Genomic DNA, 70,782 nt, shown 5'->3' with positions numbered 1-70,782 from the left:
CTCAACCTGTGGGTCGCGACCCCTTTGGGGGTTGAACGACCCTTTCACAGGGCTCGCCTAAGACCATCAGAAAACACATGTATAATTACATATTGTTTTTGTGATTAATCACTATGCTTTAATTATGTTCAATTTGAAACAATGAAATTGGGGGTCACCACAGCATGACGAACTGTATTAAAGGGTCACGGCATTAGGAAGGTTGAGAACCACTGCTCTAGATGCTCCATAACTATTGGAGAAGCACATGCATCTGTAGATTTCTATGATCAAGATCCTCTCTGTTCCACGTGATTCCAGAAACCTGAGCCACAAATGGGTGTGATGTTGCTCTAGGCCAGTGGTCGGCAAACTCATTAGTCACCAGAGCCAAATAGCAACAGTACAACGATTGAAATTTCTTTTGAGAGCCAAATTTTTTAAACTTAAACTATATAGGTAGGCACATTGTTATTAACTTAATTAGGGTACTCCTAAGACTTAGGAAGAGCCACACTCAAGGGGCCAAAGAGCCGCATGTGGCTCGCGAGCCGCAGTTTGCCGACCACGGCTCTAGGCCAACGTGCCAATTGCTCCACCTGAAAAGGCTGTCCATGTAGTCCTTCAGATACCCGGTCAATTTCCTCTCTGTCTGACCCTTGACCACAGCTCGGCCCAGTCCACCCAGCCCTGACTGCCGTGGAGTTTCTAGTAGCTGCGTGGCTGGAGCCGGGGCACCAGCACTGGCACCACCGCCCACAGCTCTGATTGTCGCAACCTCCTTCCCACACCAGCCCCACTCTCTCCGCCCCAAGCAACAGGACTGTGCAAACAGGAAAGAGGACCTAGGAAATCCACAGTCCCAGTGACTCACACAGGGGCTCCAGGCCACACTGATGTGACCTGCAAACTTCAGATTCCATCAGCTTCTTCCTGATACCTAATGTCCCCTACCTGTGACGGGTGCCTCCTCTGGTCACCTGGAAGTGTCCTACCTGCCTGTGTGCAGCAGTAAGCTATGGCCTCCAGCTCGAAAACCTGCTACCGTCCACTTTTGATGCTCAGGGGTACTCTGTAGGTCATATTCCGTCTTTGCTAGCTGCTTCCTCAATAGGTTCCGGCCTTGGGGGGCCCTAGAGAGAGGTTGAAGGCTAGAGAGGGGAGAACGCATTCCCCTCTTCCTCTGAACTTGCGGTTCTTGCCAAAGCCACCTCACAGCAGCCCTCATCCATCCACAGCCGCAGGTGGATGCAGCCTCCACTGCCGCCAGCTAGTGTCAAAGAGCTTTCTCAGAGGTACCAGCCCCAGCAAAGCAGCATCGCGGCTTCCTCAGAAATCTGCATTCCAGCTCCAAAGGCCCTTCCTCTGAGCTCCTCAGCTGCCATCACAGCCACACACAGCCTCCTCCTCCTCCTCAGAGGTTTGGGCCTCAGTTCCTCAGGACCCCTCCTCTGATCCCTTAGGTCCCGTGGCCTTTACCTCCTCCCCTGTTCCCTCTGCCTTCATGGGGTGTGTCTTCCCCAGCTACCACCTCTATCTTACCCCATCGTGCCCCTCCACTTTCTCAGTCCTCCAACACCTGTGTCACCAATCCCCTATATTAAGTTCCCTCTGTTGAAATTCTAATGTGGTCTCTCTTTTCCTGCCTGTACCCCTAATGGATGCAGCAAAGATTCTTCCTGCTTATGGCCTAGGTCCTAGGAGGAGCTCTGAGGATCAGGCCAACATATTCTTAGCTCGAAATGGAGGCAGAGTCTAGGAGAGGAAGTCATCTCACCATGGGTTTGATACTAGTTGACCGAATAACCTTAATATAAGTCACCTTCTTGAGTCTCTAGTCTTCAGACCATAAATGAGAGCAGTCCCCTTGGTCCTGAGAATGCGGCGGGATTGTAGAGAGTCACATGGCAGAGTGTGGAGACCTGTGAGAGCAAGGCACCACCATCTGCACAAAACTATTCTGAACATCAATGGGCTGTAAAGATGCTGGTCAGTTTTGATCTCAGTGAGTTCTGCAGGGCAGCTCCTCCCACCCTGTCAGCCAAAACATTCACACCTCCACGGGAAGAGGTTGAAATCTCCCATTTCCTTTACCGATAAGAGCACAATCACCCTTTTTCAAAATAAGATTTATTCTGGATGTTGCAATGCCAGGTTGGCCATCATCCCTACTGAGAGAAGTGTTGGGGGATGGTCAGTCTTGAGGAAAAGAGAGGAGGCAGGTAGGGGGGGTCAGGATAGGAAGAGGGTATTTCTTTCACATTAGGAGTCACGCCAAGTTGTCATGTTCCCATGGAGAATGGCTAGATCTGAAAGAAACTCGAGGGATTACTGGAAAGTGGGGGTGGGGAAAAGAGGCGGCACCATCAATTGCCTAAAATTGGCCCGTAATAGATTTCCTCGTTGTTCTGCCAATTGGTTTTGAAATAAATTGGAGGACATTTGGCGAGATATACAACCTGGGTATGCACAGTGTATGGGAACCAAAACAAACAACAGTGAAAGCTTGGCAGTTTCTCATTGGATAGTTCAGGAGTGAGTTATGAGATACCTCGTTGGGAGTTACTGCTTATAAGTTTACACAATGAACATGAAAATTAGGCCAACGATGACAAGGTTTGTGCTTAACATTTGAGAGTCAGACACATAAATAGGAAACTCATTCATGAGACACACAAAGAATTGGAGAAAAAAGCAGAATCAGGTCAAATTTTGAGATGGTTTATATATGTCAATACATTGAACTCAAAAAATTTAGTCCAGAAATTCCATAGACTCATACTCTCCAGGCCTTCTAGTAACTGGAGCTATTTTTTTTTTCTGGAAAGAGATGTTCCTGAGACCCAGCCATTGATATTTTTTTCTTGAATAAGTATCTGAATGAACAGAGGTTCTTAACAAGAATCCTTTGGATAAATGGTTGAAGCCGATGGACTCCTCAGAATTGTGTGTTTAAATGCAGAACTTGAAATATGCGGTATTATTAAAAAATTATGTTAAAATGCAGTTATCCAAATATTTAGAAAACAAACTTGTTCTTTATGATGGATATGCTTCATTATTAACAAATCCAATAATAAGACCTGACTGTGGGTCTATTAACTACCATAATTTTGAAGTAGTGATGATTACAGATATTATTTGAGGAATATGTACAACACCGCAGCGTGATATGAAAATATATGCTATTTCTATTGGTGACAAATTCTCAGGTATGCCCAATAATATTGCATATATTCATAATTAGAAAAGGATATAAATTTCACCTAGAAGTTAGAAAAAATAAACATGTAAATTTCCCATCCTACTTAAAGGACTCCCTGAATTCTATCTGAATTAAGGACCTGTGACCAAATCTTAGACATCTATTTAATATGATTTCTGAATAATTATTTTTCCTATTTACCCAAAGGATTTCCTCTATCTATGGAAACAAACTGTTTCTTGCTCAGGTAAATCAGGTAATACCACACCCTTACTAAAAATTCTCACTGGTTCTCTTTTGTCTACATTATGTTCTAAGTTCTTAACATAATTTATATAAGTCAGAGACACAACAGGAAGTTGTGCCTACTTGGCTGGGGGGAGGGGAGAGACTTTGAGAAGGGTCTATCTACAAAGGGACTATCTACAAAAGTGTGGGTTTGGGGGCATCACAAGAGACAGTGCAGTAACCTTGGGCTTACCATTTCTAGACCCAAAGGGATGAGGAGAGGCAGAAGTTACCCGATCCTTAAAGGACCATTTGAGTTGGCCATCTTTAGAGGGCCTATGACCTTCACTTGAGGGAGTAGCTAACTCAAGATGACTTCTTATGGAAGGAACCAATGGAGCATATACTGTGACCTCACTCTTCTTCTTCCAGTCTCCTGCCAGGGATCTCCACTAGGTGAATCCAACCAGACACTGGAAGGCAATGAATAAGGTGTACAAGGGGGAAAGTGACCTGCAGGGACAAAAAGAAGAAATCCAAAATAGTATTGCAGACATTTCAAGCTCTGGTCCAAACTCCTTCTCCCTCTCTCTCCCACCCCTCTCTCACAGCTGCCTTCCACGGGGGACATTCCAAAGCTTCCCAAACATGCCAAGTTCTTGTGAGTTGTTTATTCTTTAACATAGTCTAGACTAGTATGCCATTAACCTCTTTCTCTAGTTGAGTTCCTGGTTGAGTTCTTACTAAGTCTTCAGGATCAAAGTCAAATATCACCTCTTCTCAGAAATCTTCTCCCAAAAGAGCATGAGCCCTGGATGGTGTTAGTAGGTGGAACAGGAAATACAGCGATACTTTCTCTACTTCATTGCAGCAGGTATCAAATTCCTTAGACTCTCGATAGAAAATTCCCAGAAGGTGGGGACAGCTTTACCTGAAGAATGATTCATGTAATAGTGAAAGCAGAAGCAAAAATAGAGTTTGGGCCCTTATTAATCATATATGCTGTATAAATACTTAAAGAACAAGATTCTCCCTCTAAATCATAATCCTGTCCTCAGAGAATTCACACTGAGGAATACATATATTTAAAACAAGAAAGGGCCAGCTACACGTAACTTGAATCAGAGCAGGAAGCTTAGGCCAACCAGTTTCCAAGGAGTGGAAAAGTCCCAGACCAGATGGTTCAGGAACAGGAAACAAATAAGGAGAAACACCTGTCAGTCCTATCAGCCAATCAATGGTGATACTTAGTCTTCTAAGAACTATTTTTGGCAACTCAACCATTTCATGGAGTTCATATGCACTTTCTTTTTCTTCTGATAAAAAAAAATCTATTTTTAAAAAACAGTGATATCTTTGAAACATTTTCAACTGTCTTGATTTAAAAAAAAAAAAAAAAAGATGTTTAAAAACAGTCTCCTCTGTCTCCTCTCTCACACTCCAGCATCACCCTGGGCAAGGTGTGACCACCTCAGAGTGTCACCATGAGGGAGGCAGAATGTAAGGGGTAGAAAGTTGGAGGCCCCTGACTTTGCCGTCTCCACCCAACTAGACTTGTATCTTTCAAAAATGTCTTATTTCTTACTGGTAGTCAATGGAGAGGGGCTTGGTTTGTGATGGTTCCTAGCCCCGTGGAGTCCTCAACCTACAGAAATGACCAAACTCAAAGCAACAGTGGTCTCTGAGCCCTCTTGGTCCCTCGTGGACACCGTTTTTCCTATACCCCTTGTCCTTGAGGAAGCACTTGATGATAATTGAACTGGAAATGTTCATGATGACCCATGGATGTTTTCCTTAGCTCCTTCCCTGGAGGTTATAGATACCGTGCCTTCGAGGCTGGACTGTCAGGACAAAGTTTTAAATCGGAGGTGATTTTCAGGAAGTATGTCCCTGAAGCAACCTGGAAGCATGGCGTCCAGACCTGTCACACCCAGTTAGGATCGCCATCCGTGGCCGGTCTGGTGTTTCTAAGGTCCTGAGAGTGACCCGTATGACCTGCTTGCTAAGCTACAAAGGCAAATTAATCTCTTCCAAATGCGGTTCCTTACATTTGGCTGTTAGGCCCTGAGCACTCCAGATGGCTGGGTTAATTGAAATGAAAACCATTTTTCTTGTGATCAACTTATAGTTTCAAGTCCAGTGGCCCCAGCCATGACTTATCCTCTTTTCTACTCAAGCTCATAGACAGATCTTCAGAGGGCCCAGCCCGTGTGGGTTTCCTTGTTCATAAGAGACAAACCAGAGGTAACGTACAGTAAGGAAAATCTTCTGGGAACGTGGACCATTGGGCTCCTAGGAGCAGGTCCTGACTTGTCTGTACCTTGGATTTTCTATCTGTAAAGCACACTTAGCAGACAGGGCTTCTGAGCTTGGGAAGCGATGTGGCTAGAGGAGAACCCCAACCCAAGCTGAGGTTGCTGTTTCCTTGGCGATCTCCTCCTATGCTCCTGGTACTCCTGGCTTCCCTTCTCTACCTCTTGATGTAGTGCCAAAGTATCACATTTGGGTATCCATATCTAGGTCTCTCAGATCCTTCATCCTTCATCAATTTTTTTAGGTATGGCAATGTCTAGAAACCCCAACATAGCAATTTCAAGAACGATTGAGTGTGTAGGTGTGTGTGTGTGTGAGCACGTGAGCTCGCAAATGCTTTCCAAATTGCTTTCTTCTTAGGTCATCACTCCTGGAGTTACAAAAAGTACAATCAGCTTTTTGTCCATTTTACTCAGGACCAAAAAAGATATGAAAACTAAGTCTCAGACATGTTTATTTTTCTCCTTAATTAATATTGCAGTGTATCAATGGAACTTTTTTGGCTGCAAGTAACAAAACACCCAGTTAAAAATAGTTTAAACAGTAAGGACAGATCAGTAAGTCATGAGGTAGGTGGCTCCAGGAAGGGTTAATGTAGCAGCTTGAGAGTTGGTGTCTCTTAGTCTCTTGGTTTTTCCTAATGGTTGCAATTGGTCTGTAGCAGCTTCGAGCATATGTTCTCCATGGTAACATTCAAGGCAAAAAGGAAGGGCCTATTTCAATGAATCTTTTCAAGCAATATTTTCCAAGAGCCTCCAGAAGATTCTCATCTTTCTTAAGCCAAGTTTAGGATGCCAGCCTCTAAGCCAGTCATGGGCATAAAGAAATTCAAGGGTCTCATGATTGGCTTAGCTCAATCAACTTCCCTCTCTAAGCATCTCCTAGTCCACCTTCCCTGACATGTTGCTTCCTTAAACCTCAACCAAAACAGGGTTCTGTGAGGAAGACATAGCAGGGACTAGCCACTGGGTAGGTAACCAACATTTGCACAGTTACTCTTTTTTTTCATTGCTCAAATGGATCTGTTTGAATATAAACTATACAAATTTTTTGAACCGAATAACAAGTTATGTAGTTGCCCGTAATTGGAACAAAAATTTGATTATAGGACAGGTACGTGGATGTCTTTTATTATAACTTAATATGAATTCACAGCAATTTTCCAATTATTTCTATAACTTTTTTTTGTTTTACTCTATCTGGAGTATTAAAATCCTAACATTCTTGCCAAGCTAATTTTCATCCCAAGGATCACTCCTTTTTGGTGGCCATGAGACCGAACTGCCAACCAAGGAATTCAATGTATCACCTCAGGTCACTAACAATCTAATCACTCATCATCCCCTCGGCTTTTAAAGGAATTGAAATGAATATAACTACACTTCTAACGTAGCACAGTGTTTTATGAGTATGTGTGTCTGTGATGGGAGTGAGCGTGTGTGAATGTGTGTGTGTGTGTGTGTGTGGTGTCTGTCCTAAACCCTCAGGCCCACAGTGGGTTTGCAATATGGCTTGGCGAGGTGGTTCTTGATTTAGACAAGGCTGCGTGATTGAAGTCCATGAAGGACAGTCATGGTGAGCCCCCTGAGCTCAAGAAGAGTTTAGCTATGTTCCCAGGGACCAGGCAATGTGTGTAGTCGGCCACGTGTAGCCTTGCTCGGACATTGGGTCTAAACCAACTTCACACAAAGGGGGAAAGCAAATATATTTCGTGAAAATAACTTCAAAGTCAAAGGTTTCACGCCAGCTGAAGTCACTCTTGGGAAGTAAATGAATGCCAGGTTTGGGGCTCCTTTGTCCCCTTTGAGACGTCCCCCAATGGGCATCGTCCACTCCCCAGTCCCCGATGGTGGTATGTTGCCTCCCAGAGAGCCAAACTTCTTTTCCAGAAATGCGCTGAGTACCTCAATCTCCCCTCCCTTCCCCCATCAAGGCTTCTCTTGCTGTGTCTTGTCCCAAGGTGACCCTGCTTGAGGAGGTGCCGGGGAGTCCTCAAGATGAAACTAAATGGGCTGCGACAGCTCTGGAGGCCACTTTTGCCCTGGGGCAGCTGCAGGTCGACCTGGAAGGGATGACTCCCTGGGAAGACTGGAGGCATCTCAGCATGGGTGTCTGGAGCTCCGTTTTGGGACAGGGAGCCCCTTGCCCGATCAGACCAGGTGACAGCCTCTGACCACGAGGACAGAGGGTTGGTGGCATGACAGTCTTGGGCCCGCATCTCTCTGCTTTTAAAATAGACAAGGGATCCAGCCCTCAGAACCTGAAATGCAAAAGGCCCAGAGTAAATCCCAGACTCTGCAATTCACTCTCCCCCACAGGCCAAACAAGAACTAATTTTAAACAAACCACCGTGACCAAGCCTGGGGGGAAGGCCCGGAACACTGAGCTACGAAGCCGGCAGAACGGCACACCCCGCCCAGACTGTTTACTGCTCCGAGCCGCGCAGGACGGACGGGCTGGGCTGGGCAGGGCTGGGGTTTGGGCCACCGTCCACGCCACCCTGAGATTCCCTCTCCAGGTTAAGATTAGGAAATCCTTCCCCACACCGGTCCCTCCTAACCAGAAGCTCCGGCCTTCATCCTCTTTTTTATGTGTTTGTTTTCATTAAGAACTCAAGTCTGGATTCCTATAATAGATGAACTGAAAAAAGATTCCTGCTAAAAATTGTCCGTGTGCGTGTGGAAGTCAGGAGTTTCTATGTCAGCCCGGTTCTCCGGAGAAACAGAAAGGGAGCAGTTTATATAGAAGGAGAAATATGCTTTAATACACTTATATGTGTTTTATATTTTTATATGTTATTTACAATACATTATGAATAATATATAAAAATATAAATATATGTAGTTTTATTTTATATATACAGGGTGTCCCCCCAAAATGTTTACACACTTTGAATGATTATATATTCCAATGAGTTAAATCTGAAAAGAAAGAAACATCAATTGAGCTAGCTTCAGCTGGTAAAGTGGGTGTACATGTTCGGGGGACACCTGTATATAGAAAGTTGTTTTCAGGAATTGGCTTGTGGTTAGAGAGACTAGAAAGTCTAGGACTCACAGTGCAGACCCGCAAGCGAGAAGCTCAGCTCTGGGTTGATTCTGTAATTTGGAAGCAGAATTTCTTCTTTTCTGGGAAACCTTCGTTTTTGCTCCTAAGCCCTTCAGCTGATTGGACAAGCCCTACCCACACTATCAAGGCAATCTCCTTTATGTGCAGCCAACGGGTTGTAAATGTGAACCCCACCTACAGGACACTTTCTCAGCACATTTAGATGAATGTCGGGTGAAATAGCTAGATCAGCCCAGCATGGCTCAGTGGTTGGGTGTTGACCTATGACCCAGAAGGTCACGGTTTGATCCCCAGTCAGGGCACATGCCCAGGTTGTGGGCTGGATCTCCAGCGTGAGGTGTGCAGGAGGCAGCTGATTAATGATTCTCTCTCATCATTGATGCTTCTATCTCTCTCTCTCTCCCTCTCCCTTCCTCTCTGATATAGCTAGATCCTACAGCCTGGCCACGGTGACACATAAATGAACCCTCACAGCTTCCCAGTGGCTTTGCTGGCAGCTGGACTTCTATGAAGGTCTCGTCATAACAAGCTTTGAGCTTGTTCAGACCTCTTAGCTACGTCAAGCCACAGACTATGTAGACCTTGGCTACGTGGGTGCAATTTCACTCGAGGCCAGGCAGTGCCACCCTGAAGTGGGGGCCTTGGTATCTAAACAAAGTAATAATGGAACAGCTCTCAGCTTTCATGCTGACAGTGTCCTGGGCAGCATCCTTTGACTGAAGCTATTTCACTGAGATGAACCCTCGCATTATTGATTTCCAGATGAACAAAACCCAAGGTTCAGAAAGGTTAAGTCACTTGTCCAAGGGCACACAGTGCTTGCAGTGGAGGATCAGATGTGAACCTGACCATCCTAACCCCTGAGGCCGGCCCCATGTCCAGGAGAGAAGCAGCCCCAAGACCAGACCTGAATGGATTCAGAATGTCTTCTTTCTTCCTTCTCTGCTGCCCTCCCTTCTCCCCTGCTTTCTTCCCCCTTACCTTGCTATACTTGGCTGTCCTGGCCACAGCCCTGAGCTTGGAAGCTGGCAGCTGTAGGGATAAGGGGAATAACAGGGAGGGGTGGGCAGAGCTGAGGTGTTGAGAGCTTTCAACTAACAACTAATCAAGGGAAAGCAAGAAGAGAAGTCTTGAGTTGCAAAATGTGTTTTTGCCAAAACGCAAAAGTTGGCTCTGAGCAGAGGTGAAATGTTACCTCCGGCCAGAGATGCCCGGGAGCATCCACCTTCGCTCACAGACGTGCTCCCCCGGGTCACATTTTTTATGTCCAGGTTCTCCGAGTCCCAGGCTGGAAAGAGGGATGCTGCCCAAGGCCGTCCCTGTCTTCGCCCAAAAGTGCTCGTGACTGTCCAGACTCTTCACAGAGGAAGCATCTAGCCTCGCCGACATACTCGCCTGCCCGGTCAGTTACACATCATATTGTCTTTGTGGTTTTGTCCTCACCGGGCCTGAGGCGGGACCTCCTTCACATCCACTGCAGGAGCGTGACTGCCTTGGGCAACAGTCAACATGGGGGACCTGAAAACGCTGATCCACACACGGGCCATTGGAAGGCGAGTGTGCTGCCATCAACCAGGGATGGCTGCGTCTCACACACATCATTCATCCAACGTCACAACGTTTCCCTCCAAGTAAACCAACACAAACGAAAACTGGCTGGGGCTCTGGTCCGCCGGCCTGAGGAACAAAACCGCAGCAAGGAGGCTGCCCAATTCTAATTGAATTCAGAAGCACAAACAGGGAATCACTCAGCAGCGCCCAAGTCCCCAGTCAGCAGAGCATCCCCTTGGAGCCAAGAGCTTCATGGGCCATCTGCCCCACCCACGCCCTCCCGGCAACAGCATGTGGATTAAAATAGCTCCTAAAGCCTTGTCTTGGTGAGTGACATGCTTATGGTGACCTTGCTGTCCACGCTGGCCTGGTACTTTTCGGATATAAAGTCATATGCACGGTACGAAGAATTTCTTTCACAAAATAACGGCAGTGCTTCCATGTGAGGCTTGCCTGTTGCCTGTCTCCTTCATGTCACTCAAGATCCTATTCAGATGTCACCTTCTCAGAGAGCTAATGCCTGACCACCCATTCTAAAATGGTACCCTCCACAACACTTGCTACCCTTGAGATCCACTTTATTTTTATTCGTGGCATCATATCGGATCTTTGCTTATTTACTTAGGAACTGTCTCTCCTGTTAGAATGGGAGCTCTATGAGGGCAGAGACATTAATTCAATCACAACTATGTTCCCACCCACTAGAACAGTCTTCAGAACAGAGGTGGGGCTTGATACATATTTGTTGACTGAATGAATCAATGGACTGGTCCCAGGATCAGTCGCTGAAAAGACCATGCTGAGGATGAGCAGCCTTGGGTGTTTGATACATGAAATTTCTCTTACTGGGGAGCTCCCCTAAACATCCTTGACCTTCAGCAATTCAGTTTCAAATCCCATGTGGCTGGATTAGACTGGTGCTAGGGAGCCTCTGTCTTGTCTGGTCAGAAAACCAACTGGAATTTTCTGTCTGTCTCATGGACAGAGACACCTTTGAAGAGTATGAGCAGTAGGAATATTGAGATCAAGAGCTGAAAGTCAGGTTACCCAGATCCAACCCCTGGATCCTGCACTTGCTACATGAGTAGCCTTGGGTGTTTGTTTTAACATCTCGGTGTTTTAGTTCCCTTCTCTGTAAAACAGGGATGATCAGACTCAGACCTACTTCAAAGGGTTTTATGGGAGGGAAAAATGAAGGAGGAGCCCCCAAATCATCAGATGCCCACAGCGTCCACACACATTTAAGGAAAATGGCTCAATGGTTCATTCTTATACATCATGATATGGGTCCTGCCACGTGTGTGGATAAACCAGCCTTGCTTTCTGACTACATCTCACTGCCCCAGGGGACGGTCAGTAAGTCAAAGGCGGCGACACACAGAGCAGGCATGAAGGCTGAGTGTCTCCGGGGCACGCGGTTTCTCAGTTCTGCCCAATAACTCTGTCTAGGTAGTTTGGTGTAATGTAAGCCCAACCAAAACCTTTCAGGGAGTATGCCTCTTAGGCAAATGAGAAGATGGGGCTCTGAAGCCAAGTTCCCCATGAGGGCCCATACCCCTCCCAGTCCTGGGGTATTAAGGTCCGAGGAGACACCGTGATGGAAGAGATGGTATCCTTTCTCCCCTGAACTCACCCCAACCTTTGAGATACATCCCCATTACTGAAGGCAGCCTGTGCAGGGGTCTTCCCAGAGCCTGAGACAAAGTCTCATGCCCATCCCCAAATGTTTTAACCCATTTTAGTAATGATATACCAAATTAAAGGTGAAAATAAAGCCAACATCTCAAGGACAAATGTGTCTGTCATTATGTTCTTCAATACAATTCAGATTTTTAAGGGATTAGTGGAGAGACCCACAGTGAGGCTAGTGGTAGCTCAGGCTGTTAATCATTTCTCCATTGTGTGTAAGAGAACTGAAACAGGGAGCTACACCGGGAACCTGTTGATTTAGAAAATGGCAGCTCCAGGGGTTTGCTCAGTCGCAGATTGCTCTCACCCCAAGCTACTAATGACTGGATAAAATGGAAAAGTCACCTGTAATCTGACCAGTCGTTTAGTGACCGGCACTCAAATATGCCACTGGAACTGCTGAGCCATCCAAATAAACCTAACGCCATACAACCTATTCTGCCATTTTTATTCCTTCCGCCTCTTCCTTTGGCCAAAAGGTGGTAGTAGGTCACCAGCCAATGGGCCGCCCATTTAAAAATGGACGTCACAATGTTCACATCCAGGCTCCAGATGTCCTGCTTACCCAGCTGGGAGTGGAAGTTGACTCTCGTGGAAAGGATTTAAGACATGGGTTAGTCACTGGCTTCCAATGTTTGCTCTGACTTCTTACAAGGGAGTTCGAAGTGGAGCTGCGAAGTTTCCCAGGCTCCATTCAGGTGCGAAGGTCCACCCTGCAAACAGCAGCCCTTCCCTTCCGAAGACCCGGCAGCTATGAAGCAGCAAGGAAGGAATTTCCTGGCACCGTCATTACCCAGGATCATCCATGCCAATAGGCTGGCCTTCGCAACTGAGCTCAAGAAATCTGTATTCAGTGATCTGAATGAATTGGACAATTGAATCAGAAAAGGCAACAAGTGCTCGCAATATTAAAAGCAAGTCCAGTCTGGGAACCTCCCTTCCTGCCTCCTCCACTGACCTGCACTCTCTGGAGTGGACCAGGCAAGGAGGAGCTCGTGTCACGGGCTTCAGGGAAGGGCAAAGTCAAGACGAGACATCCACAGACTTCACACATTTCAAGTCCAGTGGGCTCAATTTCTGAAATGTCCGTTCATCTGCCCCTTCACTGTATGCCCTCCCGAGGTGGCGATGGAGACCACCTTTAGAGATCTAAGCGCCAGCAGACGAAGAAACAGCATTTCTGTTTTGTCATGGAGCACAGAGATGCCACGTTTCCTGGCAACCATCTCCATCCTCACACACAGGATGACTTACAGCTACGGTGAAAGTCACCCAGAGCCTCACACTAGCGCCCACACCCAAGTGGCTTCAGCCAGATGTTCTTCAAAACATGGCGTAAATGCTAACAGTCAGCAGGCTGAACACCCCGAAACTGAGCATCTCTCTTTTTAGCACCCCATAAATGAAAACTACAAGACTTTCTCCCGTAGTTGTGCCCAGGAGGGTGAAAGTCACTAAGACACTCTTGGGGATCTGACCAACTACATATTTCAGGGGGAGACAGCCCCCTTTAGGCATCCCTGACACTTAACGGGCACATTTCGAAGGGCATTCTCACTCCTATGTTCAACTGAGGGAGGCAAGCAGAGGGTACTCTTCCATCATTGTGAATACCATGAAACTGAGGCTCTTAAAGGGGACCCGCTCGAGCTCACACACATAAATGTCTGCTCTGTCTTCGGGTTGCCCAACCCCATCCCCACTGCTCACGCCCCAAGCGGCAGCCCCTAACCTCAATATCCTCAATACCCTTCCCAGAGGCGCCACCGGGCTCCTCTGCACAGTTTAGTTTCTCCTTCTCCCAACAACGGCCGACTGTAAGAGGCCCCGGGCGCCTGGAATTTGAAATTGTTTTTCTTCTCTCCCTTCCTGAGCACCTAATTGTTCCCAAGCTCTGAGCCGCCCGGCCAGCACAGGCCTGACCGGCTGGCACCTAGGGTTGCGTGAAGGATATGGATTTGTTTTTGCAGGATCGCTCATGAGCGATGGAGTGGCGGCGTTGGCTTCCCCATGGAAGGTGCAGGGCAGTTAGGCATGTATTTGCAGGGAAGTAGACTTCAAGCACAAGCAGAAAATACACACACTCCACATCCTGCCCGCCGAGCCCAGCTTCCCCAGTCCTGACAGGTGATCCATTCTGACTTCCTTACACAGACACACACCCAGCGGACTGCAAGCCGTGAGGCCTGGCGGGTGGCATAGAGGACAAGCCTCCATTCTCCACCTTCTAGCCAGGTGGGCTTGGAAAGGTGCCGCAGACTCCACCTTTGAAAACTTGTGAGCATAAGTTTGGTTCTTCCAGCCTATGGAAGTCTTTCCCACCCCAGGGCCTTTGCATGTGCTCTTGTCTCTGCCTAAGATGCTCTTTCCCTCTCCCCTGCTTTCACGCCCTCCTTCTCGTGAATAGCACCCCTCCTCATTCAGGGTTCAGCTTGCATGTCATCCACCCAAAGAGCCTTTTCCCACGCAGGTGAGGGAGGTCACGCTCCACCCACCCACCCCACTTTTTCTCTATTTGGCCATTCATTTATTTTCTTTAAATATAGGGTGTCCCCAAAAAATGTAGACACACACTTTGAATAATTTTAAAAGCAGTGTTTATTAAAATACATTTTATTTTCAAAATTGAGCTATCAGCTATTAAAGTGTATATACTTTTTGAGGGGACACGCTGTATTTGTCACAATTTTTAATAATTTATATTTGCTTTGTCTTCCCTTTTGGAGGGCTGCCCTCTACCGTGTCAGCACAATCCCTGGAATTTGGGATTTAATCAGTATCTGTTTAACTCATGAGTCGATGTCTTTCCTTTGTCCAGGCTTAATTAGTTTGAGGGAGAGATCAATCCGGATCCCTGGGCAATTTTATCTTCAGCTGAGCTCAGGTGAACGATAAATATCAGTGGCAGAAAGATGTGTAGCTCAGAAGGCCAAGGAAACTCTGACCCTGTAGCTAGATAGGACAGCAGCACAAACTATTACGTGTTCAGTAATTTGGGGCCAGTGCCCTGCAGGACTTGTGTAACACTTTCCCCACATCTGCCTGGGAATCTGCTCTATCAGCATAAGTGTGTTTATAAAAATATCTAATCATGGAAGAATTTAATGGCAGACTGAAAAAATATTACGAGTGACAAATTAATACATAGAAATTCACAATGAAGTTCTATTCTTACAATGCAGATTTGCCGAATGCCTGAGATTGTAAATCAATGAATGATGTGATTTTTACACTCAGTAGCCAACAATCCTTTTGACCAATGATATTTGTTGTTCACATGCGCTCAGTTGAAGAAGGGAGATTGGTGCAGAAAACTTCCAGGTTTTAGAGTTGGAAGAAGGATTCATTTACTATGACGTAGAACCCCCTTTATTCCAAGTGTTCTTTACATGGAAAATATTTGGCACATAACAGTGTCTAAATGCGAGATGTACAGTGTTTTGATCTGATGCATGTATATAATGTAATATAATAGCTCCTCTATCAAGTCACATAATTATCCACTCTTTTTTTGGATAATTTTGAATAATTAAGATCTAGTCTGTTAGCACGTTTGTCATCATCATACAATATTGTTCGCTATGCCCTCACTGGTCTCCAGGGCTGCTTCGTCGACCCGTTGCCAGTCTGTATCCTTAGGCAGCCTCTCTCTTATTCCCACCCCCAGCCCCGGAACCACCATTTTCCTCTCCATTCTGACAAGTTGTGCTCTTTACAATTCCGCATACCGTGATCATGTGCAGCATTTGTCTGTCTCCGTCTGACTTCTCTCAGCTAATTCCTCAAGGCCCATCCAGGTTGTCACAAATGGCAAGATTTTGTTCTTTCTGATGGCCGAATAATATCCCGGGTGTGTGTGTGTGTGTGTGTGTGTGTGTGTGTGTGTGTACGTGTGTACGTACGCGCACGCGATATCCCAGGGGAGGAGGCAAAAGTAGGCTTACAACTTGCATGAAAAACAATGCAATAATTAATAAATACTAATACAAATAAACTCTGTGTTGTGCACACTCAGCTGTAAACCTACCTTGGCCCCACCCTGTATGCATCATCTTGGTCCACTCAACTGGTGACAGGCACTCAGGTGGTGCCCATCTTGGCTGCTGTGAATAGCGCTGCAGTGGGCATGGGGTGCGGACGTTCCTACTTCGCCATGTTTGTGTGCCATTTGGGAGAATTTTCCTTGCAGGCGCAGAGAAGGAGGTCCAGTAGGGTTTCCCCCAGGTGGTTCCTGTAACAGTGGAGGGTCGGGTGGTCAGGAGCCCAGGCAGGCACCCAGTCTTTCCAGTACATCATCCGGGCCATTTTAGGGGGAGGTGGGGCAAAACCTTGGCCACAGCACCAAAACGAGTGAGCAGGATGTGGCGGTGGCCGTAGCAACAGGAGTGGAGAGACGTGACAGGAGAGGCTTGGGGATGGAGGGAGGGGGAGCGGAGGGGTGGCCCGTGTTCTGTGCTCCTCATAGAACATCCTTCCTATTTGGCTGTTGACTGGCCTGGCCGCGCCTGAGTCATCCCTGTCAAGGCGAGAAACCAATTCGAATAGAGGAGCTCACTCCCCACCCTCTCCCCCTGGTCATCGCCGGGCCACCAAATATTTGCTGCGTTGCTCTGACTCTGCTGCTGGACCTAGGAACGTGTGTGTGTGTGTGGGGGGGGGGGGGGCTGTGTGTGCCCCCACCGTGGCTGTGCTATTTATGTCGGGAAGGCTCGGAGCAGGAAAAATGAATCACCTCGTTTACAGATAGCAGGCCTGGCTCCCGCTGGACCAAAAGGCTCTTGTTGACATGGAAACAAGACACAGCGGAGCAGGAAGAGCAGCAGAGAGTGACATGTAGCGCGGGGGTAGCGTTTTCACCCTCACGTCGCCAATGACAGCACGCCCATACACGGCCCTGGGGCATGGACCCTTCCTCTCGCTGGAGAACGGGCCTCCCAGAGAAGTGCGGGCTCCAGCCCTGCTTTACACAGCTGGATGATCTTGGCCAGGACTTGTACCTCCCCAAGCCACAGTCCTCTCATCTGCGCAAACTCTTAAAGCTCTCGGCATGCTGCACGGCCAAGAGCAGGTTTCCAGCAAATCGTTCTTCTTTCCTTCCTGATGGGAGGGGCCCAGGGAGGGAGGGCAGGCTGCACGGAGGGAGCGAGGGCCACCCTCGGTGGTTCGATGAGGAGTTGTCCAATCCTGGGCCAAGCCTGGGAGCTTCCAGAGAAAGGAAGAGATGGGCTGTGGCAGGACACTGAGAACGAGGTTTAGAATACCCGGGTTCGGAGTGTGCTTTCAGGCAAGAGTGTCTTGGGCAAGTTTGAACCTCAGCATTCTCAAGCCAAAACCGGAAGGCTTTAATATTGATCTCTGAAGGCCCTATGGCTCTCGGGTTCAATGGTGTTAAGTACTATCCTGGCAAAAGGCGAGGGCCGGGGTGAGAGAACACGCCTCCCTGTTGTGTGTTCCATTGGAGAGTAGGAGCCAAGTGGACAGAGAAACTCGTAAGGACCCCGTGGACCTGGTGATTCTCAGGACAGTAACAGAGAGAGAACGGTGAAGTTCATATACTGGAGGTCTCCACTCCCTTCTGGGTTGCCCTTATAGGTGGGAAAGGTGCATGGGAGGAGCGTTAAAGATAACACTCTATCACAAAGGGCCCCAAGATTGACCAAGTAGGCAAGAAAATGCATTGAAACTGCAAGTGTTTGTTTTGGTGTTTGTTTGTTGCTATTGTTTTTAGATTTTTTTTAATTGATTTTTTAAAGAGAGAGAGAGCAGGGAGAGGGAAAGAGAGAGAAATGTCAATGTGAGAGTAGACCATCCATCGGCTGCCTCCTGCACACCCCCTCCTGGGGATCCCACCAGCAATCTAGGTCTGTGCCTGACTGGGAACAGAACCAGCAACCTTTTGGTGCATGGGACAACGCCCAACCAACTGAGCCACACCAGCCAGGGCAAACCTGCATGTGGTTTTCACCATGTTTGGCTCTCAAGTCAATTCCTGTTCTTAGTGTTTTTCTCTTGGCTGCCCTTCGAGGGTGAAGGCAGGGAAGCAAAGAGCATGAAGCAGGAATTCAGAGGGGAAGTCCACCATCCCAAACGGCTGTCTCGGTCACATCCTGGCCTGTTGGTAATGTGGCCCGGGGCGTGCTTGTGGTTGGTTTCGTCCCCTGAAACTAAAACACCTCCAGGAGAGGAACAGGCCCAGGAGAGCCTCCCGCTGCCTGGGCTGGAAAAGCGAAGGCCGCACATGTTCCCTGGCGTGGGTGGGCTGACACTGCTCTTCCCATCAAAACTGTTTGGCTCTGTGGAAGTGACGTGCGTTAGCTTCCCGGGGCTGCCATCACACCGTGCCGCACACCGGGTGGGTTAAAACAACAGAAGTGGATTGTCTCACCGTCCCAGAGGCCAGAAGTGTGAAATCAGGGTATCGGCAGGGTCATGATCCTTCTGCAGACCTGGGCATGTCATTCTCCTGGTGGCCTCGGGTGTTCCTGGTCTTGTAGATGCTCCAATCCAATCCCACCCTCTCGTGGTGTCCCCCCTGCGTCTTCCTTCTGTATGTGTCTGTGTCCACATTTCCCCTTTTCAGAAAGATACCAAACCTATTGGATGGGTCCCAACCCACTACTCCAGCATGACCTCATTAACTAAGTATATCCGTAATGATCTTATTCACAAATAAGATCACGTTCTGAGGTCCTGGGGGTTAGGACTTCACCATCTTTTTTGGTGGGGACACAATTCAACTCATGAGAGCAGCCTTCTCTAGTTTATGATCAAGGAGTCAGGATATGAAAGCAACATTCCCCAAAAAATTACAGACCGAGAACTCCTTGTCCCGGGCACTCCTTCACTAGAAATGATACATTCAGATGGACCCCAGTGCAGGCAGCTCGGCAGATCGCTGGCCTGGATCTGCCTCTCCTCCACACACACACCCGCCCTCTCCCCCCCAGGTGCTCCTCCTCCAAGAGCCCCGACACTGGGCATGCGTCCCAGCCCCCAAGCAGTCCGCCCCGGGCATGAGTATGCAACAAAGCTGGTTATGAAACTAGTGAACCCCATCTAAGTAGAAGTAAAACTTCTCTTCAGTGAAGGGAAAAGCCATGCTTATGACCAAATCTCAACCCTGAAAAAGTATCCTATCAAATCATTACCCATCTCCCCAAATCTCCGCAAAGAAACATTCAAGCTAGAATACTTGCAGAGAAACACACACACACACACACACACACACACACACACACACGCAAACACATCTCATTTGCCCCTGCCGTTGCTTCAGAAAGTTGGAGAGTGCAGAGATCATTACAAAAAGGCTCCCTCACTGGTGACTTCTAACATATTATTTCTGCGTTAGTATTATCAGGCTGGTAACCCAAAGACAAATGCCGAACAAGAAACTGATCGCATTTCCCAATCTTATTTGCAAACAAGCGTTCATTTCCTGCTTATCAAGGCCCAGTGCGGGTACTTTGTCCATTCGAATCATTGTCTCAAGCCAGTGATGCAAACCACTGAGCCAGGTCCGCCCCAGCCAGCGCCGGGACGCTCGATGTCATTGAACTCAAGGAGCAGATAATTAGTATTGAAAGGTGTGATTGCAGCCCAGCCGGCCAGGTAATCAGCCCCTGATTTCTCCTCGGGATTCTAGACCCGCTGGAAATCTTAGCCCCAGAGGAGGCTGGAGGGAATTATCCTGGAAGTGTAGTATCCCTTTTCAAATATAAACACTGGACAATTAGCCCGGCCAGTTAGCCCTTCCTCGCTCAGCGCCCTGCATCCCAGGCCCTGAACAGAGGGGGCCGGCATTTCCCGGACAGGCCTGCCCCCCAGCCTCCCCTCCCCGGACTCTCCCACCAGCTCGCATCTTCCAAGACTGTCGCAACCCCGGGCTGGCTCAGCCGATGGAGCCTCTTCATCCTGGTGGCGCTTGTTTTGCAAACATTAGGCTGCTCGGTGAGAACCTGCCTCAACCTGAGGCCTGAGCACCCTCTTGGCTGCGACAGCAGCGGCTTCCTGAGAAGGGCTGGTCTCTTCTCCCACTCAGCCCTGATGACACGGAGGTGATACACTCCAAGGTGTATTTCTTGCTCTGCCTTCCAAGAGGGGGTGTCAGCTCCCAAAAGTCGACAGCCCCCTTTGACATAAAGTGTGGCTAACTGTTAAAATGGGCATCCAGCCCTCGCCGGCTTGGCTCAGTGGATAGAGCGTTGGCCTGCGGATCCAAGGGTCCCAGGTTCGATTCTGGTCAAGGGCATGTACCTTGGTGACAGGCTCCTCCCCGGGCCGGGCCCTGGGTCAGGGCTTGTGCAGGAGGCAACCAGTTGATGTGTTTCTCTGACATGGATGTTTCTCTCTGTCTCTCCCTCTCTCTTCCACTCTCCCTAAAAATCAATGGGAAAATACCCTCAGGTGAGGATTAACAACAACAAAAAGGGACATCCACATAAAAACACAACATTCAGGCACTTTGGTTAAACATCAAGGCAGGGCTCCCGTGTCCCTGTGGCCGTAGTGACCCCTCCTCCAGGGGCCAGGACACCCCCTGACAAGGAAGATGCACGTGGAGATATAGCTGCCTCTATGTGAAAGGGGGCTTCCTCCCTCTGACAGCGCTTTGCTTTGCTTCAACCCAGCGGTTCTCAACCTGTGGGTCACAACCCCTTTGGCGGTCGAACGACCCTTTCACAGGGGGCGCCTAAGACCATCCTGCATACCAGATATTTACATGATGATTCATAACAGTAGCAACATGACAGCTATGAGGTAGCAATGAAAATAATTTTATGGTTGTGTCACAACATGAGGAACTGTATTTAAAGGGCCAGAAGGTTGAGAATCACTGCTTTAACCAAACTCGCCATGGCTCACATAGTTAGATAGCAACATCAACACACGTGTCCATGACGTGCTGACGCTCCCAGGCTCCAGCGGAGGCTTAGCAGTGGCTCCCTGCCCTGGTCTGGGAGGGAGAGCCCAGCGTATAAACAAAGTTGCACGCAAGACTCAAGGTATCATCACCATGTCACGTTCAGGCTCCCGCCAACCTCGCAGCAGACACATACCTCTGCAGTATGTAACATGGTGATCAGCGACATTTAGAAAAAAGGGGGCTTTTTGTTTCTTGGAACCCATCCTTCCATCCCGGGGCAGATGCTCTCTGGATCCAGCCAATCGACTCCCAGGGCCAACCCCCCAGAAATGGGGTTCAGAGCGTCTGGCCCCAACGGCTCCCTCCTGCCTCTAGAAAATGCTGAGGTTACGTTTGGGGTCACTGGGCAAAGGCCCCCGTGCCTTCTGCGAAGGCTCCTCTTGCTTCCATCATGCTATATGTTTCCCATAATTTTATTAAGGACATTTCAAATATCCAGAACATCTGCAAGGGTCACACGGTAACAGCCCATGAGGCATATGTTTAAGTGATGACCCTTTCCTGTGGCTCTTAGACTCTTATCTTCTCCTCCAAGCCCCACGTTTCAGAACACCTGTCCCGGGGAACTGGCGGCACGGACAGTGGTTGTTCCAGTGGCTTCCAGGGCTTCTCACCATCCCCTTTCAGGAGTGGGCAGAGCCCAGATGAGGGCTACCCACAGGCCTGGGTCTTGATGCCAACCCTCCCACTTACCAGCTGTGGGGACCTGGACGTGGTATTTCATTGCCCTGAGCCCCTGTTGCCTTCCGATCTCTGATGGGCACAGAGCTGACCTGAGGAACCTGTGCCGAGCACTTATCAAAGGCCAGGAACCCTCCCACCAGCTCAACCACAGGCGAGGGGCCCTCGTGTTGTCATCCGTTGGAGAAAAGCAGGCTGGGAAATCCAGGCCTGCTGCCTGGTGGAACCTGGTGGAGTAAGCAGTGGTGAACAGTGGCTTTTCAATGTGTGACTCAAGGAATATTATTATTACTACTAGAGGCCTGTTGCACAAAGAGATTTCTGCAATAGGCCTTCCTTTCTCCTGGCTGCTGGCACAGGTTTTCCTCCGGCACCCGGGACCCAGGCCGTCGCTCCAGCTGGAGCCACCTTCAGTCTTCCGTCTTTGCTGTTCCGGCCAGAGCCGTCTTCCGTCTTCACTGCTCCGGCTCGCCTTCAGTCTTTCCTCCACTGCTTGGAGCCTACGTATGCAAATTAACTGCCATCTTTGTTGGTGGTTAATTTGCATATCGCGCTGATTAGCCAATGGGAGGTGTAGTGAAGGTATGGTCAATTACCATGTTTGTCTATTATTAGATAGGGTTATTATTATTATTATCAGCAGTAGCTGCAACAATAGTATTTTTAGAGAGGGCACCCATGAGCACCCCATTGTAACGGAGAACATAACCAACAATATGTCATCCTCATTGCTCTGGTTCCTACCCATCACTTATTTACAGCTGAGGCCACAACTTAGGGCCCTAGCACTAAGGATGACACCCCCAAACTGAGGGCCCCTCGAAGAGCTGTTTCCGTATAGCTGGCAAAGACCATGGCTTTGAGTGCTCAGGTTTTAAATTCTGAGTCCTGGTGGGGATGGTTGTGATAAAGAGCTGGGAGAGGTCAGAGTGTCATCTGGGAACCCCTGCGCCATAGCAGACAGATAGACAGACAGAAAGAACTCGGACGCCAGCAGTGGTTAAGGTATGTATTTTATTGGCTGGAAAATCATTCTGTAAAAAGCGATGGGAATGTATCAAAGCTAAACTCCATCCATATGCTCTCCTGTAAACACGGCTGTGACTGTGGGAGCATTCCAGGCTGGCTCATCCCTCGCCTCCAGCTCAGACAGATTTTCCGTAGTGGCTGCCATACAAACCCTACACCCCGAAAGTGCCAGGGTGGGTGCCCCACAGATGAGGAGCGCTTCTCTGTGGCTAGGGTAAGGCATGGGATTCCTTAAAGGCAAAGGGGCTGTCACCTTTCAGCCCAAAAAGCGCTTGGTCACTTCCAACCCTTCCCTCACTCTAAGCTCCTTTGGACTCACTCCTAGCAGACTCCTCCACAAGAGAGCATGTTGGGGGGTCTCTAAGGGAAGCCCCCCAGCCTTGGGAGAGAGAAAAGAAAGAATGAGTACGTGCTGAATTTTGATGAAAAACCACCTTTGAGTAGGAGAGTCATTGCAGCCCAGAGATGGGGTGTAGCTTTTCTGAGGTCACAGAGCAAGTTGATTGGGGGGGGGGGGGGGGGGCGGTGAGAGAACCCAAAGGTTCTGAATCCAGATGTCGCTGTGGGTTAGATCGGTAATAACGTTCCTTGGCCTAAGTCCAGAGACCTCAGAACCAACAAATCCAATCGCAGGATGAGCTCTTTGGAAAACATTGAAAGCGCCCTCATGACACGGTCTTTCTCAGAGGGATGCAGTTTCCGCGACACCCAGACGGACACTGTGGGTGACTCCGAGCCATTCTGCATCCAAGGTTTTCCAACTGAGTCTTCGCCGTTCATAGTGGAGGGAGAGAAGTCTGAGTGTGGGGAGTTGGAGCTAGAGTTTAGGTAAGAGACAAATATCCAAAAAAAAAGAAAGGATGGGCATGTTCAGAAGGAAACGGACCGTGGCCGACCCAACAGCATCCCTCTCTCCCACACGTGGGGTTCCAGGCAGTCCCAGATCGGTGCCCGCACAAATGGGGTTCTTGCTGAAATTGAAGGAGAAGGAGCGAGGGACAGAGACGGGGAAACAAGGTGGCGGGGTCTCTCAGCCACATGCACCCAGGAGAGTTATTTTTAAGAGCTCGCTCTTGGGAAAAGCTAACACCAAGACATCAGTCATATTCATCCTTCCTTGGACCGTGGATGTTGGGCCACCACTGACATGTCACTGTAGAGACACAGTCATGGGTGGAAAAGAAGGCTGTGTTGGGGGGGGGGGGGGCGGCAGCCCTGGCCTGTGGCACACCCACAGGACTCTGGGAAGCCAGGGGTTCTGCACACCAGGCCAGACTCCTCCACTCCACCTTGGGGGTCTGCCAGCTTTCCTGGCTCCCTCCCCACTGTCGAGCCTTCTTGTGAAATGACTGGCACTTCCTGCTTCCCGTCGCACCCCAGCCCCAGATGCGCCACCTCCCCCCGGTCTCCGCCCTCCGGCTTAGTGAACAGGAGCCAAGGGGGCCCTTGAGGACACAGAAGCCCCTGTTGGGATGAGGACAAAAGGAACACATTTCCCCCCACCCCCCGCCCCGTTTCCGAGTTTTCTTGCACCTTTCTCTCCCCCCGACCCATCTCCCCAGTCCCTTACCGTGATTGCTGCTTCCTGGCCCTGATTCAACCCACATTCCTGCTGCTCCGTGTCCGCCTCCCAGCTGCAAGGCCATGGGGATGTTCAGAGAGTTCCAACTCCAAGAACTCCTCATCTCCATAGACCTGTCTGCCCACCTCCCACCTGGCCTCCAGGGAAACAGCCAACATTCCTGCAGTCCCACAGAGAAAGGGTGTGACTGGCATTGCTCAACGAAGCCTCCCAGCCAGCATCTTCTGCCCCAGAACAATAGCGTTGTATTTTTCTTGGACTCCCTCCGTTTTATTTGGTTTCTCCTTTGATTAGCAGAAAAGGGCTCCTCTCCCTCCCCCCTGCGTTCCCTCTGAACCCACCAGCCTGGCTCTGGTGTTCTTCCGGGAGAATTCCAGCCCCCACCCCCGTGTCACGTAAAGCCCTGGGTCCTGAACTTGGGTGACGTCAGGGAGCCTTGCCCCCGGGGCTTTCTCACACATGGGAATCGCCTGTCTCCCGGGAGCCTGCAGCCCATCTCGGATCTGTTGCTCTTGGATGCTGATCCCAGGACGCCAGGCAAGGTGTTAGTCAGACTGACCTTTCCCGTTTTCTGAGTCGTGATCTCAGATCCCTCAGTCGGGCGCTACGTGTTGAAAATGAAAATCCGTGTGTGGGGCCTGTACGAGGGACCCGGGGTGAAAGGGGAAGGTGACACCTCAGCGTTGGTTGAAACAAACAAACAAAGGCCTATGTATCTGCTGTCAAATCCATCCTCACCCAAAGGAATCGTGCTCTTGGGGTGCGAGGCTCACATTCTGACACCTACTGCTTCTCAAGGGGCTGGCGCACGTCTGAGGTCTCCAGGGTGCTTCCGTGCACCCCCAAACAACCAAATCTGGTGGTCAGGGAGTTTTCAGTTCAGCTGTCTGCTGGGCTCCTGAGACAGGTCAGCCCACCAGGGATGTTCCCGGGGTATCTTCCCTCTCACCAGGCGGCGGCCTGTGGGGCCCTCACCAGGCCACCCCCAGCTTCTCTATCAGCCACAGATCTCAGGACAACAGTGCTGATCCCGCCAGCTGTTCGGGTTGGGCTGGCTTCTTCCATTCAGTGCCTGTCAGCATCCCTAGGGTCTGTGGACATTCAGACAAGACGACTTCTCGTTTTTAACGTGAGAAAGGGGGCCTGTTGGGAAGTGTTGTACAGAACGTCACACGACTGTTTCCAGGAACATAGTGGTCGAGTTCTCGGGCTAAGGAACTCCGGAGTTAGAATGATTACCTGAAAGATATAAAGAGACAAAAATTGGCTTTTCATTTTAACCGAACGCCCGGACCATCTGCTTATTCATCGCATTCGTTTCAAAATTCTTCTGTCTCCTGAACCAACTGTGACACCTTCCCTGCCCCCTAAGCCCTTAGTCGGCAAACTGCGGCTCGCGAGCCACATGCGGCTCTTTGGCCCCTTGAGTGTGGCTCTTCCACAAAATACCACCTGTGGGCACGCACGTACAGTGCGACTGAAACTTCGTGGCCCATGCGCAGAAGCCGGTATTTTGTGGAAGAGCCACACTTAAGGGGCCAAAGAGCCGCATGTGGTTCGCGAGCCGCAGTTTGCCGACCACCTAAGCCATTCCAGGGTATGGGATCAAGCCGCGCAGGTGCCATTCCTTTCAACAAATGCTTGCTGAGCATCAGTTATGTGCGAGGCATTTGCTCAAATCAGATAGTAAGGAAAAATAAAACAAACACTAAATCTACTTGGAAACAAACCATAGCACACTCTCTGTTTCCTGCCATCTCGTTTTCAAGAAGAGACAACTGGATTGTAAAAGGAAAGAAATTATCTTCTTTTCTCCAAGAACGGACACACACACACACACACACACACGCCACACCCATAGAAAATAATTGTTTGTCCAGTCAGATTTACACATGCGTCGTGGAGATAAATACATGAGACCTGTCTAAATCTCAACGCCAATGTGCACCGATTTTTTTTTTTTTTTTTTTGAAGGCTCCACAAAGAAAGGAAGAGAGAAGAGGAAAACCGAACAAGAGCCCGGAGGAGTCCGATCCCTTTCGGTGTTGGCAGGTAATTGTTAGCAGAAATGGGCCGTAATAACCAGCCATTTCAGAGGAATGCCAATTCCATCGCATCCCGCCTCAAGAAGACCCACGGCCCGCCTTTGTTCCTGACCTGGGCAGTTTTGAGACAATAACAATACCTTCTTTCAGGAACGGGGGGATCTGAAAGGTAGGACTCCTGCTCCCCCAGATAAGCACTGGCAGGAGAGGTGAGGGCTGGCGAGAGGGAGGCTGGGGTTGGCTCCCCGGGGGTCAGCCAGGAGCCCCGCCAGGGCCAGCCTCTGCAGAGGGAGCGAGGTGAGGGGGCGGCAGGCAGGAAGCGTCTTGCGTTCAGAAACTTAAAAAGGATCTGCACGCTCCTCCCTGTGCCGGGGCAGCCAAGGCCTCCAGGGTGGCAGCCAGCGGAGCCTCTGGGACCGAGACCGGGACCGTCCCTGCCCGCCCTGCCCGCCCTGCAGACCGTCTGTTTGCCGTCTGGGACCGTTTCAGGCAGCTGCTTCCTTCCAAGAGTCTGAGGTTGAGGGTTTGGGTGAGCTTGATGGGCAGCCTTCCTCCCCCTCCCCTTACCTTTTTATTCACAGTTTCCAATACACAAAGCACTTCATGACGGCCATGGAAACCTCCGTGGCCACAGAGTGAGAGACCAGCTGTGACCAGTGGCAGGCAGACCCGGGACGGCCCGGGCGAGCGTCTGATTATGTGGCACGGACGCGTGGCTTTCCCTTTTCCCAGTTGGGTCCCCAGGGTGGCGTTTCTCTGCAAAAGGGCAGACTGACAGGGGCCTGCGCAGGGCGTGGCATGACGGATTCAGGAATGAAGGTGCCCTTGAGCCGGTCACCTGGGGAAGCCGCCCCGCGTGGGGCCAGGCCTCTCGGAGCATTTGTGGGGTGAATGTGCGGGGCGTTTTTAAAGGGCTCCGTGTCAGCCTTAGGAGGCACTGCGTGTTCCCAGAGGCAGGAGACCCGGCGTGTGAATCTACCATTGTTCTCCGTCGATGGGGCTCCCGGCTCCCCTAAGAGCGTCCGGGCTCGGGGAGCGGCCCTAAAACGAGCTACTAACCTAACTGCCCTTTCTCTTTTGAACTCTTCTCTCCCTAGCAATTGCCTTTACCCCACCCCCACCCCTTTTTCATTTTTTCCCAACCTATTATACAAGGGTAATTAATGGGCAAACAAGACTGAGTCCAGCTGAGTTCTAATCTGGCTCAAGAACAGTAGACAGGACATCGGCCTCGTCAGCCACCCCCATGCCCACCCTGTCAGCTTCCTCCTTCTTTCAACCAGCATCCCAGCCCTCTCCCCGCGTGCTGAACACCACTGAGTTGTCACCACTCGGACCAGGTGGCAACCAGAGGACTCTCCTCTTGATTCCTCCCCAAGAGAGCGTGTCTTTCCCCTCCATGGCCCTTCAGTGTCAGGCGACCCATCAGGGGTCTGGGCAGAGGGGGGATGACTCTAAGGGCCCCTAGCCAGCCCCCCATGGGAGGGGCAGACAGTCCCTGATGTCACCAGGCCAGCCCTTCAGCCACAGCCTATGCCACATGCAAGACAGCCACTAGGTCTGATGACACCCAACAGCCCCCTCTTCTCCTTCCCAACTCAGCGTCCTCCCTTGACAGTCTTATATGGAGACTGTCCCTCCCAGATGTGAGTTAACATCGCTCCATAAAACACTGAGTCCAAAGGACATAAGGCAAGGCCAAAAAGAAGTGAGGCAACAGGTAAATAGCTTCCCTCACAGGGGAATACGGATGGTCATGACATAGCCCATTCAGTCTTCTAAGCATCAAGCATCCAAGAGTTGGCAGCCATTGTCTCCTTGTTTCCCTGCTGTTGTTGTCAGTGTTGGTCTTTGCCCCTTAACACCTAGAGTGTGGACAGGTGAATTAACCGATCTAAACCTCAGTTTTCTCATCTGCTCAGTAGGGGGGAAGGATAAGAACAACCGCAGAGGTTTTCTGGGGGAGAGACGGGTGATACACAGAGGCTAAGAGCCCTCTGCAAATTGCCGAGCGCCTAGGCAGGGCTCTGCAAACATTTCTTCTTACTAATAAGCAGCAGAAAAGAAGAGGGAGGGGGTGTCAGCGGAGGGCCCCAAGGACTTCTCCAGGCTGCGGGGGTGGTGACATCCCAGGTCTGGTTGGTAGAACACAGTCATTTTGAAAATCCGGACGTGCCTCAGTCAAGATGTAAAAAGGCTGCCGCATAAGCCAGAGAAGAAAGAAGCCGCCACACACACTAGAGCGAAGTGTGTCCCGGGGAAACCAAGTCTGTCAAGGCACCAGGGCCGCAAACCCAGCGCCGAACCCCGCCGGGCAGACGAGAGGACATGAAACGCAGGGAAGACACGTTGGCCGTGCCTGGTTCAAGTCACGCTCTGTTCTCGGCTCCTCAAGACCCAGGCAACCAAGTCCTGATTAGGAGAGAAGGGAGGCGATAAGATCAGAGACACGCTTCACAAAAGCACGGAGCCCCAGTTTCTCCCCGTGACCCACAAAGGAGCCGGAGCCCAGCCAGAGCGCAGGGAGAACAATGGGAACGTGGGGGAGTGGGCTCGCTGGAGCCAGAGCTCCTGGGGACAGCAGCGGGAGGAGTGCCATGTGCCAGGGCTCACGGGGGAGGCAGGCGCGCACCCCAGCTCCGGGCTGGGTCTGCCTCTCCCATCAACGGCGTGGCCTTGAGCTAGCTCCACGCTACTTGCAGGGCTCCTGTGTCTGCACATGAAAAGCAAAGAGAATAGAGTCAATACCTAGATGCGATGGGCACTGGGAAAGCAGAAGCAGGAAGCAGCAGCAAGCAATATTCAATTGCAACAGGATTGTTTTTGCAGCAATGGTTGGGAAAGCACAAGAACAGGTGAATGCGTGTGGTTTAGAGTGATGTGTGTGTGCGGGAGAAGGAGAGAGGATAGGGTGTGTACCCCAAGGTCCCCTCGCCTGACGCCCCTCGTGTTCAGTCAGAACCTTGTGGCACCGCGATGAGTGAGTCCAGGCGCTCACGGGTTATGGGGGCACAGGGATGGGGACCACGCGTGTGATGGCAGTGGACACGGGGCCCTGGACAGGCAGGGGGAATACAGGCTCCAAACAGACGGAGGCCGAGCCAGAGGCTTCTCCTCCCCAAGCTGACACCCCGCTTCCTTCCATGGGTGGCTGCCCATTGGCTGGAGGACGATGCCCATCCTTGACCCTCACTGCATCGCCCCACCCTTCTGAGCAGCAAGGCCCACCCATGAGCAGCAGAAAGCTGTGGCTCCTGGACAGTTCATCACGAACGAAGACCCGCCTGATCAAAAATAGATGAAGAGACCTAGAAGCATGAACAGACTGGTGAACCTTGGAGGGAAGGCAGGAGAAGGTGGGTGGGAAGAGATCAGCCAATGAACTTGTGTGCATATATGCATAACCATGGTCACAGACAATGGGGTGGGGGGATGGGAGGGGGCTGAAGAGGTTAATGGGGGGTAAAGGAGGACCTATGTAATACTTTCAACAATAAAGATTTAAAAAAAAAAAAGACCTGTAGCAGTGAACTCGGCCCACCCGACCCTCGAGCCCATTCAATTGTTCCTGAAGCCAGTGTTTCTCACCGTTACTCATTCCCTCCGCCTCGCCTTCTCCTCCACTGCTTCCAAATAGATCTGAGTGTGGAATTAGGGACTCGGGACGGGGTGGCAGTGGCTGACCTTGTTTTCCGAATGCTTCTGGTTGACAGAGGTGTAGGGGGCATTGCAAGAGTCCTCAAAGAGTCCCCAGAGATCACGTGCACACACGTTTTGCTCTCTTTCCCTTTAAATCTCAGCCCCCAGAAGCAGCTTGGGGGGGAACTCGGGCTCCTGGGACCGCAGTCCCTGGGGGAGGGACTCCATCTGGGAGTGATTAGCCGGCAGATTTCAGGTAGCTCCCACCACACGTGCAGCCCACATGACACCCCCTAATTCCGTACCCACAGCTCTCCTTCTCCAAACAAACAGCAGCTCCGTTTGCAGAGAAAAGAAAACGCCTTCCTTAGAGGAGCCAGGTCATAACCGGCTCCTCCGCGCCCACCCCCACCCCCACCCCCTATCCCACCGCCCCCGACCACCATTCATTCAGCGGGCAGCCACCCCGAGGCCCCTCCGTGGAAGGCCTGCGCCTTGTGCTTAGAAAAGCAAGCAAGAAAAACGGGAAGAAAAAAATATTTATCGTCGTTGTATATTTGGGTAGCAAGGTCCCGGGGTTTTTAGAGGTTCTGATATGTTAATAATGATTTCAGTTTGTGGTTTGATTGTTTTCTCAAAACCTGTAAATCCAGGCCAGACGTGTATAAAAGATGGCAATCTGAAAGCTTTCTATCCAACACTTCAAATATTCTCTGAAGGCACAGCTCCAACGCCCTTTCTTACAGAGAAAGGTCAAAGGGTAGGAGATTGAGAAGAGGGTTCCAGGGCGGGAATCCCTCCTAAATGGCACAAGCAGCCATCTCCAGGGCACACGTGGAGGGCAGCCATAATGACATCCCATCTCACCGCGCAGGGTCCCACTCTGTGCTGGCAGCTGTAATCTACCATTAGATATTCATTGCTTTGGCTACATTTTGGTCACTCATTCCCTCGAGGAACATTTACTTAGCAAGGTCTATGTGGCACAGAGATTGGGGGTAACACTGAGTTCCTGTCCTCAAGGAGATCATACGTAGTTCAGTGATGAGCATATAGGCGCAAAGAACCGTGACAGCACAGAGAGGCACGCACAAACACGTGAGAACACAGAGAAGGCAGCGCACGTCTGTTCCTGGGGAGGCTTCCAGTCTTCACAGAGGGGTCAGCACTGGAATTAGATCTCTAGCCCCCATGGAAGTCGGGCTGCCTCCGAGACTGAGAGTACACTCGGCCTTAATAGTCATTTACGCCATAGTCTGAATGAGTCTCACATCCTTTCAAGGAAAACATCTTTTTCCTTTGATCTGGGGAAGACACCCTTCCTGGAAAGGGAGAGGACTCTGCAAACAAAGCATCTGAGAAGGACCGGGAAGAGACCTGAGGAGTCAGGGCTGCTCTTACGAATGCACGTCCATAAGTCTCCCCTCCTGAGGAAGCACTGCCTGGGATTTTTCTGAATCAAAGAGATACTAATGTTTTCATGTTTTCTTTGAACCCATTCATTTGTGTGGGTTGTTTTTATTTAAATTACAGTGTGCATTCGGTATTATTCTGTGTTAGTTTCAGATGCACCACAAAGTGGATGTACTTTACAGAGGGGTCCCCCCGCTGCTTGAGGTACCCACCTGGCCCATACATGGTTATCACGATAGTATTGACTGTTTTCATCTCTGTGACTCTTCTGTAACTTCCAACTTGTACTGCATACTCCCTCCCCCTTTTCACCCATCGAGCCCATCCTGAACTCTCAAAGGCAACCTCACTCACAGGCCTGGTCTGCTTGACTAAGGGAAGCCCAGGGATTGCAGAGGGGATAGGTGAGTACTCGTTCCATCCCTCCGCTGCCTCCCCTGTACAGGTCAGCATCTTGGCTGACGAGACTAACCCAGGAGCTGCTGAAGCCAGTCTCAGGCCTAGTTGGGCTCAGGAAGGTGGGCCTGGGGCGAATGCCCCAAGGACGCCACACCGAAGCCCTGCTTTCCTCAGACCTGAGCTCCTGGAGGAGGGTCCGAATCCGGAGAACCTCCTAAACACCAGGAAAATAAAAAGCAATTAGTGACTTTTGCTTCAGGCAGAATCTAAAGGGGGAAAAAGAAATCTTGGCGCCCCGCAAAACCCTGCCTCCCCGGGCCTCTTCCGGAACCACAGTGTTCAGCCCACTCAGCGTTGGGCCAGTGCCACTCTCTCCTCCCCCAGAAGATTTCTTTGCTCCTGGAAAATCATCTGGAAACTGTCATCACCACTGTGCTGGTTGGCAGATGTCCCCCAAAGAGGGAGTGAAGTGTACCACACACTACAAGGCATTTCTGGGCTCGGACCAAGAAAGGGGGAGAGCTGGGTGGGAGCGATGGCTCAGGCGAAGAGCAGCACAGCCTGGCCAGGGAGAGCAGAGAGGGCACCTCGGGGGCCAGGGGATGGGAAGGACTCTGACCCTGAGCCAGGGTCCCTGGACCACTTCTCCCCCGGCAGGGCCGTCCCTTCTGATGGAGCCACCAGCTGGGAGGCAGCTTTCTGTGACCCACGCGTTCCCTCAGAGCAAGGAAAGGGGAATCCATGGAAGAGGCAAAGAAAGAGAGTCTCAGAACAGGGAGCCCAGAGGGCAGGGCAGAGCGTGGGTGGCGGAGGCTGAATTCTGCTTTAACATCGACAGGGAGCCAATGACAGCGGGGACCCCGAGCTTGTCCCCGGTGGACATCAGGCACATAGTAAGCCTCAAGCGATATTTGATGACTGTTGGGCTAATGGGAGAGGGAGACAAGGGGAAGAATGACAGGGAGCAAGTGAGGATGGAGAGGACAAGATGTCTCCACCGCATTGCACCCAGAACTCTACTCTGTCACCTTGTGTCCTACCTGGGGCTCAGCCTCAGATCTACACCCCGATCCCCCCCAGGCCCCCGCTGCCCGCACAGCCTCCATCTTCCACGCCTCGCACCTTTGCAAGCACCTGGTTTGCTGTCCAGGATGCCTCATGCATCTATGGCTCAAAGGAAAACTGGATGTGGCTCTTTTAAGGAGATGCTGGAGCCAGGTCCTGGGGGGAGGGGGAGGGGGTGTGTGGATGCTGAGCATGTGGGTCTGAGCCAAGACCATCCACCCTGCCTGCCTTTCCTGCCAGAGATGTCAACCTGGGTCTGACACCACCTTTCCTCCTGGTTGCTGAGAGGAACTTCTCTACCTCAGAGGTGTCTCCATTGCTCCCAGAAGATGAGCGTTTAAGGGGAAGGCGCCTACATGGAGGGCTCTCTCGGACTCCATCTTGGTTTTGAAGAATAATAGACGCCCTGATATTTGCATCTGACACGACCCTGGCCTGAGATGATACCAGGAACTGCTTATTCGTCTCCGTGTCACACATGGACATTAAGGCGGATGAGACTGACAAGACTTCTGCCAACCAAAGCTGAGTTCCCTGAGCTTCCAGGCACCCCAATGGGACACGGTTTTGCCAGGCCTGAGCCTTCGGGCTTCCCTCGGGTTTCAGCCAACCTGGGAAGGGGGGTGAGAGGATGGGGGGAGGGGGGCGGTGCACTCCCAGGACTCTGTGGGAAGCAGAACAGTCTGTCCTTCCTCACACTTCGTCCTGAAGATAGTGACAAGGACACAGCGAGATTTTCTAGGGAGGAGGGGACACACACCCAAAAAAATTAAAAAGGCCTGTCCCTCCCTCCTACACCAGACCAAAATTCACACTCATCAAAATAAATGAATGAATGAATGACAGGTGGGCAGAAGGAAAGAAAAGGCGGGGAGGGGGCTGCTTTCTCAAATGCCAGCTGTGTCTCCTGGAGGCTGTGAGAACAGCAGACACACCTTTGCTTCTCTCTGCAAACACTCTGGGCTGGAGAGGGACCCCAGCAGCAGTCTCTGGGGCAGGCTGGCAGGCAGAGCGGAGGCGCACCAGAGCTTAATTTGAAATAAACAGCGGTCCTGGGTTGTCTGCCCTGCCCCCCACCCCCACCCCGACTTCTCCAAGGCCCAGTGCGGTTCCCCCAGGCTCTGAGGCCGCCCAGACCCTGCAGTTTCTGTGACCTTACAGCTCCGAAACCCTCCCAGGCCTGAGCCCCCATCCTAACTATGTCACTCTCGCGGAAACTCCAAAGTTGGGGGCTGACCTCCGGACTTTGGCCCTCCTGGGGCCCTGGGGCCAAAGCGCAGCGGCCTGAGCAGAGACCAGAGGGCGGGCAACCCGGCTGCTGCGAGCTTCTGCCCCGCGCCTGGCCCAGCCGCCCCGGAGGGGAACCCAACTCCCAGCTGGGAGGACGCTGGGTTTGGCCCCTAATCCATAGGTTCCAGACACCAGGGAGATGCTCTCCGCCCGAGGTACCTGCCGGTCCTGCCTAGAAAGACACAAGACACTTGTCTTTCCCTGCGTTACCTCCGAAATTGGCTACTAACAGCGTTTCTCCCTTTCCATGGTTTGATGGCCGCATTTCCTGGTCCTACCCGCCCCCCACCCCCCGCCCCCGCTGGAGAGGTGACCGGAGGGGAGGCGGCGGTGCAGGTGCGACCCCACGCCCCGCGGAGGTTGGGGGGGGGGGGGGGAGTGAGGCCCTGGGCCCTGATTTCCCCGCTGACACTATCTGTATGTTTAAGTCCGCAAGGCGAGGGCACCCTCAGCCAGGATGTCAGAGAGATTTTTAAAAGAGGAGCATTGAGGAAGGGGGCATGGGGGGACTTGGCCTAGGAACTTGCCCGCAGGCCGTTCTAGGGGTGCGCTGAGGTATTGACTCGAGGCTCCCTTGTGCCTTGACTAAAGACAGATGTGTTGGGGGAAAGTTAGGATTTTTAAAAGTGAGAGAAAGGGGAAAAGGGAACGCAGTCCCTTTGGGACTGGAACTTCCCACGTGCTTTTCCCCTCGGAGAGCCAGCCGGTCCAGAGAAGCCGGCAGTTCGGACTCGGGCTCAGGCGCTGGTCCGAACCCCACCCCGTCTCAGGCCCCCCACATGGGTTGCAGCCACTGCCGCCCGGAGACGGGGTCCTCAGGAGCACAGGGAGGCTTCACACCTCCCTCCCAGGCACCTCCCCGTCCATCTCATCCCTCTTTCTCTCCGGAAACAGAAACGGGAAGAAAACCCAAAAGCAGCTTGGCCTCCAGTTCTAGGGGCGCGCGGGAGGGGGAGGGGGGACACAGGCGCCCGCGTGGGGAGAAACACACACGTAGGACTACTGCGCACACGGAGCGCGTCTCCGGGGGTCCGCGGCCTGTGATGACACAGGAACACCCAGGGCAGGGTGTCCGGGGGTCACAGGTATTCACTGCGCCCCGACGGAGCCATCTGCAACTTTCCTTTCCCTTTTGGCTGCAGCCGTCCAGCCTGGCGCCGGTCCGAGCCTCGCCTTACCTGCTCCTTCCAAAGAGACACGGAGCCGGCAAGGGGCTCACGCCCCGTGAAATGTACCAATGACCGAGAAGCGCCTGGGCGCGCAGGGCGCGGGGGGCTGAGGGCCCACCAGGGATTGGGGTCTTTCCCCTGCAGGGAACCGAGCCCTGGGGACCTGACGGGGGGAAAGGGTGCCCCGTCTCTGGGCGCCTCTACAGAAAAGGTGGCTCAGGCTGAGCTCTTGGGGAGACTCCGCTGCTCACCCCAACCATACTCTCCTCGGCCGCGCATCCCTGCAGGGCCCCCGCTTTTGCTAAGGAATTTGGGGAAGGGAGGTTATGCGCCTTCAGTCCTCAGGTATGGGGAACCCCATCCTGACCCCACACCGCTCACCCCCATCCCGGGACGCCACCCCACCCCCTGGCACCCCGGGTCAGCACCGCCCCGCAGAGCCGGCGAAACTCGCTCTGTGCCAACAACTCCGGGCCTCAGCGCCCGCGTAGACTCGGAGGGAGATTGGCGGCCCGGCTGGAGAAATTGAGCCTGGCGCCGGCCCCCCAGACGCCTGAAGAGAGAGAAGGGGAGGAGGGTCCCAGACCTCGGCTTCCCCAGTCCCCCTGGGGGTCCGCGCGCACCTCCAGGTCTCCGCTCCCCGCGGCAGACCTCGCGGCGCTGGCCCAGGTGCCTGGGCCGAACGCGTCCTTGCTACGTGCGAAGGGCAGCCGCTTGCTTTTCCCTTTCCCGAGCAGCGCCCCTTCCCTTCCTCGGCCCCACCAGACCGCGGGTCCCAACAGCGTTTAGCTCTTGGCAGAAGGCTCCGGCTAACACTGGGCCAAGGGCCTCAGTTTCCCCAAATGCAGCCTCAACTCTGGGGAAAGGGTTCCTGCCCCCACCCCCGCCGTCTTCCGGGCCGGGAAGAAAAGTCAGAGGCGACTGACAAGGGAAAGTCACACCCGAGCGCACCGAGCCCCTGAAGGGGGGTGGGGGAGTTGGCACCCAGGCCCCTGAAGACAGTCAGGGCTGCCTCACTGGCTAATCGATGGTCTCCACGTGTCCCACTCGGCCTGGCCCTAGCACGCCTAGCAGAGGGCAAGGCCTGGCACCTGGGAGGCGGGTGGGGGTGGGGGGACCCTTCCCGTGGTCTCCGTCTCCACGTTCTCTGCAGAATAGAAACGTCAGGCACGGGGAGCGCGCTTTTTACCGGCCGGGTCCTCTATAGACACGCACCTCCCAGCTCCCCTAACTGGGCTGCCCGGAGGTGGATCCTCACGGGAGGGCATACCGTGTCGGAATTTCTGCAGATAAATCTCCGCGGCAGAGCCATCCTGATGGAGTGGGACACACACCCTCCGCCGCCACTATCCAAGTTTTCCTGCAGTTTCAGCGAGTTGAGACCGTTTCTGGGCTTTTGGCGCCCCCTCTGGATGCAGCTGAAAAGTGCAGCCCGGTTTTTTAAGTCAACTGATTGCTTATCATGTTTTCCAAAAAGATACAAGAATACAAAATGCTTGTATCAAACGAACAGAAAATGTATACAGTACGATAGCTTACTATTTAAAGTGCTGCCTGTTTTACGTCCTATTATAAAAGTGCATTAAAATAGACTTACATGTGTACGTATTTTTCTTGACCAGTATTTCGTGAAATGTTCTAAACTATCTTCAAGTCGAGGTCGTCTTCAGTGCCTTCTATGCCAGTAAACATGAGAATTACAATAAAATGCAACTAAAGACAGACGCCTTGGTTAAAACTTCTGCCCCAAGTTCTGGTGTCTGAGCCTCCTTCTGGGTCAGTTGTCTACGAATCACAGTCAGACTCACGAAAGTCCCCTGCCCAGGACCCAGAAATCAGTCCATACTACCTACGCGGGACTTTTTCTCCCAAAAACAAGGACAAAGTTGTTCTTCTTTCCCGGCATATTAGGAAGCCATGAATGCAAGACTCTTGTATGGAGATCGCTTGACCTCCTTTTAAACTCTAAGATAACCAAGACACCCACTGTGAGTAACATTCGATTACAAAGTAAAATACTACTTAACAGGGTTGCAACTTACTGCTTTCTGAAGAGTTCCGTTTCCTATAAGAAATGTCCAGTTCTTTGGAAGAAAACAAGATTTTTGAAAGTTCCTCACGGAAAAACAGTCTTTAAAATCAGAGTGCCCGCAATTTGCAAATTAGAAATAAACAAGTCTTTGGTATGATTCCGGTCGGCCGAGTCACAAGAACCATCATTTAAATCGAGGTAAATATTTGCCGGAGCCAAGAAGGGGGGGGGGGTTGAAAATTAAGAGTTTTGCTCAGTTGGGCGTTTAGTTATGAATCTGGAGAGAAGTAACCCTCGGGCGACTAAAGTTTTTCTTCTCCCCCAGAAAAGATACCCAAACAGACTCTAAGCATGCGTGTAAACACAAAGATTGTGCTCAAATCACACTGGAAATACATCAGACACCCCCACCCCTCCACCGAACTCCCTACTGTCTGGGAGTCACAAAAGGACCCGACTATAAAGAGAGGTCGACAGGCGCCCCCCGCCCCGCTTTCCAGGTGATTGTGAAGGAGGGCGAAAGCAGGCAGGCAGCGCGACCGCCAGAGTGGCCTGTTTCTCTGCTGCGGGACCCATTTGTTTAGCCTTTTACAAACCGAGTGACTGGCCTCAGCCTCGAGGCCGGGGCGGCCACGTTCGCACAGCTCCCTGATCGCTCAGAGCCAGTTTGCACGCTCTTTCCAGACAACTCTTTGACTCGGCCGGGAGGTGAAGAGCAGACCATCAAAACAGTTGCCCTGTCACTGAGGCGCTCGCTCTGGCGGGGTAGGGGCTTGGAGGAGGGGAGGCTGGGGGGCTGGAGAAGGAATTGTCGGAGTTCAAGGTCAGCATGGCGCGAGTGCGGCTCTGCGAGCGAGTGAGTGAGCACGGGGCTACGCAGCCGCCTGCAGCCAGACTAGCCTTCGCCGGGGTTTCATTGATTCCCTTTGCAAAAGCGCAGCCGAATCCCGACCAGCCTCGCCAGCCCCAGCGAACCAGAGCATGTTCACCTATTTATATGGATTATTACGGAGGAACAGCGGGCGCTGAGTCACCAAAACATTTGTTGCAAAAGACCATTCCTAAGGACTTTCGGCACAGGCAGTCTCCCGAAGCAACCGGGCTGCGCCTTATGGAGAGGCTGCCTCTCAAATACTGTAAACTCCCCGGCTCAGTCCCCGGGACCGTGGAGAAAGCTCGGAGGAGAAGCGCTTTGGGGATGGGGGTAGATCCTACGCTAGACATGCGGGCGCGCGCGCGCGCACACAGACAGACACACACACACACACACACACACACACACACACGGCGGAGATTCGCGCGGAGACGCACCAAAATTCTGACATTGCGAGAGAGTACGGCAAACTTACACACTTGGACGTCCCGGGTCCCCCGCCTTTCCAGCAGCACCCCCCCTCCCCCTTAACCGCCCGGCCAGCGGCAGCCCTCCCCGCCCAGCTCCTCCCCGCCCCTCTCGTCACCCAGCCCAGTGCCACAATCCTCCCCCCCCCCCCATCCGATCCAATCAGCTGCCTGCCAGCCCTTGATTGGCTGGACGTGTCTAAGGTGAGGGGGGAGTATTTATTAAAGAGCAGCCCGGCTGGAAGTCGGAGAGCGGAGAGCAGAGCTTGAAATTCACTGGGAACTTCAGTGGCGCCAGGACTTGCCAGTTTCACCCCAGGAACTTTTCTTTGCAGGAGGAGAGGAGAAGGGGTGCAGTCGCCCCCGCTTTAGCTCTTTCTTCCCCTCTTCCTCCTCCTCCTCTCCAATTCGCCTTCCCCCACTTGAAGCGGGCAGCTGCGGGCTGGCCACCCCGCGCCTTCCCAAGTGCTCGCCGCTGCTGCCGCTGAGTGACGCGCCAGGCTCCCCGGGAGCCGCTCGCTCCGCGTCCGGGCAGCCGAGGGGAGAGGAGCCCGCGCCTCGAGTGCCCGAGCCGCCGCGGCTTCTCGCCTTTCCCGGCCACCCGCCCCCTCCCCCGGGCCTGCGCATGAATCTCCTGGACCCCTTCATGAAGATGACCGAAGAGCAGGAGAAGGGCCTGTCCGGCGCCCCCAGCCCCACCATGTCCGAGGACTCGGCGGGCTCGCCCTGCCCTTCGGGCTCCGGCTCCGACACCGAAAACACGAGGCCCCAGGAGAACACGTTCCCCAAGGGCGAGCCGGACCTGAAGAAGGAGAGCGAGGAGGACAAGTTCCCCGTGTGCATCCGCGAGGCCGTCAGCCAGGTGCTCAAGGGCTACGACTGGACGCTGGTGCCCATGCCCGTGCGCGTCAACGGCTCCAGCAAGAACAAGCCGCACGTCAAGCGGCCCATGAACGCCTTCATGGTGTGGGCGCAGGCGGCGCGCAGGAAGCTGGCCGACCAGTACCCGCACCTGCACAACGCCGAGCTCAGCAAGACGCTGGGCAAGCTCTGGAGGTAGGGCGGCGGCCGGGTGGGCTCCGCGGGGGCGAGGGGGGGCGGGGGGCGAGGGGGGGCGGGGGGCGGGGGCGCGGCAGGGGGAGGGGGACGCTGGCCGAGACCCGCTCTCAGTGCCCCGCCTCCCGGAGCGGGCGGGGTGGGGCTGGAGGGGGGTGGGGACGTGGTGTAACTTGGCTCGGAGTTTGACAAAGTTCTTGGATGGCTCCAGGGATGGGGGCGGGGGGCGGGGGGGGGGTGATGGACGGCCAGCGGGTGGGAGAAGGCTAGTAGGACCCACGCACCGTGAGAGAGGGGCAGCCTGATGAACTGCAATCCCAGATGGGTGCTGGAGTGGGAAGCGAGGTTTGCTTCTCTCTCCCAGGAACTGCGCGCTTTCGGCTTTCGCGCAGCTCTGCGCTCCCGGAGTTGGGATGGAGGGCGGGGAGAGAAACCCAGGCTAGGGGACCCCCTTAGCCGGAAGGGGGCGGCGGAGGGAGGCTCCTGGAAATAGGTGGGCGCAGTGTTGGGGGGTGGACAGGAGGGGTTCCTTGCAAATTGAGTGGGATTTTTGGAAAGTGTTTGAAGGGGGTAGGGGGAGGGAGGGTGGGGTGGGAGAGGGGTGACTCCAGTAGCAGAGCCATTAAGAACGGGGCAGCGGAGAGCTATTTCCATCTGCAGGGTTTCCAAAATAGAAGAGAAGGGGAGAGGGCGGGGCGCGGAGTGACCGCTCACGTCCCACTAAAAGAATAGGGGAGACCTTTTTTTTAACTTTTTGTTGTTAAGAAAAGTTATGAGCTGCGGCAATGGCTGGAAAGCAGAGGGAGGGAGCGGGGGGGGGGCGGGTTGTGTGCAAAAGCAGCAACGGAGAGGTCGGGGGTCACCTCCCGCTCCCGCCGCCGTGACAGCGCCGCAGATTTCACAGACCTGCCCCCCTCTTTTCCTCTGCGCCCCCTTTCGCGCACGCAGACTGCTGAACGAGAGCGAGAAGCGGCCCTTCGTGGAGGAGGCGGAGCGGCTGCGCGTGCAGCACAAGAAGGACCACCCGGACTACAAGTACCAGCCGCGGCGCAGGAAGTCGGTGAAGAACGGCCAGGCGGAGGCCGAGGAGGCGGCCGAACAGACGCACATCTCCCCCAACGCCATCTTCAAGGCGCTGCAGGCCGACTCGCCGCACTCCTCCTCGGGCATGAGCGAGGTGCACTCTCCCGGCGAGCACTCCGGTGAGTCCCCACCCCCCCACCCCCCCCCCCCCGGGGCCCTCTGAGCCCAGCCACCACCCTCCTGGCGCACCCCCAGGCCTCCACCTAATAGGCTCTGCTTAGGGACTTGGCGCCACCCCGGGGGAGGGAACCGCCATCCCCCACCCCTAGCCTAATCCCCCTCCCCTCTCTGTCCAGGGTCGCAGGAAGCCCCTAATCACAGGCGCGCACACACACACACACACACACACACACACACACACACACACGACTCCCCTACAAGTAGCAGTTTGGCGGAGGGTCCTCGGGTGCCCGGATGAAAGAAGATGGCCCAGTGTGGACTGGCAGGTTGATTATTGAGGGTCACATCTCCAGGGCAGCGCGCCTCCCTTGTGGATGCGGGGCCCTTGGACCCTTTATCAGGGAGGGAGCGAGGGAGGGTCTCCGGAGGGTTCCTAAGACACCCCTCGCTGATTTTCATGCGCCTCTTTCTCTTTTGTTGCCTGCAGGGCAATCCCAGGGCCCACCGACGCCACCGACCACCCCCAAAACCGACGTGCAGCCGGGCAAGGCTGACCTGAAGCGAGAGGGGCGCCCCCTGCCCGAGGGGGGCCGACAGCCCCCCATTGACTTCCGCGACGTGGACATCGGCGAGCTGAGCAGCGACGTCATCTCCAACATCGAGACCTTCGACGTCAACGAGTTTGACCAGTACCTGCCCCCCAATGGCCACCCGGGGGTGCCGGCCACGCACGGCCAGGTCACCTACACCGGCAGCTACGGCATCAGCAGCACCGCGGCGGCGGCGGCCCCGGCGGGCGCGGGCCACGTGTGGATGTCCAAGCAGCAGGCGCCCCCGCAGCAGCCCCCGCAGGCCCCGCAGGCCCCGCCGGCGCCCCCACAGCAGCCGCCGCCGCCCGCGCCCCCCCAGCAGCCGCCCGCGCCCCCGCAGCCGCAGGCGCACACGCTGACCCCGCTGAGCAGCGAGGCGGGCCAGGCCCAGCGCACGCACATCAAGACGGAGCAGCTGAGCCCCAGCCACTACAGCGAGCAGCAGCAGCACTCGCCGGCGCAGCAGATCGCCTACAGCCCCTTCAACCTCCCGCACTACAGCCCCTCCTACCCGCCCATCACCCGCTCGCAGTACGACTACACCGACCACCAGAACTCCGGCTCCTACTACAGCCACGCGGCCGGCCAGGGCTCCGGCCTCTACTCCACCTTCACCTACATGAACCCGGCGCAGCGGCCCATGTACACCCCCATCGCCGACACCTCCGGGGTCCCCTCCATCCCGCAGACCCACAGCCCCCAGCACTGGGAACAGCCCGTCTACACACAGCTCACCAGACCTTGAGGAGACCGGAGACAAAGGGTGATGGATGGATGGATGGATGATCGGCCTGATGTTCATAAAAACAACCGAAGAAAGAAAGAAAAAAACAAAACCAACCCACCAGAATTTCTGTGCATTGGACATTATTTTTTCTTCTTCTTCTTCTTCTTCTCATTCCATAAAGACATTTTAAGCTACAAGGCAACTCGGACCCAGATTCCAAGACAGAAACGTTTGCTGTCCAAAACGCATGCCCACCTTGTTGGAGGCAGGCAGTGGCCAGGCCACTCGGGGCTTCGAGGGGCCCCGCGGCATCTCCACGCGAGGCGGGACTTGGAACCCTTCTTCACAGCGAGCTCGGAGGATGGCGGAGACCCGTGGGACCGTGTTTGCTCAATCCCTCTGCCTGTTTGGACTTTGTAATTATTTTTTAGCAGTAATTAAAGAAGAAAGTCCTCTGTGAGGAATATTCTCTATTTTAAATATTTTTAGTATGTACTGTGTATGATTCATTACCATTTTGAGGGGATTTATACATATTTTTAGATTTTAAAAAAAATTAAATGCTTATTTTTCCAACAGCTAAACTACTTAGTTGAACAGCGTGCCCTAGCTTTTCTTGCAACCAGAGTATTTTTGTACAGATTTGCTTTCTCTTACAAAAAAACGAAAAAAAAAAAGTGTTGTTGTATTAACATTTTAAAACCCCCCCACAGGTTTGTGTTATGAGATGAGTTTGGGGGGAGTGGGGGTGTTAGCTTTGCTTAATGCCTCAGGCTTTCTGATTGGAGGAGGAGCTGCCTTAGACAAATAAAGGCCTTATTTTGCGAGTATGGACCTACACACGTTAGTCTAGAGAAGCATATGGTAAGTGTGGTCACATATTTTTTTTAAACGAGAGAAAAAACACACCTTGAGCCTTAAAAGCATGCTGCTGACAAATACCTGCGCTCTCTTTTAGTGCATTTATTTCCTCCTGGGTTTGCCTGTTCAAGGAAACCTTAAGCAAGAAGCAAAAGGCAAGGAGAGGAAATGTGATGTGGGGATGTTTCAACAGCCAGCCAGTGCCTCCCCCACCCCCCACCCTCAGCACCCTGCCCCCTGGTTGCCTGGCCTGCCCGGCCCCATGTGGGGACACAGATGCCAGCCGCCTCCCACAGTCACCCGTGCCTCTCTGAACACCAGCAGTCAACCTTCAAGACATTCCACGTGCTCAGATTATTTATTTTGTAAGGAGAGGTTTTAATTAAAAAAAAAAAAAAAAACTTCCTTTTTTTTTATTTTTAAAATTTACCTTTTAAAATAGGTTGTTGGAGCCCTCCTCAAAGGGTATGGTCATCTTGTTAAATTATGTTCTTAACTGTAACCAGTTTTTTTTTTTTATTTATCTCTTTAATCCTTTTTTTTTTGTATTATTAAAAGCAAGTTTCTCTGGATTCCTTGTCCAAGATTTGTATAAATATGCCTTTTTGTCCGTCCTTTTATTTTTTTTCCCTTCGTTGTTTTTGTTGAAAAACTGGAAACTTGTTTCTCTTTTTTTTTTTTTTTGTACAAATGAGAGGTTTCAAATGTAGTGTATCACTGAGTCCTTTGTAGTGTTTTCTGCCACAGATCCACGGGCTGCCTACACGGCGCGTGTGGTGTGACACGGGACAGCGGGGGCCCGCGCCAGCCTGTTCCTCTGCATGTTCTCTTGGAGAGAGAGAGGAAGGGGGGAGGGGCGAGCCCGCTGGCGGACCTTAATTCTTAATTATTTCTGTGGCTGGAGCGTTTGAGGATTGCTTTTTAAAAAAGACAGCAAACTTTTTTTTTATTTAAAAAAAAGATATATTAACAGTTTTAGAAGTCAGTAGAATAAAATCTTAAAGCACTCTTATAATATGGCATCTTTCCATTTCTGTATAAAAGCAGATCTTTTTTTTAAAAAAAATATTTCTGTAACTTAAAAAAACCTGGCATTTAAATCATATTTTGTCTTTAGGTTAAGGTTTGGTTCGTGTTTGTGTTTTGTTTGTTTCCTTGTCCCCCTCCCCATACACCCCGAAACTTTTGTTCTCTCTGTGAAACTTACCTTTTCTTCTCTCTCTTTTTTTTTTTGTATATTATTGTTTACAATAAATATACATTGCAATAAAACGAACACTGCCCTGTGGACTTACTCACCCCTTTCTCTTGGGAAAAGGATGATTTGAAGAGACTGTTCTCTGGGAGGTTTTGGTTTTTAAGTGCACTCTTGGCAATCCCAAAACCAGCCCTGGGAAGACAGTGCCCTCAAACATCAACACACAAAGATCTTGTCAAGTGCCACCCCATTAGGGCACAAAGAGAATCACATGTCAGTAGTTGCCCGTGCCCGCGAGTGTGTGCTGTGGTTTGGGGCAAAAGCTGTTCCCTGTGGAAGTCGGGAGGGCATATTAGCCCGAAGTCAGCGGCCTGTCGGAAGGTACAGGCCAGAGGGGGTGACTTGCTTGTCTGACTTCATGAAAGCCAGCTTTCTGTGATGATGAACGCACCCCCCAAAATGGGGTGTCCACTTCCAAAGCAAAGGAAGCCAGAGTCGAACAGTGTCAGGAGGAGGGGGGCCAGGGGGCAGCCTGTCCTATTAACCAGGGAAATCATTCAGAGTTTATCTGTGGGGGCCACAGAGTGAGATGGTTTTTCTGTTCCCTCCAGTTTAACTCCTTCTGAGGCGATGCAAAGCCATCGCAGAAGTAATAAGGCCTAATCCTGTTTTCCTTGGCCCCGGTTAGATGGGAGTTTCCAGGATCAGAGAACCGTTCAGGTCATTTTTCATTACACAGATGAAATCACTCCTTCCCTCCCACCCCCACACGGAGACGCCCCGCCCCCACCGCAGCTGATCCTCACGGGGAAGTGTCTGTGAGGAGGCAGGTCTCCTCTGCAACCTGGGCTGGAGTTGCTGCTGGGCCTGCGTCTCCGCGGCCTGCACCAGCACCCACCTCTCCCGCATCACCTCCCATTGTCTGCTTTTGCTGATTGGATTCCTGGCCTGCGTCCCACGCCAGGATCATGGCAACCAGGAAAATGGTAGTTATCCAATCGAGGCAACGTGAGCACTCGGCCTCCTTGGCAAATTCCTTTGGCAAACATGGATTGAGGGCCTGGGATCTGCTGGGTGCTGCACAAACACCTCCCTGCCCCCCCCCCCCCCCCCCCGCCCCGCCAACCCCATCCCAGGCGGCAGATCCTGCTGCTTGTTGGTGCCATAACATCCCACCCCACCGCCCAGAGCCCATCCTCCATTTTTACAAAAATCTCTATTTTTTCCCCCTTGCCAACACTCCCAAAGTCCTTTATAACTGTCTCTGTTAAATTTGTATTCACCCAAATCCCTCTGTCCATTAAAATTGACAGTCGTCCAATCATGCTCGGCCCTGTCCCCACCTAGGTTTTTGAGATTCTTCTCTCCACTCCTAGGAACATGGTCTTTTCCTCAGTTTCCCTCAGCGCATGACCTTGGGCAGACCTCCCGAGAGCCAGAAGACGCCATTGAGACATAAACTTGCTGGGTGACCTAGAACAGGCTGCTTACTGGCCCGTGCCTCAGTTTCCCCTTTTGTTAAGCATGCTTATAATCCCTCCCTCGTGGAACAGGGTTGCATTAGGGCAGTTTGGGGCGAGGAGCAGGCTGAGAATTCACTCGCTCTGAATCTCCTGGTCGGTGCAGGATTCCTTTGGAAGGTAAAGGAAAATGTTTGGGGTTTTCACGGGCTCCCCACACGGCATTGATCCACAGGAAAATACAGGGCACACCCGAGTGCAGAGAGCAAGTGCCTCTGAATCCCTTCACCCCCACCCCCCAGATCCAGTCAAAGGCCAGCAACACCAGATTAAATATTTTAGAGGCATTTTTTAGTCTAAATCCAGAAATGCAGGGCTTATCACCCTGACAACAAGACATTTATTGGGATCCTAGCAGAGAGTCCTCCAGACCAGAAAGGACTTGTATTTTAGATCCCAGGTTGTTTGTTTGCACTTGAAAAAAAAATTTTTGTAAAACCATTTTAAACAAAAAGTAAAAGGAATTTTTAACAGAAGGGAACTTGAAAAAAATCACTTAGAAGCAGTCGTTGGGGCTGTAATGAACATGCGCTTATGGCTTCGCGTGAGCAGTGTGTTTGACTTTCCCAGCTCAGCGCCATCCTGCTCCTTCCCTCCCCTTCACTTCCAACAGGAACATGTCGGAGGCACCACTTGGTCAATTGCTAGAGATCAAGATGCACTTACGAGGTCGCTAAAGATGCTTAAGCTTCAGGACTCCTCATAGGACTTGGACTTAATCTCATATTTTTTAAAATGTATAACCTTATTCTTTAAGATCCCCCTCCTCCCCTGAAAAAAAAAAACTGATACACCTCAGGCCCCACAAAACCTGGGTCTGCCCTTGATCATGGCTGTTGGACAGCAAAGTATGACGTCAGAGGCTGCCAGGAAGATGCTTTCCCTTCTCTTCAGCAGTCCTGACACTTATAGGTGCGTAGTAAATTCCAACCTTTCCTGGCGAGGTCACCGACGCATTATCAGGAATCTCTGCCGTAACATTCTACCACCTGTCCTTACATACCTTTCTTATCCCTCTGAGACCCAAATGCTTTTCATTTCTCAGAAGATGCTATCTCATGGGCATAGCAGAGATGGCCGAAGTACTAAGGCCCATACGAAATGTTTGTTATTTCTCCTACCTCATATCTTCACTTGCTCTTCCTACTCGTGTCTTTTCTTCCTTTCTTAGGCCATCTCTGTCCTGCATTTTCCTAGGGTCTCCTATTAACTCTGGATGCTGAAAAGAGTTTGCTGGGCCCTCATGGGGCTGCTTCTTTTCCGCCACTCACAGACTAGAACTCGTTCACGCTGGACAGCTGAAGAATTGTTTGTGGACCAAATACAACACGGGCCAGGCAAGGTCAGATTTGCACTCACTCAAGACAACCAGACAAAATTCGGGTAATATGTACATTACCTTGAAGCTTCGGCTGGACACGTCCCTTGAAATGCCAAGATTTTCTATTGAACTGAGTCCTGTTGCCACGATTTCAAGGTGCCATATTCCACTTCTGGGAGGTTTCTACTCTTCATTCTCCCCACAAACCTTTGGAGAGCATCACCTGTGGGTCAGGATTCAGCAGTGAACGTAGTCTCCCTGCCCTCATAGGGCTTACATTTATTTTATTGTTTTCTAGGTTATTATTATTTTTAATGTGTTTTTATTGATTTCAGAGAGGAAGGGAGAGGGAGAAAGAGATAGAAAGATCAATGATGAGAGAGAATCATTGATTGGCTGCCTCCTGCTCGCCCCACACTGGGGATTGAAGTGTGACCTCCTGGTTCATAGATGGATGCTCAACCAGTGAACCACACTGGCCAGGCACAGGGCTTACATTTTAGAGAAAGCAGGAAAAACACAGAGTCCTCCTGCTATTTTCTTGTTCGTGTACTCTGAGCAATGATTAGGGCCAGTTGGGAGGCTATAGCAGCCACCCAGAGAGAGATGATGGTGGCCTAGTTGAGGATGGCAGAGACAAGGTAGTTAATGGATTGGGGAATGATTCAGGTGAGGACTTCCTGATTTTTTTTTTCTCTTCTAATCTCATCCATTTTTCAGTGACATGAAATTTACTCTGACCCCATTGACATAGAAGTGACCTAGGCTCTTGTACCTTAGTCACTCCCCCCTGCCCACCTCAATAACACTCTGTAAGTGCCTGTACCTCTTAATTAAGCACAAATTTGTGTATCTCACAATCCCCCTTTTGCCAGAGACCTCAAAAGAAGGGTCTAGTCCAGTGATGGCGAACCTATGACACGCGTGTCAGAGGTGACACGCAAACTCATTTTTTTGGTTGATTTTTGTTAAATGGCATTTAAATATATAAAATAAATATCAAAAATATGTCTTTGTTTTACTATGGTTGCAAATATCAAAAAATTTCTATATGTGACACGGCACCAGAGTAAAGTTAGGGTTTTTCAAAAAGCTGACACGCCAAGCTCAAAAGGTTCACCATCACTGGTCTAGTCCCTGGTACCCAAGAGGGTCTCTGGACCTCCAGAGATTTGGTTAACGAACCCCATAAATTTATGGAATCAGAAATTTGGGAGGTGTGACAGGAGGTCTTTTAGTTCCGCTGTGTGCTGCTCGTTGTAAAAATATTTTGAACAACATTTCGGCCATTGAATGCTCCTTAATCCCTTCTAGAACGCTTGCATTACTGAGGAGCTCACTTCTCTGTCATGGAGATCTTTAATTGTGGAGAAATCTTATCTCTGCCGTCCGCATCCCATGGTCCGGGACACCTGCCTCTATGCCAATGTGATGTGAGTCTTGTCTTTCTTACAGACGGTAGCCCTTCAACTCATCGTACACGTTTCAAGTTTTCTTTCAGTTTTTTCTTCCCCCATGCTAACCATTTCCAGTACATTTTTACATCTGATATGGTTCCCAAGCTCTTCCATAACTTGCCATTCTTTTTGTTAATGCACTTCGCTTATGGGCATTCCTCTCAAATTAGCATGTCCAGAATTATGACCACAGCTCCAAGTTCTGTTTGACGAATATGGAATACAAGTAGACTCATCCTCTGTGTAATCAGAAATTGTGCTTCTATAAATTTACATTTAAATTTCATCCAGTTATTGCAGTAGCCAAGTCACCCAGTTATGTTCTGGTGAGAAATTTCTCACCCAGCAGGTCATTGTGCAATAGGTTTTTTTGAACTTAATTACCGAGTTTTACATTTACCTCTGTCTTGACTGGAGCGTGACATACACAGGCTCCATGGAAGGAAAGAGAGGAAAAGGTATTTACGTCATCAAGCCCTCACTTTGCCAGGCCCTGTGACAGGTGTTTTATACACGTGATCTCATTTAATCCACTTAATAACCCTTAGAGACAGGTGTTATTATTACAGTTTTATTAAGAAGGAAACTGAGGCTCAGAGAGATTAAGCAATTAACCTGAGGTCAAGTAAACAGGCACACAGCATAACAACTACCAGTGGCTCCCCCACCCCGCTGTCTGCTGCTCCCCACACCCCATCCCAAATGAGTCCTCAGTTTTCCAAAGAGAATATGAAAGAGTTCATCATGAGGAAGGGAGAATAAGATCTTGCGTTACAAGGAATCTTTTTAAAGCGAAACCTGCCCAGCTGGCGTGGCTCCGTGGTTGAGTGTAGACCTACAGCCCAGGAGGTCCTGGTTTGATTCCCAATTGGGGCACATGCCTGGGGTGCGGGCTCTATCCCCAGTGGGGGGCATGTAGGAGCCAGCCGGCCAAAGATTCTCTCTCATCATTGATGTTTCTATCTCTCTCTCCCTCTCCCTTCCTCCCTGAAATCAACAAAAAATATTTTAAAAAAAAAAATCTAACTGTAGGACTCCCTCCTACGCCCACCCCATTCAAAACCTTTGGATGGCTACCTATTCACTTGGAATAACATCCAAATTCTTTACCATAGGATACCATGCCCTATTCCTGTGGTTTTCAAACCATAACCCACAGACCAATTCTGGCCCATTGTTGCAAATAAACGTTTAATTGCGTGGGTGGAACAGAGGCCGTGGCCTGCAAAGCCTGAACTATTTACTCAGTGGCCTTCACCGAAAAGGCTTGCTGACCCTTTCCCTCCGCAATCTTGCCTATTTCGGTCTCTTGCCATTCCCCACCTAATTCCCTATGCCCCGCCCCTCTGGCATCTTTCTCATTCCCAAACCTAGTGGGCCCCTCTCCTGCCTGCCCAGCAGGGACCCTGGAAGGAAACGGGCCAAGCAGGAGAGGGGAGGGGAGGAGAGGAGAGGCCAGGGAAAGGGACATGACCTCCATAGCTGGGTCTCACGGCTGGGCCTGCTGGGCGGTTAACGCCGGTGTCCCCGGTGGGCCAGGCACTTGTCGGAACCGAGGGACCTCTTTTTCCCGGGGCGCTGCCAGGGCTCCTCACCTGTGCGGCTGTCTTAGGCAGACACATCTCTCCTCGGACAGGTAGTTTACACCGCCTACGCCCTGCTGAGCATGCGCAGAACACCCCCGCCTCTCCCTGTGAGGTCTCCCTGCCCCTGCAGGTGAGTCTGCTGAACAGGATGATCCCATGCTCGCTCATGCTCCCTCCCCCCCGCCCCCCTCCCCGGGAACCACTTTGGCTTAGTGGAAACACATCGCTTACCCAAGTCACCACTCCTCACATCTGGACTCCTGAGTCAGGCACCAATTATCTGTGTTTCTCAACACCTGTCAAAGCTCTGGGAGCAACATCTGCTCAAGCCCCCTGGGCTGCGCTCGGGGTTGGTGGGTAACACCTCCACACCTGCCCGGGGAGAGGGGATGACAGCAGCTCCCAAGAAGCATCCTTCCCATGGCTTTCCATTTCTGACTCTGCCCTTCCTTTACGTTATTGAGGTAAAAATTAAAGTTAAAAATCCTCAGTGGAATGCATCGACCTTAAGTATATAACCCGCAATTTTTAAAAAATATATTTTCGTTGATTTCAGAGAGGAAGGGAGAGGGAGAGAGAGAGAAACATCAGTGATGAAAATCATTGATTGGCTGCCTCCTGCACGCCCCCTACTGGGGATCAGGCCAGCAAACTGGGCATGTGCCCTTGACCGGGATCGAACCCTGACCTCCTGGTTCATAGGTCCACGCTCAACAACAGAGCCACGCCAGCCGGGCTACCCCCACAATGTTAAATAAACGTGTGCATCCGAGCACCCATCACGCCAATCAAAGCAGAGAACATAACCATCACCTGAGAAAGTTGCCTCGTTCCCTCTCACTCAGTCCGCATCTCCCCCCAGACGACCACTGGCCTGATTTCCACGTTAGATTTGCTTGTTCTTCAGCTTCATGCCAGTGGAACTGTGCAATATTTATCTCTTGACTTCTTTTCTCAGCGTAATTTCAACAAAATCCTCGATGTTGTGTTGGCGCATCGGCCGTTCATTATTTGCTCTTGCTGAGTGTTATCTCCTTGGATAAGCATCCAGCAATGTGTCCCTTCATGTCCCTGCTGATGGACATTTGGATTTTTTTTTTTCTAAGTTTCGGACTATGGTGAATAAAGCTGATATAAATCTCTCTTGGGTAAATGCCTAGAAACGTTATTGCCGGGTCAGAGAATAGATAAATGCTCGACCTTGTAAGAAACTCCCAAACCGTCCCCCAAAGTGCATAAATCATGTTACACTCCCACGGGCCAGCCATGGAGGCGAGTTCCGGCTTCTCTCCATCGAGACCAACATTTGTTGTCAGGTTTTAAAAATCTGACACCTATTTTCGCGGGTGTGAAATGCTATCTCATGCTTTTAATTTGCATTTCCAATGACCCCTCTCCCTCCCCGGCCTGGGTAATTCCCTCGCAGAGTGGTTTGCATTATCGAATTAATGTGACATCAGATCTGACGGCCCCCTGCACTCTTCTGGAGCCCAGATGTTTATTTCCTTTCTTGGGATGGGAAGAGCTTGGATATCCATTTTTCTTATGACTTTTCATTTTTGCAGCTGTCCCGGCGCTGTATGAATCCAGCTAGGCCCGTGGAGGGCGTGCCAAGCGCTGCGAGGAAGCCGATTGGACGGGTCCCCCAGGTCCAGCTGGAGACAGAGGGCTGGGGAGGCAGGAGTGTCTACTGTGAGCTCTCAGCGCCTTCCAGGCAGCCTGGGAGGTGGAGGAAGGCAGGATCACGGAGGGAAATGTTAGAGCCCAAATAAACATCGGAGCTTCTAGGTGGTGCTTATTCAAATTACCCGACATTCTCTGGCCTGTGGAGAGCCGACCCACCTCCATGCAGATCCATCGGTGGGCCTTCCGCACTTTATAGCTAACAGCCCCTCAATGGGGTAAGATTTGTCCCATTCTATGTGTCCTTCATCTCTTTACGTTCGGAGGGGGTGGGGAAGAGGCACTTCTCTTGTAGGGTCCCCAAAACAGCGGTGAAGGAAGGAGTCCGGGGCCCCATTTCCCCTCACTCTTGAGGCCACCACATCTCAGAATGGCCATGCATCAATTAGCCCCGCTCCTCAGTCAACAGATCTGCCTCTCTCCAGAGCCAGTTTTGAAAGTCCCTGAAATTTTTGAAGCCTTCGGTGAACATGAGCACACATCTGACCTCTGAATGGATTTCATCACCCAGCTGGCCCCCGTCTGAACCCCTGCCTCCATGGAGAATGCTTGAAATCCATCCTATTCTCCACCTGCAGCTGTTTCCTGGGATCTGAAAAAAATCATAATATGGCATTTTTAAGTCTCCCCAATGCCCTTGACCCCCTCTTCTCACCAAGACTCTCCTTCATCCAGATTTTACCTGTGTTGTCTGCTTGTTTTGATTCAGCCATAATGCAAGTGGGTTACTATTGAGCTAACCAGGCCTGCACCTCATGCCAGACGGCAACATTAAGATGGCAGGAGAGTCATGTGAGCCAACAGAGTACCAGAAATCAGCCAGGAGCAGTAGCCGATCAATGGACATGAGACCAAATGAAACTCAGGGGTCCAACCAGAGGCCAGCACCCATAGCTATTCATCAAAATGGTCCTCGTGGGCATAGAGTGGGGGAAGAACTGGCTTGCTCTGGTCCATTCAGTCACGTCACTCAAGAGGTTAGAATCATCAAGACGACAACTGTGTCTTTCTGGTCTACCAGCTGACAGGCTCAATGCTAGAAGCTAGTGGTACGGTGGGCCCCCACACCTGGTAGGGAGAGACCCACATTAAACAAGTAAACTTAATAAATCATGGAGAGCTATGTTTCTGGATTCAACACAGTCAAAAGAATTAGGTGAATAAAGAGTTGATAGTCAGGAGTTTCCTAGCTTCTAAAATGCATCATCTGAACGTGTATTGCTTTTAAATATCTCATGAAAAATAAAAGATTACTTAATAAATAAATTGATTAACCCCCCAAACAAAACAAAACAAAACAAAACATCAACACCATAATTTGTAGAGCCATCTTCCATTTGAATAGCAGTGAGGTTACCTGACATGGCAAGGTGGTACCCTATTACAGCTTCAGTGATGTAACTGAAATTGTGATTAGCACTCACTTTTGATGGTGTGGGGAGGGGTAGCAAATTCCTCATTTTCCCAGAAACTCAGTCCATGCTGATATGAAATCTATGCTCTTCCCCCAAGTTGCCACATTTTCCCTCTGAATTTCTCAGAGCTGCGCAGCCCAAAAGTCCCTGGAGACAGAGTCCCATAGCTTTTGAAATGGAGCCAATGATTATGACTAAATACATGTCTTTTCTGCCTGGTCAGGGTATCATCCTGGTGCATCGTCAACAAAATCAGATGTTGTGCGAACCTGCTGTTGACTGTTGTGCCGAAACCTGGACACAAACCAGATTTAAACGAAGTTGGGGAATTTATATGAGGCTGAAGAAAGGGCAACCACAACACACAGCGAATGACCAGCAGCAGAGAGGGCTCCTGTTTGCAAATCTTCCCTCATGTAGTAAAAAATAAATGCAATCTCCATTTAACAGTCTGGCCTGGAGGGTGAGAGGGGATGCAGGGCGGAGGGTAGATCTGGCGACCCACAAAGTGGGCACCACCCAGGCTGCGGACGCTGTTTTTGGTGATACCCACCCACCTCCTCCGAGCAGAATCTTGACAGACTGCAAGCCCCCTGGGGCTGAGACCCGCCCCCCACGCTGCTGTTGTCCTGCCACAGCTGTTTCCGTGTTTTATTACGATTTTCTCCGCCTTTCAGTTTGCAGGCCAAGGGGAGTCTCGGGGGACCCATCTGTTTCTCGCTGCCCTTTTCCCTGTTCCCAGAAGCCACGCTCACACATGCACGCGTGCACACACACGCCACACCAGGCCGCCGCGGAGTCCTGGAGGACAGTGGGGAACTGGAACCCCAGTGACCATGGCCCGCCCCTCCGCACCCCGGGCGGAGGTGGGGTCCTCGGGATGGGGCCCTCCTCGGAACAGCGTAGTGAGAGGAGCATCCACACAGGAACCAAACCCTCTCGGTGGAACAACAGGCTTTCTTCCCAGGAGAACTTTCTGTCTTGTTTTTGTTTTTACTTAAACTTCGCTATTTAAAAATAAATAAATAAAGCACTCAGAGGGAAGGTGGAGGCGGGTGGGAAGAGATCAACCAAAGAACTTGTATGCATACATGCATAACCCATGGGCACAGGCCTGGGGTGAGAGGCGGGGTGGTCTATAAGGTGTCACTGGGAGGAAAAAGGGGACATATGTAGTACTTTCAATAATAAAGATTTTTTAAAAAGAATATTCTCCATTAGAAGATTAGATAGATAGATAGATAGATAGATAGATAGATAGATAGATAGATAGATAGATGATAGATCCGGCTTAGTGGTTGAATCCCACAGCCCTCACTTGAGTCTACAGCAGCTAAGAGAGGGGGTCCCATCACACTTAAGAAAAGTTACAAACTTATTAAAAGAACACGTTTCCCCCTAAGATGGCGCAGACTAGAGTCTCTCCTAACAGGAATGGCATTCTACAAGCCAGGCAACGTCCCTGAGACCCCAAGGACAAAGCTCGGTCTCAAAGAACACGGTCACACTGAGGTCCCCACGTCGGGCTTTTTGATGACTATTTTGTCTTCAGAATGTGGCAGGAGCGAGTCTTCAGGTCCTGTGGGCCTCTGACCAGCCTGGGTCTCCCTCGCCGCCGCCTAGGAAAAGCTGCTGCAGCTCTTGCCCTCCTTCTTCTGCCACCAGCGTTTTCAGGAGCCCCAGTTTGCTTGTTTCTAGATTGTCCAAGAACCTACGGCGCCGAATCCTAAACACCGCTCAGAGCCAAGCAACATCTGCGGTTCTTTTTCCAGCCCCACTCTTCACCCTCCCCAATGGGCTCATCGCCAACCTTCTCCCTGGACAATCCGCCCCACGCCCATCGCACATCACCCTTGTAGACCAGGGTTTCTCCACCTCAGCACTGTTGACGTGCTCCCGGAAGCGGGCTGTCCTGTGTATGTGTTACATATAGGGCTTTAGCAGCATTCCTGGCCTCTGAGCACTCAATGTCAATAGCACCCTCTCCAGCTGTGACAACCCCAAATCGTCTCTAAAATGGCCCTGGTGGGGAACCATTGCCGCGGGGCTGTGTTCACATGATTCTTGGTCTGGGACATACTCTTACTCTCTCTCCTAGTTAGAACTCTGAAGACTTAAACCCTCTCTTCCTAAGACTTTAAATGAGTCACTAGAGCTGGTGTAGCCCACGCCTTTTCCCCGTGCTACCTAGATAACTCCCAGATGTTTCCTTGTATTTTACTTTGACGTTTCACAGCTGTTTTAAGTGGGGTTGTCTCTTCTACAGCCATAGCTCTCACGCTTCTAGATGGCTAGCGTTGGGCCTTATTCTTTTATTAGGTGTCACCCATCACACTTAGCAGGTAATACAGTGTTCCACTCGCACAGAGGAACTAGTGAGCCCTCAATAAATATCAGTGAAAGGAAGAAAGAATAGAGGGAAGGAGGTTCGGAAGGAAGGAAGGAAAGAAATAAGGGAAGGAGGAAGAGAGGGAGGAAGGAAAAATGGAAGGAAGGTCAAGAAGAAAGGAGGCATGGAGGGAAGGAGAAAGGGAGGGAAGATATTGAATAGCTTCTCATAGAATGAGATGGGTACTATGATCTCCACTTTATAGATGAGCTCCCTTACATTCACCTGCCAAGCCTCAGGTCCCAGCTCAGAAGTAGCTGAGGCGGGGTTGTAACCCCCTTTCCAGACAATGTCTAGTCTAGGTCTGTCATCAAAGAAGCAAAATGTATTTACTCTCCTAGAAACCAGCACAGCTCACTGCCAAGCCTGCAGCTGCTCTGCCGCCTGCCATTCGAGGAAGAAATCAGGGCACCTCGGGGTTTGGTTCCAAGGGAGGCCATGCAGGGAAGCCTGGAATTTTCCTCCCTCCTCAGAGGGAGAGACCAGCAAGGATCTTTGGGGCTTGGCACCCTGGAGACTGCCGATAGGAACACAAAAACAAACAAACAAAAACAAACAAAAAACAACAAGCAAAACCCCCACAATGTATTAGCCTTCGGAGAGGCAGAAGCTGGGATGGGATGAAATTTGCAAGGGCTTTATGAGAGGAAATGCCTGTGTGAGGGAAAATAGGGAGGGAGCTGGAAAAGCTGGGAGCCCTGTCAGACCACAAGACAAGTCTGACCCTGATGGAGGAGAGAGAAAGGCATCGCAGAGTGCTGGGCAAGACCACATGGGAATTCTCCAGCCAAAGTCAGCCTTCCCAGAACGCCAGGTCTCCAGAGAGAGAGAGAGCTCGGCTCCCTTAGCCAGGCGCCCTTGCTGTGCTCAGCCCCTGACCAGCAGCAGCTTCTGGAAGGCGTGGCTTCTGCACCACCGTGACCTTGGGTCTCACGGGGCGACTGCTGATGACTTTGGGTAACTCTGCTCCCTGTAGGGTGAGGTGTATTCTCAAGGGAGGCAGGGAAGGGGTTGCTCAACTGAATTCAAGTAGATGGTATGCCTGTTGGCTGAGAAGATGGCATGATTGGTGAACAATGGGATGGGACTGGCTCAGCCCACAACGCGTGGACACAGCGGCTGAGTCCACGTAACCACTATTCACAATGGACACCGCTGTTTCCCCCCAGCGACTTTGTCATCTGTAGGGCGCAATGAAGCACCCTCAGTTTCTTTACTACTATGGCCCTTACGCTTTTCTTTTCACCTGGGAAAATACCATGCATGGCGTGAACCGTGGACAAGTTGCAGAAATGTGGAATGAGAGGCAGAAGAATCCATGAACTCCAGCTCTCGAAGGAAATCTCCATCGCCCCTTGCGTGTGTCCTGTACGTGTGAGAATGAGAAGTAGGGTGCGGTGGTTTGTTGAACTTCTATTTAGCACCTCATGCTGAGCACCTGTCTGACTGGGTCCTCCTGATGACCCCGTGAGGTAGGTAGGGCCCATTAGCCCCACTTTCCAGATATTCAGGTGAAAGGGCAACAGTGAGAAGAACCAATCAGATGCTGAGAATCAGGTTAGCTGAGCGCTGAACCAGGGCCAGAGGGCAAGGAGCTGGCAGCGGAGGACCACTGAGGACTCCAAGCTTCTGGACAGAGAGGGAGCCGCTCACACCACTGCTGGCCCTGTCCTCTCTCCCAGAGGTTTCGCTAGACTGTACCCCTCGACAGGATATCCCACGTGAACTCTGGAAAACGTTCCCACACTCTTTCTGGGAGACGGATTGGGTGTCTTCCATCCATGAGCGTCAACCCTGCATTTTCGACACAGGAGTCAAGGGAGAGAAAAGATCGTCCACTTGGAGTCAGTTGCCTGTCTTCCTTTCCAGTTGTTAGAACAAAATCCCGTATCGGGGAAAAGTTGGTCTCTACAAATGACGCAGAGTTTCCGTCCCTATAGCGTACCAGCAGGCCCTTCCCTACCCCCAGATGTTAGTCCTGCTCTCCATGGACCGCATTTGCTCTGGAAAAAGCAGATGCCGTCCCAGAAGGAAAGAACAGAGTCCTATCAGAGACGGTGACGTTGGACCATGTGTGCCTTTGATCATCTCTGTTTATAGGGCTGTGAGACCTGCCCACTGGGCTTTCTTTTTCACCGAAGGGGTTATTTCCCTGAGTTGTGGGGGCCCTGGATTCTTTATCACCCCCAGTGGTCTCAAGTTGTAAATTTCAAGCCACTATTAACGTGGCCAGACAGATTTTTAAGCCTCCTGCAGACAGCATGCAATTAACCATCTCCTGTCAGCTGGAAAATCCGCTCAATAGCCATTCAAGTTCATGTCCAAACTCCTTTGCATTAGGGAAGGCTTACAAAGCTTCCTTGCGTCTCAGAACTAGACTCTCACTAAAGCTATGGAGACAGGAAGAAGTCCAAAATGGGGGCGACGCGCCAGCCATGAGAGGGAAGTGTTATGCAAAAGACCGTATAAGTCAGTCACTGTAGCCACCAGTTGCTTTTTACCCAAATCATTTTATTGGAGTCATTTTGCAAGTAACTCCTACAACACACCAACCCATACATGCTTTAAGCAGTGTGCTCTATCCATCCCCAGAACTGACTTTACATGAGGTGACTACTGACCTGGGGCAAACAGCGGAATGAGCAAGCGGGTGTGCCTGTCAGTGGCTGGGGACGCCATCATGGGTCACAGTCTACAGACCCTTCTTGTCGTGAAGCAGAAGGAAGTATCGGTGCACAGAGCGAGTCTCTCATCCTTGGCGCTGGGAGTCTGGCCGCCAACTCAGAAGAGAGGCACCATCTCCAACCACCACGAGGAGTGATGCCAAGGGCAAAGGCTGTGTCATTCCTTGGGGCGGGGCAGGACTGATCATTGCTCAGAAGACTTCGTGAGCCAATGGCAGGAACTAATGCAAATAAAAGACAACTGAGTTAGCCTCCCATGATCTTGGCATTTACATTGTTGACTTGATTTTCACACTAGTTCCCCCTTTAACCACTCTACGCATCGTTCACGTTGGATGGCCTATCCTCTCTCCTCCTCCTCCTCCTCCTCCTCCTCCTTCTTTTATCCAAATCTCTTGGGGGTTTTTGTTTGTTTTTCTGTTTTTTGCTTATATCCCTCCCTCCATCTGGAATACCTTTTCCCCGTCTCTGCGTGTTCAAATCCTACCTGGATTTCACTGCTCATCTCAAGTGTTACCTCCTTCAGGAAGCCATCCCCTGTTATGATAACTAGAACTTGGAGTAGTTCTCTCGCCTAAGGACTGATCATTTAGGAACGATGCTGATGGTACCCGTCTTCTATGGGAGAGCATTTCCAAAGTTTATGGGGGGGGCGGGGGGGGGGGGCCCTAATCTCTTTGACCAGCTGGAAAGCTCTTTGTGCCCGGCCTCTCTCCACTTTGAGCAGCTTCCCTCTCACCCCGCCTCGCTCTGCTTTCTTAGGTCACGCCTTGCTGCTTGCTTCTCACAGCTGTGGCTGTGCCTGAATGGGTTCTCAGTGCCGATCTCTTGACCTTTCACCTGGGTAACTCCTCCTCATCCTCCCTGTGAGTCATCTCCTCCAGAAGCCTTCCCCGCTCAGTTGGGTCAACCTTCTCTCTGCCCAGAGCACCTTGAATCGCCTCCTTTCTAGCATTTACCGCATGGCATTGCAACAATCAGATAATCTGTGTTCTTACCTCAGAGGGAACCTTCGAAGAAGATATTTCATTCAAATTTGCAACTCAGTGCCTACTAGGTGTGTGTGTGTGTGTGTGTGTGTGTGTGTGTGTGTGTGTGTGTGTGTGTGTGACTGCTGTGACTGTAATTGGGGTGATAGGAAACTTCAGGGTTCTTGCCCACCAGGCCTCTATCCTTGGATCCGATTCTCCCTACCAGGACTGGGGTTGCTGATGGACACTGTCTTACTCCGTTTGGGCTGACATAACAAAATGCCATACATTGGGTGGCTTAGAAAGAACAAGAGTTTATTGCTCATAGTTCTGGGGGCTGGGGCGTCTGAGACCAAGGCTCCTGCAGATTCTGCATGTGGTGTGGTGACAGCCAATTCCTGGTCTGTGGAAGGCGGTCTTCTCTCTGTGTCTTCACGTCAGAAGGGGTGATAAACGCAGCCGAAGGGCCCACGACTCATTCTCCGTGCCAGCGAGGCGGCCTGTCTCCTCCTCGGGGACACTGCGGTGCAAAGCGAAGCCGCTCAGGATTAGCTTTAGGTGCAGTCACTCCACCGGCTATGGAATCTCGTTCCGGGGAAGGCGAGCACTCCATCCCGGGAGGTAGGTTGAGATAAGCTTTCCGGAACTTGCAGCCACCAGGGTGCGATGAGTCGGGCTCCTCCGCTGACCTAGGGAATACAATGTGACAAATCAGGGACAGTTCCTTCCCAAGGGCATGTTGATGGTGAGCCAACCAGTCCCGCCGAGCCGCGCCCTCCGTGGTGGTAGTGTGGGGGACAGCCCTGGCGGGTGGGGGTGGGACTGTCAGGACCACCGGTCACCTAACCGTCTAAAAGGCCCCCTGGCTTATGTTACAAAGGGACACGGAGACCACTGCGTGGAAGGGTGAGGACCTAACATTTAGCAGCTGCCAGGTGGCTTCTAAGCACTTAGCCTCCTGGGAGGCACTGGGCCCCCAGTTTTATCGGGGAGGACTCTGGCAACACAGAGTTAAGTCACAGAGCCAAAGTCCGAGGGCTGGTGTGGCTGGTACAGGGCAGAGATGGGATTTGAACCGAGATGATATGGCTCCAAACCCTCCCCTTGAATGCTGCAGCCTCCCGGGGCAAGTGAGGGCAGCCAGGCTGAGCAGGGCTACGTGGTGCTGACTGTGAACCTCTTCTTCCAGGGAGCACGGATGGCAAAGCTACAAGAGAACAGCTCGCTCCCAGAGAGGCAACATCCACACCAACGTCCCGTCCCCACTCCCACCCTGCACCTCGGTGTCTGGGGTCCTACTGCTCCCACTGGGCTTCTCCCCAGTGTCAACACCCCATTACCATGAGGCTGGCAGGACTGGGGGCCCATTTGTTTTCAATTATACACAACACATCACACCTTCTTCTGAGCCTGTTCCTTCCCCTCACAGCGCCCTTGCCTCCTCAAGGTGAGGACTGGCGCTCTCCACTGCGACCAAGAGGCAGAGGGCAGGAGAAAAAGAGGGCGGAACAGCGGGAGGAGGGGGACAAAGGAAGAGGGTGCGGAGGCAGGAGGATGGTGAAAGGGAGGAGGGAGGAGGTTGGAGAGAGGAGGGAGGAGGAAAGAGGGAGGGGGTAGGGGGCTGGAGAGAGAAGGTAGAGGATGGGAAGGAGGCGAGGAGGAGGGGAGGTGGAGTGGGGGAGGAGGAAGAGGTTGCCTCCTCAAAGGAAGATCCTTTTCCCATGGAAATGCACTCTGGCTGGTGCCCATTAGCATCCCTGTGCATAATGAGGGGCCGGCCTATTGTCATGCAAATTAATTCAGATGACAACACCCTCTCCTCGACAACAAGCCGGGCTCCGGGAAGTTTCTCACAGGGCCTCAGCCAATGCCAACCGGCGGCGCACCACCATCTTTCATTAATTATGTTCCCCGCTCCGCTCTGGCGAGGTTTGTTTTCAGCTACAACCCCCTGCACTTCCCAGCTGCTGCCGGCCGCTTCTCATTCGGCAGAAGTGACAACACCCCGATACACAACATAAAAAGCAAGCAAGCAAGGAACACCAGAGGAACGCGTGCATTGCAGATCCAGGCTGAAAAGGAAGAGTGGGACTGAACAGAGAGGTGGCATTATTTCCAGACAGCCACACAGCAGCTCTCCTTTCCCTTTGTGGTGAGACTCTCCCTGTGGTCATTCAGAGCCTGATAACATAGATTCCTGGAGTGCTGACTATAGGGAGGGTGACTCATCCCTGCCATTGTCTGGCCAGCCACCCTCTCACTCCGGGCCACTGACCAGGGATTTCTCACAGTCTCAGGCTCAGACCAGTTCTTGCCCTGAAGGGAGTTCTCTGTCAAAAGTAAGAGTGAACATGGGTGGCTTCAGAAAATACCAGAAGGGCTGTGGCTCATTGGTGCTGAGGGCTGGGGGCTCTACAATCTCTTTCCATCTCCTGAGCCCCTGGATGTCCGCACAGCTTGTCCCCAACCCTCTCATGGCCAGAGCGGCCGTCCCTGCAGCCTAAAGTTAAGAGCTGGCCAGAGCTATGCCTCCCTGTTCTGTACACAGCCTAGCAGGCTGGTTAAACCACGTGCTTGGGTCTGAGGACCCATTCAAGTCCTGGCTCCATCTCTTTTCAAGCTGCATGATCTCAGGCAAGGGACTGACCCTCTGTGTGCCTCAGTTTATTCATCTATAAAATGGGAGTAATACTGGTACTCACCCCATAGGGCTGTTAGGACGATTAGATACGTCATACATAGAAAGCACCGAAAACAATGTCTGGCACTTTTATAAATGTTAGCTCATATCATTAATAATTTTCCCAGACTTTACCTTTTTTTTTTAATTGGGATAACTCTCCCCTTTATTGCTCCTAAGCAGCCCCGTCCTGGTTTCAATTGCAGTGACAATAAAATGCATACTAGCTGGCAGCATTGCTGACAGAGAGCATGTGACTGGGCCAGGGGCTGGGGCGGGGGGGGGGGGGGGCAGGACTCACCTTGTCCCTTGACAGTCCTGACACCCTGACACTTCCACCCTACATCTGAGTAGGTAGAGTAAGGAAAGGGGGAGGGGTGGACATTCTGGAAATCAACTTTAGCTTAAACATTATCTGAACAACAGACAGGCTTTGTAGCCAGACACAAATTATATGCAAATCATATGCAAATCTGAATGTAAATACTTCGGTCCCAGGGAGAAAATCCTTGAGGAGACATTCTCACTCCCTTCTCCCTCACTTCCCAGGCTGTATTTTGTTCTCTGATTGGTTAGTTTGGAATTCATTAGGAAGATGCAGAGATGCTCAGAATTCCTCCAAGGGGTTCATGTCACCTGCTTGTCAGAGGCTGCAGCCACTCCTGCAGACCTCGCTGATTAGAAGAGAGTTCTCTGCCCACTCTCACCCTGAGCCAGGAAGAGTCCCCATCGGTAGCTCTGGACAAAGTCAAGAGCCAATGGAATTACAAACTTCTCAGGGGCCTTCCACTGGGCTGGGGATGGCCGCCTCCTGGGCCTGGGGCACCCCAATCACCCCTTGCCTTATGGTCCCTCTTAACTTCTCTCATCAGATTTGAAAGAAGGCCTAAACTAAGCCAGTTGGGGGTGGAGATAAGACGTGTGAAGGGAAAAGACAAAACATAACTACTTCATTCATTCATTCATTCATTTGACAAAATGTTATCAGGTCTCTACCGGGCATCGGATAGGGCCCCAGCCCGACACAGAGATGTCACCTCAGCTTCTGGACCTCAGCGTGGTGGGTGGTTCACCCGTGAGATGACTCGGGTTCACAGAGCACACCTTGCTCTGGTCTCATGTTGGCACGGCCGGGAGGAAATCATATGACTATAGAATCCCTTCAAGACCAATCTCCCAGAATGCATCTCTGATAGGAGAAGTCTCCCCATAATGAGATCAGGAGAAGAATTCCCCTGGCTCTTCCTGCTGTCCATCAAGCTGCCCCCATCCTGGCACTATTTCCTTACACTGTTTCTTAGGCTCTGAAAACAGCTGTGCAGTCTGAGGACTTCTCAGTGGGAACCCTTAGACAAGAGAAGGGGAGATATTTCAGCCACCGTGTGTACACTCCTACAGCTCCTCTTGTCTGAGTTCTGACTCCATTCAGTGCCTCCATAAATGGCTCCCACCAGCCTGCGAAGAAGTTCTAGGTCCCGGGGTGGGTGAGGATGAATACAGCCACTAGGCCTCACCTCCTTGAACTTTCATTCTCTCATGTCCAATGCTGCAGGCTCTCCCTCTTGGCTCTCCCTCTTGTCCTCCTCGTTCATTCTCACACGCTCCCTCTCGCATTCTCCATCCCTCACCACGTTTCCTGATTTCTAGGACCCTTTCCCTGCCCCTTCCTTTCTCTCTCCCTCCTGGAATCTCTGGTGGAAACAGGTTGAAATTATGGAAGGCAACCAAAACTTGGTCTACAGGTGTGCTTCATTTGATGGGAACACACAACCTTGACCTCTCTTTGTAGGGGTCCTCCAGCTGAGAGAATTTCCATGGCCTCACTGGACCCAGAAGGACAACTGGGTGGACTTCCCCCCTCCTCTGGGAGTGCAATAGCCGCGGAAAGAAATGTAGACCCTGGAATCACGGCCAAAGCCATTTCATGACCAAAATATGCTTCCCCCAAGGCCAGTCTTCCACAGTCTCCCTCTTTCCCTCCACCCCACCCCCAATGCACAGGTAGGGAATGCAGATGAGAGCTTGCATCTCTTGCTTGCCTCTACCCCCGCCCCCAAACCAGGAGCAAGTAGAGTCCCATGAAAACCTAACACAAAGGGAAAGAAAGGAACCGTGGAATCTGGCCCGTTTCTTCCCACTTGATGCCTGGTTCTCTTTAGCCCAGTCTCCGATTTCCAATGGTCCCACTGCCCCTCTCCCCGAGGACCGGAGCCCTTTGAATAGTGTTCGTTTTCATTGGTGCTTCCTGGTGCCATCAACAAAGACAAACGCTTGGCCCCTCTGGCCGCCTTCCATATGACTTCATTTGCAAAGTCCAGGGAAAGGGGCCGGGCATCGCATCACATCCCTTATCACCGTGGGGATGGGCGGGAAAGGCTAACTGGGCAGAACGAGGGAGGACAACCCTGAAGGCAGCTCTTCCATCAAATGACTCCTGCTTTTGATTCTGCAGCTCGCACAATGCACCTCACCACGCCTGCCAATCGGCCCAGCGGGGGAGTGCGGGGTAGTGGGTGGGGGAGGGGGGGCAAGCAAAGGCATCATTCACGCTGCCTGCCCTCGGGCCTGTCACTCCCTGTGTGTGCGTGGACTGTGCCTCTCTGTTCTCATCACTCACATCCCCGAGGTGTCACGGTGTGAAGGGACGAGGCCTGCTTCCTCATGGTTTCCCTAATCCCCCCGTGTCAAGTAACATATGCATCACTGCCTTACCCTCAACACGGTCTTGGCAGGTCCTCCACCAACATCTGCTGCCCGAGGTCTGGCCCACACAAGCTTCCCCTTCATCAAATGACAGGGCCAGTAGGCAGAGCTCTCTTCTTCCTTCCCCTCCTGTCAGCTCGCAGCTTGGGGTCTCGGGGTCCAGCACTTTCGCAGGCAGACAAGCACTGAACAGGCCAGGAGGCGGAGGCGGCCCCGGGAGTGCATCACCACAAACATCTTCCCTCCCCTCCCCCATCCGCACGCTGCCAGCCCCGGTGACCTCCTCAACAACATGGGTAATTTGTCTTGGAGAACCGCCATACCTACAGCAAACACAGGAAGGATTAGGACACAACATATGCCACACAGCAACAGAAACATGCTAAGGTCCTTCCTGAGCCCCAAGGATTACTGAGGGGGAGGAGAGGGAAGAGGCGGAGAGCAAGACAGAGAGATGTGGGATGAGAGCAACCCCGTTCAGGCGCCCAGCCCTGAAAGGAAATGGATGCCTCAGAACTGGGTGTGTGTGGAGGTCAAATCCGATATGAGTTGCAGCTTCTTGAAAGCCCGTTGGTGACAGATGTGGACTTTCGCCAAATCAACCACAAAATAGGATCAAACGAAGCTGGAAAGCAACAACGGGCTCCCCAGCTAAAGGTTTCTGCTGCCCTTGGAATGCTAGCCAGGGGAGCGGATGAGGAAGCAGAAGGGAGACTAGGAAGGGCAACATTAACATGAGCGAGGAAAAAATAATAAAGATCCAGGAATCGGTCTGGTGCCCTGAGGATTAGGGTTTTCTCCATTGCAGCAAAGACGTGGGAAACACGAACCAGGGTGCAGAGGGAGGCCTAGAACCAGTACTGCTGCTCAGAGAGGAAATCTCTTCACCTTCGTTCAAGGAAAACAGGTGTTGAGCAATAATTAGTTCACCTCCAAGGTGCAAGGGATGGGAATGGGAACTGGGTTTCAGGTTACTGGCTGTGAGGTCATGTTAGTTGAGTTCCAACCCAGGTTCTGCCACTTCATGGCTGTGTGACCCTGGGAAAGTCCCTTAACTTCTCTGGGTTTCATTTTCTCATCTATTAATAGGATTGCTAATAGTCCCTGATGTAAAGGGAGGTAAGGATCAAAATGCACATATAATGTGCTTAAAGCAGTGCCTTGCAAGAGAAAAATCTCAATAAATGTTAGTTATTTTGTTATTAATTTTTAAAATATATTTTTTATTGATTTCAGGGATGAAGGGAGAGAGAGATAGAAACATCAATGATGAGAGAGAATCATTGATCAGGTGCCTTTTGCCCGCCCCCTCCTGGGGATCAAGCCCACAACCCGGGCATGTGCCCTAACCAGGAATTGAACAGTGACCTTCTGGTTCATAGGTTGACGCTCAACCACTGAGCCACATTGGCCGGGAGATTTTGCAATTAATTTGTAAGAATGAATGGGTATCCTGTTGGGAAGACAAGGCCTAGAGCACAATTCTAGAACCCCAGTCTCTGTCATGGGACAGTAATTTGCAAATGAAAATTGTGCTGTACAAACACATGTGAATTTCAAATTCCTCATTCTTCACATCTAAAGCCAGGCTCAGCAAACCATTCAAGAAGGCTGAAGGCAACCAAAATAACAAAAATACCTTGAGAAGGCAGGTTTGCCTCAAAAAGGGTTAACACATTTGCTAGGACTTTTTTGATGTGGTCATATTCTAACTGGCTCTTTAGTCAGTGAAGATGGTTAGAAATATCAACCACTATTTAGTTATCTGGCTACCAGTGGAATAGACCCTCTTCCCCCAATCCGCTCCTCCTTAACCACATATAATCCAAAGAGGGAGAATCCTCAGGTTCTTTCAGCACAGTTCCGTGTGAATAATTCCCCAGGGGGCCTGCTCAATTATGCGGGAGCCCCCTGGGAAAGGGGATATGCTAGCACCACTAATTCCGGGGCAAAGCCTCTCTACCCAAGACATCCCACCCACCGACAGGTGTTTCCAGCTGTGGGAAGCAGAGGTGGGGGGCCCTTCCAGGTCACCCACTGGCCATGCGTCTCTGAGGTGCTTCCTGCAGAGAAGTTGATACCTCTCCGTGGGATCATCTCCAAGGCCAGCTGTGTGCACCCCAGGGCAACCATGGCAGAGTCTGGGGCACACTCTATGACTGAACAGAGATCTTTATCATGGGGAGGGTGGGGGTAGAAAATGTTTAAAAGGACATTTCTCCTCTTAGAAAGAGATTCAACAAAATTTAACTGACTGAATGAAACAGTGTTCTGGTTTTTAGATCTATTCAAAGAAGGCAACGGAAGATGCCTGTGACAGATGTGGCCAGTAGGTTTGAAACCAAAAACCAGCATTACGTTGGCTGCAATTGATTAGCGATGTCTGCCAGGTGTGTGGGAGGAAGTGGACTGTGATTGGCTAGCAATGTCTGCCATAAGTGGTGGCCTTGGATACCTGCCTTGGATAATACAAAATAAAATTCCTTCTTTTTTAATAGGCTCATTCCGAGGAATCTTTGGACAGTTTTTTGAAATTCCTGGGCCTTCATTTTCATTCTCTTAGACTAAAAAAGGAGAGGAGAAAGAATTATTATTATTTTTTTAATGTTTGAATGAACAAGTCTTTATTCAGTTTTTAAATATTTTGTTTTATCATTGATTTCAGGAGGGGGGAGAGAGAGAGGGAGAGAGACACAAAACAGGATTATTTGCTCTGCCCCCCCCCCCCCATACCCCATTCAGGCTGAACCCACAGCCTGGCATGTGCCCTGACCAGGAATCCAACCAGTGACCTTTCAGTGTATATAGGACGATGCTCAACCAACTGAGCCACACCAGCCAGGGCTGAAGTCAGGTTTCTTATACATGTTAAAGCAGGCATGAAAAGTCTCCTGTCCAAATGCCAGGTCCAGTCCTGGACTGTTTAGTCAAAGTTAATTGCTACATCTGTAACAGGCTTCCTTTTTTGCCCCCCTAAAATAATTGATCAGTAAGATTGACTATCCATGCCGAAACCGGTTTGGCTCAGTGGATACAGCGTTGGCCTGCGGACTGAAAGGTCCCGGGTTCGATTCCGGTCAAGGGCATGTACCTGGGTTGCGGGCATGTCCCCAGTAGGAGATGTGCAGGAGGCACCTGATCGATGTTTCTCTCTCATCGATGTTTCTAGCTCTCTGTCTCTCTCCCTTCCTCTCTGTAAAAAATCAATAAAATATATTAAAAAAAAAAAAAAAGATTGACTATCCAGCCAACTACCTATTCATGGGTCTTCTTATGTCACCACTTCAATTTGAAATCTTACAAATAACGAATGAGGCACAGGAGAACTCGCTGGGCAGGCAGGTACATTCATAGCAGGTGATGTTAAAGTTCTGGCTGGGGAAATATAATATTAGTTTGCATTAACTGAAGTATACCAAAGTACATCTCTCCATGTCTTGGGTAATTCATTCTCTCTCTTTTTCTCTACTTCTATCTCTAGCTCTATCCCTCTCTCTATCTCTATCTCTATCTCTACCTCTACCTCTACCTCTACCTCTACCTCTACCTCTACCTCTACCTCTACCTCTATCTCTATCTCTATCTCTATCTCTATCTCTATCTCTATCTCTATCTCTATCTCTATCTCTATCTCTCTCTGTCTCCCCATCTCTTTCTCTTACCTTTGGAAATCTCCTTCTTTATCTTTGTCAGAGTAAAAGAGACCATAACTCTGAACTATAGCCCAGAGTTCCCTCTACAAGGAAGTACAGGAAAAGGGAGAGATTCCAGAAACATGAATAAACACAACATATGGAACGAAAGTTAGATTGTAAGATTGACTTTTGCTCTCTGATAAAAGGGACAGATTGCTAATACTGTTAATTTCTTCCCTCTTCTTGCCTTGAATGCAAATGCGATGCCTGGAACTACAGAAGCTGTTCTGTGACTATGAGGCAACATCCATGAGGGTGAAAGGCCGACAGGTAACGCTGAGGAAGAAAAATAGAGAAAGGTAGAAGGAAGCATGGGTTTGGGAGTCATCACTGAGTGATGAACTAGTCTTGAACTATATTTTCCTGGCTTCCTTGTGAGGCAAATAAATGCCTTTCATTTTAAAACCACCGTTATTAAAGTTTTATGATTTGCGGCTGAAAGTATTCCTATACAGCTGATTCTATGACGACTATAATCTGGTGTCTTTAGGCATTGTACCCATACCGATGTCCACAAATGTTTTACCTTGGTCTTTAAAAGAAAAAAGAGTCCTAGCCGGTTTGGCTCAGTGGATAGAGTACTGGCCTTCAGACTGAAGGGTCCCAGGTTAGATTCTGGCCAAGAGCACATGTCCAGGGCTCAATCCCCAGTAGGGGGCATGCAGGAGGCAACCGATCGATGATTCTCCCTCATCATTGATGTTTCTATCTCTCTCTCCCTCTCCCTTCCTCTCTGAAATCAATGAAAATATATTTTAAAAAGAAAACTAAAAGAAAAAGAATGTTAAAAATATAAATCTAAATTGACAAGAGGTCACAGAAAAGAAAAAAGTGTGTCACGCCAGCTAGCCCACAAGGGGGGCTGGAGGTAAGGAGAGGAAGGGCACCATTTCCGTTGACCGGACTTTCCTAACATATCGGAGGGATGAGAAGGCAGCCCAGGCCATCAGTCAGCCCTTTCCACACAGAGCATTTCCCAAGCTGTGCCCTCCGTGTCGACACCTTAGAGACCTGAGTCAGCACGGGAGCCCATCTGTAGACACAGCCTCCACCCACCTCCAGCTCCTCCAGTCGGCAGACAGGCCTGAGGCAGCCCCGCACCTGTGTTAATACATGGCGAGCACGCAGCCGGTCTCTCCCTGTGTTCAGCTCACAGGAGCAGCCCAGCATCCTGCAGCGGCATTAATCCAGTGCCCTTGTCGTGGGCCGTGTCATCCCGTATCACACCCTTCCCAACAGAGCCCGAGACACAGCCCCCCGGGCGGCCAGGAAGGGCTTGGCGTGGGCCAGGAAGACTTCTTGTTTCCAAACAGCTAGGTATGACGCATTTGCCTCCAGATGCCTGGCGAAGAATGCATCTCCTCACATGCTGGTGTCTCCAGTTAAAGGCACAGGTAGGCTATCCGGACCCCTCTCTGGCTATAAACTCGCAGAAAGAATTCATAGGGAGGAGGGGTGAGATTGGAAAGAGAAGGGGCCCAGCCGGTGTGGCTCAGTGATTGAGCATCGGCCCATGCACCAGCAGTCTCCAGTTGGATTCCCAGTCAGCGTCATCTATACTGCTCTGCCTCATACACAGGTCTCATTTCAAAGAGGGTCTACTGGTATGCTACACAATACTCTGGAGAAGTCTTTGAAGTAACTGGACCCAAATATGACACAGGTCTATCTCATCCAGTATGCCAACCAAGCAAGTAAAACCACCCCAAAATGAGTTCAGAAGGAGTGTCCTAGAGCCCGGCCAGCGTGGCTCAGTGGTTGAGTGTCTACCTATGAACCAGGAGGTCACTGTTCGATTCCCGGTCAGGACACATGCCAGGGTTGTGGGTTTCAATCCCCAGGGTGGGTGTGCAGGAGGCAGCCGATCAATGATTCTCTCTCATTCTGGATGTTTCTCTCTCTCTCTCTCTCTCTCTCTCTCTCTCTCTCTCTCTCTCTCTCTCTCCCTCTCTAATATCAATAAAAATATATATATTTTTAAGAAGAGTGTACTTGGTGGACAGGCTGGTGAATGTTCTAGGATAGTACTCACAGAACAGAAACCGGAAAGTACACATGGATTCTAATCTAGTCTAGCCCCAGGCTGGCTTGCCCTTGGTGTGACAGCTGGCGCTACATTCCTCTTGAGGGTCCCATCTAAGTGTAAGTGGCCTAAAGCTCACGCTTAGGAATATGAGAGCTGCAGGAGCAGACACTCGGATGCCTTCAAAGGCAAGGAGCCAGGGCCGGGTGGCAGAATGGGTAGAAATAATCTAAAGATCTAATTGATCTAAAGGTATAATTTCCATGTGCTCTGAGTCCTCAGGTACACTTTCCAGGCTAGGCGAAGCTTTCGGAAGCCACAGTAGTGATTATCCCGAGAAGATCAACCTTTAGGAAGACGCTGTCACAGAGAAGT

The 70,782-nt window shown here is 51.2% G+C and overlaps 1 protein-coding gene and 1 long non-coding RNA gene across 5 annotated transcripts; one reads left to right on the top strand and one right to left on the bottom strand.

Moving 5' to 3' along the window:
• Positions 1-22,636: 22,636 nt before the first annotated feature.
• Positions 22,637-47,312, bottom strand: LOC118671189. 4 transcript variants are annotated; one of them, XR_004972649.1, is made up of 4 exons: positions 36,870-37,308; positions 36,543-36,690; positions 24,241-25,491; positions 22,637-23,487 (listed from the first exon to the last, which is right to left on the bottom strand). It is a non-coding gene; the product is annotated as an uncharacterized LOC118671189 (long non-coding RNA). The 4 variants fall into 4 exon arrangements; XR_004972651.1 differs by lacking the exons at positions 36,543-36,690; positions 36,870-37,308 and adding an exon at positions 47,200-47,312; XR_004972648.1 differs by lacking the exons at positions 36,543-36,690; positions 36,870-37,308 and adding an exon at positions 38,654-38,705.
• SOX9 (SRY-box transcription factor 9) lies at positions 38,863-43,061 on the top strand. The gene is made up of 3 exons (XM_036339026.1): positions 38,863-39,701; positions 40,650-40,903; positions 41,392-43,061. Exons 1-3 carry the CDS (start codon positions 39,271-39,273, stop codon positions 42,237-42,239), a joined length of 1,533 nt encoding a protein of 510 aa, XP_036194919.1. The 5' UTR covers positions 38,863-39,270; the 3' UTR covers positions 42,240-43,061.
• Positions 47,313-70,782: the final 23,470 nt, after the last annotated feature.

Source organism: Myotis myotis, unplaced genomic scaffold (assembly GCF_014108235.1).
Source record: "Myotis myotis isolate mMyoMyo1 unplaced genomic scaffold, mMyoMyo1.p scaffold_m19_p_17, whole genome shotgun sequence".
Lineage (NCBI taxonomy): Eukaryota > Metazoa > Chordata > Mammalia > Chiroptera > Vespertilionidae > Myotis > Myotis myotis.
Note: the sequence above shows the minus strand (reverse complement) of the source record. Positions and strands in the feature narration are given on the sequence as shown.

Coding starts and splice junctions, on each gene's coding strand:
- SOX9 (XM_036339026.1), top strand. CDS start 39,271: ATGAATCTCCTGGACCCCTTCATGAAGATGACCGAAGAGCAGGAGAAG. Junction 39,702..40,649: donor ACGCTGGGCAAGCTCTGGAG/GTAGGGCGGCGG, acceptor TCGCGCACGCAG/ACTGCTGAACGAGAGCGAGA. Junction 40,904..41,391: donor CTCTCCCGGCGAGCACTCCG/GTGAGTCCCCAC, acceptor TGTTGCCTGCAG/GGCAATCCCAGGGCCCACCG.